Genomic DNA, 72,089 nt, shown 5'->3' with positions numbered 1-72,089 from the left:
TTTTGCTTTTGCTTTTGGGTGTTTTGATTTGTTCTTTTAGATGAGGTCTTGCTGAATTGCCCAGGTTGGCCTCACACTCAGAATCCTCCTGTCTCAGCCTTCCCAGTAGCTGGAATAAGAAGCACCCCACCACCACCCACTGCAACTGGCTGTATGTCTGTTTTTAGGGTGTGAAATGGGACGATGACCTCCTCCTACCATATCCAGTAGTCACTGTGAGGATAGAAATAGCAAACATTTGCTTTTCCCTAACTCGGGGGACCTTGAGAAATGTTAAACTGATCTCTACACAATACAAAGATTCTTGGTTTTCATTACACAATCAGCCTCTCCTACTGTGACCCTTGGGTTTTTCTCCAGGTGTACTTCGAGCCTCTATGAGAAAGAAGAAAAGTAAAAAAACATTTATTAAATGTCCACTATTCCCAATACAATATCAGCCCTTATAAATGTTGCCCCCTAGAATCCTTACACCAACACTGAAGTACATGAGTTATTGTGCCCATTCTACAGATTATAGAGTGTTGAGGTTCCCACAGGATGACTCCCATGTTTGGTTCTGGAACCTCAAATGTCTGTTTAGTCCATTGTTGTTGCCCCCAGTTCAGATGAATGGAATGGAAATAAATCACCTTAAATAATGATTTATCAAAGAACTTTGAATGCAAGATGGAAATAGGTCATTGTTTTCAGCAGACACCACCTTTCTGGTGATAATATAGGAAACCATCAAGTAAGGCTGGATATGGATGGAAACAACAAATTTATTTCTACTCTAAGAACAATGCTATGTTACTGACTCTGGAGATTATTTTTATTAAAAAATTGAAATGGAGGCTGAGCCAGGAGGATTGGGAGTTCAAGGCCAGCCTAGGCAATTTACTAAGTTAGCCAGACTATCTCAAAAAAAAAAAAAAAAAAAAAAAAAAAAACCATTCTAGAGCTATAGCTCAGTGTGAACACCCTGGGCTCAATCACTGTCCAGTATCATTTTTTCAAAAAGCCAGGAATGGTGGCATACAGCTAGAATGCCAGCACTGTGGGAAGCTGACACAGGAAGGTCACAGGTCTGAGCCCCACCTGGGAGGCAGAGGGAGAGAAAGAGAGAGAGAGATTTAAATTCATTTACAATTCGAACGATAACTTGTGCCATGCATGAGTCCATTCGCCAGCTTCGCGGAATGTGCAATATCGAGAACACAAAGGCGAATAAAGTGCAACCTTCACCCAGAGAAACATACCATTTAGGGATTCTATGTGCAGCTATGGCAGAAAACGTAATATGTTAATCATTCCATTTTAATTTGTGTTTGGGGCATAATTTGTGATTAAAAATAGGTTTTAATTAGTCCATAAATCTGAAGAATCAGATATCTTAAAAACATAAATAACATATTTGCTGAAAATCCATTTTGTCCCTAGCACTGGGTTAGGCATTATTGGGATTATAAAAATACTAAACAAATGCAGAATATGAGCTTCCTATCATTGCTCCTTCCAAATAGGCTCCACCAGCTACTAGGCGGGATAATCAGACTGGCCAAACTAAACACCTTCGCGCCAACACTGAAACTGATACCACAACCAGTTATTTTTACATCACAACTAACTCAACTTCCACAGCTAGTCCCCACTATGAACAAAGCCTCTCTCACACCGCTTCCTTCTCTAGTTCGCCTCCTGCTAAGCCTCAGAATTCTCCGACTGTCCCCTATCACCCTGACTTGACCCGACCACCTCTCCTCTGTGGAAGGTTGAGCGCCCTCCCATTCCACCACCCTCACTTCCTTTTTGCAGGTCCGTGCTTCCTGCCTCCCCTCTGCTCTGCTCTGCACTTGAGCACCTGCCCAGTCCTGGACTCGGGCTCTCCTCCATCACCCTCAGGATCAAATCGAACACCCAGGCCCAAGAGACTCACAGACTTTCTAGCAGCCACACCTCACCTGGATCTGCCTCCTTCTGTCTTCTGCACCACGCGACCATTCTCTGTTGCTCACCATTCCCATGCCCTCTGCTGCTCCCTGTAACAATGCCCATCTCTCTGTCCCAAGAGGCCTAGGCACACATGTTTATCTGCTTGAAGGGTGCATCGGGAGATAATTTGGCATGTCCACATAAATGCACACCCTACTCCCACCAGCTCTCCACCCCTCCATTCCCTCCTCCTGTCTCTGTCTCCCACGGCTCCAGCCTCTCTCCTCGGGCTTTCAGTCACTGCTGACCATATTAGTCACGTTCTCATCACTAGGACACAATACCTAAGACCTACAATTAAAAGGACAGGTTTATTTGGGCCCACGCTTTCAGTTCATGGAAGACCAGCTTCAAGGCAGGAGCAGCCTGGTGAAGGGGCGTGGGTGTGGGGAAGCCACTCATTCGCATGGCAGCCAGGAAGCAGAAGGTGCAGGGAGGAGCTGTGGAGGGGGATGTCACCTTCCCGCCCTCACCTCCCAGGGGCCCACCCCACCAGGCCCACCTCCTAACAACACTGTTAGCTATAAGCTCTTCATACAGCACCCCCAGATCCAGTCACTTCCAAAATCCCCACCTCTGACCTCACGGGGCTCTGGAGGACACTTCGGATCTAACCCGTAGCAATGACTTCACTTGAACTCCTTGTGCCTCTCACCCTCAATTTGTTTCCCAGTCCCTCCTATTTCCCCCAGCAATGTCTTTCCTCACATTCTCTCCGCTGCACTGTCGTGGGTGTCTCTGATCTGTTGTTATCTCCTTAACATCTTCCTTTGTCACAATGCCTAGACTATTATAGATGATTAATAAGCTTCAGTTAAGCACAACACTAGAGAAATGGATCCAAGTTTGGGGTTCTGGGGTTATACAACTTAGGGAAAGTTGTTCTTTTTTATCTTTTCCTTTCTATTCCTTTTGTTTCCTTTCATTTCTCTTTTTCTTTTCTTTTCCTTTCTTTTCAAGAATACCAAATTAGGTACCAACCTTTGAGGGAGCCCATGCAAGTAAAGCATCCCAAAGTTTAAGATTCCTTGGCTTCACAGTAGTACCCACTATACTTCAGCAATACAATGAGCTAAATAAATGACCTAATTGAGGTCATTTACTGTAACTTTGAAGTTTTCTATTGAAGTGACATATTGTATAATCAGTGGCATTTTAGAATCAAAACTTCCATTATCTCTTAAAATAACCTTATAAAGCTTCAATCTCAAATTAGTCCAAGCAACTTTCAGATTAACTTTCCTAATTCACAGTTTCTATTATGTCATGCTCCACACAAAAACTTTCTATGCCACCTACAGACCTGAGAACAAACCACATAATCTGGTATTCATCATTTAAAACCAGAAGATGAGAGTTTGGGGATGCTAGGTATTTTTCCCCATTCTATTAACAATCTTTCCATTCCTCTCCCTCCAACAAGTTTAATCAATTATTGCTTCAAAAGAAGATATGACCAATACAAAGCAAAAATAATCTATCAATATTTCCAGGCTCTATATTCTATAATTTTTTTTTACATTCTATAATTTTGTGTCCTCAGAGAAATGGAGAGGTTTGGAGATGGAGTCAAAACATGAGAAAGATTCCACCTGCCTTGCAAGCGCAAGGTCCCGAGTTCGATCCTGGTACCAAAAAAAAAGATGAGAAATTGAATTTAAAGAGAGAATCTTTTCCCATTCTTTGAGAAGAAGAGGGGAAAGAAAGAAAACTTGGGTCCTGGAGAAAAGTATTCTGGTTCCTCTCTTCCATATAGAGACCTCAGAATCTCTGGACAGTTTTGAAGTGTCCAAGAGTACAGAGGACCTGCGCTCTACTTCTCAGTAGAATGCTAATGATAGTTACAAAATTATCCTGAGAGCCTGAGCCATGTTGTAGCCTTGCTGAGGTTCCAGTGCCTCACTGAAGGACAGAAGTGTCACATGGGCCACAGGCCCTAAAAGTGGCACTATGTGTGGATGGGCGGCAGATGGAGGACCAAGTTGGGTCCTGAGATGTCTTACCCATCACCAAGTCCTGGACCTGGTCAAACTTCAGAGCAAAGAATGAGGAAGAAGATACTTAGAATTGACAGAGAAAAGTTTTTTGTCATGCCAAAGCAATAAAAATGAAGTTGAACTTCAGAAAAACTAAGGAATATACCTTTCTTGTACAGGCAAGTATGCTTGAGATTTATATCCAATCAAGTGTTTACAGAGCCCTACAATGTACATATTAAAGCTATGTTAATTTAAGGAATTCATTCTAGAAAAGATATTTTTGAACTAGTGATGGGGAACTTCTGTGTGTCCTTGCATTTTTACCCATACAGCTTGTTTTCTTTTAAAATGTCTATGTTTGAAAACGTGGTCTGGACGCACCTCTCTGTACTGAGAAGATGTACATCATGGGAGGTTAGCACCTTACCAAGAGCACTCTTCTTTTCAAAATTCAGAGATTTATGGATCTTCTGCCCATAAGCTGCAAATCTAAAGACCAGAAAGAAATCTGATCAGCAAATAATTCTGCTAAAAAAAATAACAGCCCATTCTAGGTCAGATGTCGGTGACAGATATGCTTACTTTGGCTGGATAACCACCAATAAATAACCCTTTTGGTAATGCATGAAAATGATTACCTTGTATAAATGTCATCCTCCTCGATTTGTACAGGACAAAGGGGAGATTCATTAATAAGGGAAAATTAGACACAGAAGACAACCCGCTATAGAGAGATAAATGAGACGCAAATGCCGGCCCATCCACTGCACAGGTCACAAAGGAGAATGGGCGCTTGGTTTTGGAAATACTGTAACACCCTTACTTTCTTTATATTTTGCAAAACGCACCAGAGCACACTTCAGCTGTCGTCCCAAGTCACTAATAGAAGAAAGAGTAGCATAGGCGAGTGATAATAATACACCTGGACTTTGCTTTTATCTTCATGCCTTTCATCCAAGGATCTTTCTATCCTTAAATAATAATTGAGTAAATCTCACAATATCCCTACTGAAAGTATCTTCTGAGGGCCAAGATAGAAGCAGAGAGAAGTGGAGTGGATCAGAATCACCCAGGTTCTGACCACGGGGCTCTCACAAAGCCAGAAATAAACCCAAGCGAATTGTCTCCAGCCACCTACCTTTAATCACCTGGAAATAGCCTGGCCCCTTGGGCTTGTTAGCCAAGTTACCTCCATTTTGAGACTTAGCTACATTTTTCATTTAATTACCTTCAGGACATCCACCTTTGACAGCTGTTCTTCTGCAAACATGGCTAGAGAATTGTCAAAGGCTTACCTGTGGCCTCCTAAGAGCCGCCTCCCAGGATGGCTGCAGAGAACCTGCAGGTAGCACAGATCAAGTGCAGTTCAGTAATTGGGGGCTGCTGCCGAAGCACCTTCATGCTGACTAATTAATCTCTAGTAATTAGCACTCAGATGTAACAAGTGTAGCATTTAAGGGCCATAGCAAGGGAAATAAAATCTGCTCTTCAGAAATTTTCTCAAGAGTTTGATTGCCTTTTTTCAGATAAATAACGGCATCCATCCACTCAGGCACAGAAACTGGAGGAAGAAATTTTTTTTATACGCCTCTGCTAAATAATGCCAAAATTTCCCCCATATAAGAATAACTGATCTAATTCCTTTAAAATCTTAGCTAAACTCATAGAATCCTAAACCCATTAGAGCTGGAAAGAACATCACACATCATCTAGTCCAAATTTTTCTTCCCACAAATAAAGAAATAGAGGCCCAGAGAGGTGAAGTTGCCCAGGGCCCCACAGCTGTTTGGGACACAAGAGGGGCTGGAAGGAGACTCAGAGTCTACTGCTTCCCAGTGTACCATTTCCTTACACGAGGGGATTTGGGCCCTGCCAGAAACACCTATGAGAGGCAACACGGGGCTGGCCCTGGAGCCACTGCCACAAGACCAAGGTGCTGCCTCCTTTTGACACCTGCCCTCGTCTCCCGTGATCCCTCACTGTCTGGCCCCCTCCAGCCTCACCGTCAAGCTGGTGCCCTGTGTCTCACTCCCTCAGGGCCACACTCCTGACAAAAGTGTGGTGTGGTCCCTGCAATTAGCCTTAAAGGCACACCCAGCCCAGAGCCTTGGTGCTGTGGAGCCTGCGTCTCCCTGTGCTCATGTCAGAAGGACAGAGCTGTGCTGCACACACTTTCTCTGGACGCTACTGAGAGCTCTCCGGGTGGAGATGATGAGTCTCTTGCTAACCTCAGGGCAGATGATGCCAACCAGGGCAGAATCCCCCGAATGTATGCCTGCAACCCCTCTCCCTCCCTTCCTTCGTCCCTGCCTCGGGCCTCCCACCTCCTCCCCTAGCCCAGCTCTGATTCTCTTCCACCTTCTTAGCTGGCCAAAACGGAAGCGCCAAGGAAAGACTCCAGCCAATGGAGTCGCTCTGAAAGTGCAACATTAGGAGCCTGGGCATCTGCTTCTGTGGGGCTTTGCCCTGACCGGGAAGGCAAGAGTGAAGCAAGAGGGCTGAGGGGAAAGCGGATGGTCCCCTCCAGCCTCAACCCTCTGAGCCGCTACCTTCACTGGGCATCGAATGGAAAGTCACCTCCTTCAGAGCTGGCGTTGGGCAGAGAGTCTTAAGTTGCCCTTTGCTTTTGGCTTTGCCTTTGTTTTGCTGTGAGTAAAAGGTGTGAAAGCGAATAAACTTTCCAAAGCTTTCCCCTCCTCCTCTTCCCTCTGTGGCTGGCTGGGCAGAAGTCAGCCCCAACCTGGGAGACAACGGATGGATTAAAGAAAGCCCTGGAGAGTACAAAAGGGAAACATCGTTTAAATAACTTCTAATTATCTTGATACCTCAGGCTGTATCTATAAAATAAAAGAGCTTAGAGTAGATGTTCTCAAAGGTTTCTTTCTGCCCTAAAATTATAGGACTGAATGTTTCTCAGCAAGCATTTATTGAGCATCTAGTTATAAATTACTATCCAAAGCACAAGGAATACAGAGGTCAATTAAGCCACAATCCCCACTGTCAAGGAGCTCATATAAATAAATGACCATGCTATTTAAGAAATACTAGCATAGAGCATATCCAAGTGCTGTGGGCAACTTGGGGATGGGGAGAAGTCAGGAAAGATTTCACAGAAGAAGGGATGATGGTGCTGAGCTATGAAAGACAAGTTTGAGTTTCCTAGTCCGTTTTCTGCTGATATAATAGAATGCCCCGGAGTGGGTAGCCTATAAATAATAGACGTGTATTTGCTCCACAGTTCTTCAGACTGGGAAACCCAAGAGCAGGGCACCTACATCAAGAGAGGGCCTTCTTGATATGTCAGGGAAGAAGGTGCCACACGGCAAGAGAGCGAGCACGTATGATCGGGTCTCTGCTTTTCATAAAGCCACTAATTCCATCATGGGTGTCCCACCCCATCACCTCCTATACCCCCAGCAACCCCAAAGGCCCCAACTCCAAATACCATGAACACAGGAACTGGAGAGTAAGTTTTGAACACATGAATTTGGGGGATGGGAGGGGACACATTTAACCCACAGCAAAAATGAATCAGACAGAAGAACCAACATAAACAAAGGCCTGGCATAAATGTATACTAGATTAAAGGACTGTCAGATTGCATAGTGTGACTACAGGACAGGAACAGCAAAAATGAAGGCTGAAAGGTGACTTTCTACATCATACCGAGGAGTGTAGGCTTTGTATGCAATATGGTTTTATAAAATGCTAATGAGTCAGCAACGTCTATGAAAACAAATCTAATTTTTTCATTGCCAAAGTGATGCATGGGAGTGATTCAGAAACCCCCATAAAATCTTAACATCTTCTGACATTACTCTGAAATGATTTTTCCCCTTTCTTGTGGAAAACAGAACACTAACAAGCTAAGCCTTTCGTTTTTAATAACATTCCAACAAAATCCCTGAGATCCTTTCCCAAAAGATGGCTGCATATATAAATAATGGAGGGGGACATGTAATGACTGCCCATTCTCTGATTAAAATTCCCTCTTCATCCAAAGATCATGTGTCTTTGCTTTCACTTTCTGTAAGAGAAGAAATAAATGGGTCCTCCATAGTCCTGAAAGTGACAAGAGTTATACCCACAATTTCTGCCCCAGCAAGCACCTGCCCCTTTGTCTGAGTCAATATGTGCTGCTGTGACAGAATGCCACTCACTGGATCATTTATAAACAATAGACGTTTACTTGGCTCATAGTTCTATAGGTTAGACAGTCCAGATCCAGAGGCCACATCCAGTGAGGACCTTCTCGCTGTGTCATCCCATCATGAGAGAGCAGAGAGAACAGGAGAGCAAACTCAGTTCCTCACAGCCTTCTGCAACTGACCTGCATGTGGGTAGAAACCTCCCTCTAGGCCCACACTGCTGCACAGAGGATCCAACGTATGCGTCTGGGGCACACAGGGAAAGCATGACACCCTATTTGGTAATCTTTCCACAAAACTCCCAAAGCTTGGCTGTGGCTTATAAGCACATCCCCCTTGGTCTGGCTCTGGATTTTAAATCATGCCAGGGTAGGAGTCCAGGATTGTTTAGATACAAAGAAACCTCACCTTTGGCTAAAGGCTGAAAGTAACAGAGATAGTATCTGAACATTACCTGGACATCAAGTTTATTTTTTTTAAAGGTCAATAAAATCCCTGTATTTGGGTACTATCTTTTGATGTCTTAAAAATTTCACCTGGCAAGCAGAAAGATTTAAATGGGATGTAGCCCCAAAAGGAATAGCATTCCTTAAATCCACGCTGATTCTTTAAAAGTGTTTATCATACTGAGTCCTAAAAACCCGAAGTACCAAAAAACAAAAAGTACTTTTTCAACCCTCATCCGTAGTCTCAATCCCCACTTGGAAGTTTTTCTCAACAGTTTGAAGTACATCCTTTCAAGACCATTTCCTCTATCCCCAAGAGCCCTTTGCACACACAGGCCGAGTAAATCCTAGATTGGGTTAATTAACTTCATTAATTTAAAATTGCAGGTATGGCTCCAAGGCAGGGGTCGATAAACGTTCCCAGAAAGCGCCTGATGGTAAATGCTTGGGGCTCTGTGAACCGTTCACTCTGTCACTCCATTAACTCCGCTGTGGTGGCCTGAGAGCAGGCTCAGACAATATGGGACCCAATGAGCACAGCCGGGCCAATAAAGCGCAACTCACTGACAGGCTGCATCGAGGCCAGCTCTCCGGGCAGCAGGTGTGTTGGTCTCTGATGGGTCGAAGGAGAAAGAACCCTGTCGGTGGCTACATTTGGTTGAAAGTAGAAGAGAGCTGCCCATGCTTGTGAAGATTCAGACCTGAGCAGAATTTAAATATGTGAAACAATTACAGAGCCACACAAGACAGCAAATGGAACGTGTGATGTTGGGGACAAGGGAATCCGCACCCCCACGAGTTCGAACACCAGAACCACGCTGGCTGGGGCTACTGAAAGAGGTTTCCTGCATCCTTCCAGGACACATATTTCTAGTCCTCTTAATTAAGGCAGTTCACAAATGGCTTGGAAAACATTTGCAGAGTGAAGCAATTTGGGAAATCTATGACATGGAACAGACAGGCGTAGCCCTACCACCGACACTCGGCCGTGCAGCGGCACAGCCCCCACCCCCCACCCCCCAAAGTGAACACACTGGAAAATAGAAGCGTACACTAACGGATTTCCAATGATGAATCTCACTGTTTCACTTTGAAACCTAAAAGGAAAAAAAAGAGTGGGGGAAGCATTCCTATTTCCCATTGAAAGTAATCACAGCTTTATATCCCTCGGTGTTTACATAAGGAGAGATGTTTATTTAGAATCCTTGCTGATAAGGACACCACAGGCTCATAACTTATTATATATTCTCTTTCCATTTTGTCTTTTTTTGCTTTTAGGGGGGAGGGAGAATTATGTATATTTTATGATAACCCAAAATGACTTATACATAAAAAATACAGACTTTAAAGATAAAAAGGATTAGTCGCAGGTAATGCATTTTCCATGAGTGGCTATAGGGCTCTCGGTTCCAAGAGGTACCAGCTGCATACAAATGAATTGATAAAAGTCTGACGCTCGGGCTGGGTAGCAAGGCTCATGCTTTGCTGGAGATGATTCTTAAAGTTACAATAAATCAGACAGACAGTGTCGGCCTTTGAGGATAAACCTGTGATGGCTTGTTGTGCCTCTCTGAATCGCCTCAGAGGCCCAGGGACTAAAAAGTGCCTAGATGTCACATTAAATCTACCGGGAGGATGGAGCACTTCAAAGAGGAACGCAATCAGATCTGATGGAAAATACATTTTCTGAAAGCTACTGACAAAAAAGTAATCTTTGATGTGGATGTTGAATAACAATTGATATTGTCTTTCCTGACATTTTTCATTATTGCCGTCTTATACAGCCTACTTCATGTATTAAAGCAATATTAACTGTTTGACAGGGACAAATCCTCCAATGATCACATAAGCAATTGTTTCTGAATTGCCCTAGCCCACTGCCTGTAAAACCTGTCCCAGTAACTGCTTTTAAATATGACGGTAGACTCTTTTCCCTGACTAGCTAGACAGTGTCTGAGCTCCAGCGCAGTTGAGTGGAGTCTGGGGAATATTAAAAATGGTTAGGTGGTTACAAGGCGTCACTTGATTATAAGGAAGGAGCAGGAGTGGTTTTTGAAGGTGAGTTTTAATGAGAGACGTCTATAAAATTTAGTCCTTATTATTCCCCCTTCTTTGGTACACATTTATATCAAGTATATGTGCACAAATCTCAGATCTGCTACAATTCTTGTAGCTCAGAGGGGGAAATAAAGGAATGTACAGAAGGTCTTTGTTATTTATGCAATGAAATAAAGCAATCTCTGGCTATGCAAGTGCCTATAAAATATACTAGAATTAAGTCCCCCAAAATGCTCCTGCAAAGAAATTCAAACAGACCTGAGAGGCACACGTCACTTTCAAAACCTAGGGTACCTCCTGAGGTTTGAGGTCCTAGCCTGTTGTTTCATTGTAGGTATTTGTAAAGCTTAAAATCCCTAATTTTCTGATGACCTTGAGCTTCTTCAGAAACCTGAGGAACTACTACAAAAGAAGAACAGGGACGTTTTTTCCAGGAAATGGGGCTAATTGCACTCCAGAGTAAAAGAAAGAAAGCTAATACCCCACAATTTAAAATCACAAAACCATGACAATCCTGTCATAGACTCAAAAGTTATCATTTGCACCTAAGATATCCAGGGGATGTGATGTATATTCTTCACTTACATTATTATTATTTCCCCAGATTCCCTGGAGCTCCTGGCTCTCACACGCCTTGACAATATTATAGCTCACCTTTATTTTTATGGTGTAGAAGTTTTACTCAATGTCTCCTTCTCCACTGGGATCCACAATGCCTTAGATCTTTTTTATAATACTTGAAATAAGGCATATGATGCTAAGCAAAAAGAAAACACACACTAAAAATAGAGAATTATAAAAAAGCATTGCCACTTGCATCATTTTGTGAACTTAGTTAGAAAAGTCACAAAAAAGACCCCTTTCTGTAGTAGATCAGAGTTCAGCAAACTTTTTCTTAAAGAATCAGGTAGGAAACAGTGGAGGCTTTGTGAGTCACAATCTCTGTTCCAAATATTTGATTCTGCTGCTGCAGCACAGAAGCAGCCATAGATAATACGTGAGTAAATGGCTTGGTGGTGTCAGAATAAAACTTTAATTGAATAAATAGGCAGTGAGCTAAATCTGACTCAAAGACCATCGTTACCATCTTAGTCCATTTGTGATGCTTTAATAGAACACCTAACTTTCAGTAAAGAGCAGATTTGATTCTCATAGTTCTGGAGGTCGGGAAGTCCAAGGTCTGGGAGCCTGCATCTGACAAGAGTTCTCTTGCTCTGTAATCCAAGGTGGAAGGCAGAAGAGTAACAGTGTGGGGTGGGATGGAGTTCATTCATCCTTCTCAGGAACCCACTCCTCAGATAACCAATCCACTCCCTGGGTAAGGCATTAATCCATCCATGCGTCCTCATGTTTCTTAAAGGTACCACTGTCAACTCTCTTGTTCTGAGGAGTGCAGATCCAGTACATCAGGAGGCATATTCAAATCTGCCTCAAATCTCTTGTCTGTGAAATGGGTGTACTAACATAAGAAAAGATCTAGGTCTCGTTGGTGAGAGATTAAACTAAGGCACAGGCTGGATAATGTTTCTACTTCCAAAAGGAAAAGATACTTTTAAAAATCCATAATTACCTCTCAGGAATTAAATTGATGAATATTACCATCTCTTAATAAAATTAAAAATCTTTTTTATCACTGCAACAGCAACAATACACTAACCCACTCAGCAGATTTCTTATGATTATATATTTTAAGATTTAGCTCAACTATCTTCTCTTGAAGGGTTTTATAAACTCAGGAAATACATTATATAGCTTCTTACAAATTAGGAGACTGGGAGGTTGGTAAGGTGTATATGTTAGTCAGCTTACTGTGACAAACTATCTGAGAAAATCCACTTAAAAAGAAGCAAGATTTATTTGGGCTCACAGTTTCAGAGGTTACAGTCCATGGTCACTTGGCTCCATTGTTTTTGGGTCTGTGGCTATGCAGAACTGCATAGCACAGCTGCTTACCCCATGGTGGAGGGTCCCCATATCCCTGTTAAGAACACATCCCCCAGTAACTAACTTCCTTCTACTAGGCTATACTTCAAAAATGTTCCTTCACCTCCCAATAGCACCACAGACTCATGACCACTTAAGAGCCAAACCATAACAGTTTTTTAAAACTGTTTAGGAAGTCTCTAGCCAGACACAGTGCCACACACCTGTAACCCTGGGTACTCAGGAGGCTGAGGCAGGATTGCAAATTTGAGGCCAGCCTCGGCAACATAGTAAAAACATGCCTCAAAAACAATATTTTTAAAAGGGCTGGAGATGTAGCTCAGTGGTAGAGCACTTCCCTAGCACGGGTGAGGCCCTGAATTCAATCTCCTATATGGAAAAAAAAAAAGCCTCTAAGTAGGCACAAGTTGTCCTCAGGTTGACCTGTTTTTGCATGCTGGAGTAGTCCTTCCCAATAATATAAATGTAAGATCAATAAGTATATATAGTTTATTAAAGCACAATAAAAACTTCAGGGCTGAAGCTTCTGGTGAACAGGGAAGTATGATTTCATAGGAAATCAGTCAGGATCTACAAAACTATGCTACAATTACAAGTAACCCAAGTTTCTTCACGGCCTAAAAAGCAACAAAGGTTGATTCTCTTCCTCAACACATTCCCAGGTTGGATGGGCCCCATGGCTCTGCTCACTGCAACACTCCGAGACCCAGCTGACAGAAATACCATTCCAACACAGGCTTCCACCCCCAGAAATAATCGTAGAGAACAGTGCACGAACTCCCAACAGTGGCACACAGTGCACTTCCATGCACATTTCTCCAGCAGAAAGCAGTACAGAGGCCAGGCCTGACTTCAGTACAGAAAGCAGGTGGGTGTGAAGTTCTCATTTGTGAGCAGCAGAGGTGCCCATAGTCGGGACCAAGGGGTTGCATAGTAGAGAGAAGTAAGGCTATAACTTCTTGAGCTCTGGTGTATGACTTTCTTGAAAATTTTTTCTGGAAATTGAATTATGAAGGTCTCTAACAGGAAATGGACAGAAACCCCAAAAGAGAGACTGGCCATAAAGAAAGGAAGGTCCTGGATGGGGATTAAGCTCAGTGGTGCTGCTGCCTGCCTCGAAATCGAAAGGACCCAAATTCAATCCCCAGTACCAAAAAAAAAAAAAAGGAAGGTCCTCCTGGACTGCTCCACTGCAAGGTGCAGAGCTGCATGGGGAAGGACTGGCTGGTACGAGGCAGTGCAGCCTGGAAGCCCCTCTGAGCTCAGCTCTGTAAGCATCAGCCAAACAAAGCAGCAACTCTGATGTCACCAGGCCTGGACAGGAATCCAGACTTGGACTGCAGACAAGTGCAGTCCAACTATCAAGATGACATTCCGTAGAAGGAACAGAACACCAGAGACCAGGCCTGGCTGTGCTGGAGCTGTCAGTCGCAGCTGCACTGCCCCTCTTCCCAGCATGGGAATGGGGCTAGCCCAAAATTCTGAGTCAGAGGCCAGAATCCTTGGACAGGAGGGGGGACCTGAAACAGGAGGCTGGGGCAGCCAGCACAAGGCTGCAAAGGTGCCTTCAGGCGACAGGGGGAGGTCTGCTCTTTCTCTGTAACATTCCTCTGTGGGAGCTGGCCTTCAGAAGTTCCTTACTTCTGCTGAATTCATGATACCAGGCTTTTACTGGCCCCTAAGTGAGAATTTAAAGAATATTCTATGCCACGTGCTGGGAGGAGAGGTGAGATTCACCACTGAACCACTAACCAGTAGGATAAAGGGAATGAGGAGAGCTTTTTGAGACAGTCTCACTACGTTGTTACATTGCTGGCTGGGCTTGAACTTGCAGTCCCCCACCTCAGTCCCGGGACTGCTGGGATCACAGGCGTGCACCACCCCTCCGGTTCAGAAATGCGCTCCTGATGCCCCAAACAGCCCTAAGAGAGTTGGCACCTGGCACACCAGAGGCCCTTTCTAGGCCCTGAAGTCACCCTGGCTCCACTCTCTACCTGCCAGTCCCCGCAGCTGAGCCCAGCCCACTGAATCCAGTCAGACCACGGAGACAGCCCCACCCGAAGGCGGGGCGGGGGGGGGGCATCTTTCCTCCCAGCACCTCTGTTCTCCTCACTTTCTGACGGCAGGCCTACCTTCCCCATCAACCTGGGGCCTGCTCCCCCAGAGCAGGTGGCTCAGAGCCAAGAGGCCGGCTGAAAACAGCCTCTGCAATACAAGCTGTGTGGGCCTGGGCAAAGAGCTGGACCTTTCTGTACCTTCTGTTCTCACGTCTGTGAAAGAGAGACAAGACCTACCCCATAGCTCCACTATGGGGATTAAATTAACCCTAAACCATCCAGGAGCATGTCTAACACCTTGTAACTGCTGCAGACTCAGCCCCTGGGCTATTTGTACCTAAACACAGGTTCATGCGAACAATGCCTGTGCCACCCACCCCTTTCTTGCCCTCCTGAGACACTGCAATTTCTCTCTACTGAGCAACTAGTACATGCCATCAATACATTGACTCTCATATACTTATGAATTTTATCTCACAGAATCTCCCCAAGGGCCCTGCAAAGTAGACACGTGTGTGCCCATCTTACAGATAGGAAAGTGAGGCTTGGGCTAAGAAATTTGCCCAGCCTCACATTTAGAAAGCAGACTGAGGACTGGGCTTTCTTTTCTCTCCCTGGAGTGCACTTCTGCCTTCCCTGCCTGAGCCAAACAGAGCTGGCAGGGGCATAGGGGGGAACAACAGATCTCGATTGATGAGCCTTTGACGAAAATAAAAAGGCATTGGTGAGCAAGGCCAAGGAGCAGGAGGAGAAGGCAGAGATTACAAAAAAGAATGTGGAATAACAGTGCCATCTCTGCGTTTTGAAAGGCGACTCTTTCTTATCTCTTAATTCCCTGAGGATCTAGAGCTTTGTTATTTCTCAAGCAGGAGAGGACAAACATATCCCTTGTGAACATCAGTCTGAAGTTCATCTCAGCCCTCGCTGCACTCCAGCCCCCGCTGTGGCTTCCCAGTGACCCTCACCGCCCCCCTTCCACCCTTCCTCCCCCCTGGAGACAATCACCCCCTCTGGATGTAATGGTACATCCCAGAGTTTCAAAACAAAGCAACTAACTGACCAACTGAAACCTCTCTGAAATGTCCCCAAGGACACTTGTCTGTCAGGCTCTGTGGAGTCTCCAGCTGTCAGGCTCTGTGGAGTCTCCAGCTGCCCAGAGCCAGCAACTGTGAGTATGGGGTCTGGATTCCAGTCCTGACTGTCACCAGGTCACTGAGCCACCACAGCCCTGAGGACTCCTCCAAACACTTTGCACATCACACACCCTGTAAAAGAAGGAGCATGGGGTTACAGCATGCATGATTCCTCCACCTCCAAGAGTTCCACATCTAACTTCTCCCTTGATGTCCCAAACCTACCTCTAAGCTCTGGAAAATTACAAGGAGAGCAGAATACAACACTGGCACCGGCAAATGCTGCTCTTGCCCTCCTTTCATTTCAGTTACATTGACCAACTTTAAGAGAAAGAAATGGCTTGTTGATTGATCTCAAATATTCAAATAATTAAAATTGAGTAAATGCCACTAGACACAAGAAAGACAGCAAGCAAGTTTCAAAGACATCACTCTACATATATATATATAAAACAACATGAAGCAAAGCCCTAAATACAAAAAGCACAAAACTAATATAAAGGGACAAGAATTTTTGTACTAACACTGAAAATGAGAAGATGTATGAGAAAATGCTTTAAAACCTCTAATGACTAGTGACGACTGGAGCAGCTCTAGGGCTAGCAACCGCTGTCCTGAGGCTCTGATTCTCATCCCCCTCTGGTCATACAGGAGAGAAGGTGCAAAGGTTCTCAGAAGGGGAGACCTCTGTGGAAAGCCTGCTCCGCCTCACGCCCGTGACAGGCACCCACGTATTTATCTCAGAAATATTTTTTGGCCCTATCTTGTGGGGAAAGGACTTTTTTGCCTTTGGTTTTCAGACCAAAAATTCAACTTTGCAGAAGTCACACTGACTCCAAAGCCACTCAGCCAAGCAGAGGCAGATTTGAAATTCAAGCCTCCAGTCCCAGACTCAAGTATATCTGGCCCTGTCTCCAGCCAGCTGCCTTGAAGAGCTGATGTTTACAAAAAACAAATCAATTAGCAAACAATAGGAGGTGTTTTTGACATCAGCTCTTTGTGCGCCCCAATATCCACTCACTACTCTTTTGATTAAGTAGAAGCTACACCTGTAGGCACATTCTGGGGCTAACATTTTTATTTGCCCGGTTCAAGGGGAGAAAAACTATGCTCCCAACCTGGCCATTGGCACCCTGCTCCACTGACCCCAGACCCAGCTTTGGGAATGGTTACATCCACCTGTTCAAATGAGACAGTCGGGATTCCGTGATGTTGGCTCCCATTTGTGGCTGTTGCTCGGACACCTTAGCAGAGACAGCCACCAACAGTTCCTACCGGTACTTCCTACCAGTTGTGCAACCCCAATAGATTTTTTATGTTTGTTTAAATTCTTCTTTCCCTAAAGTTCCAGTAAGGCCTCTTGGCTGATTCTGATTTGACTAATTTTGGTCAAACGCCTTCCTTTGAAACAATAAAGTATAAAAGGATACAATATAGAATGCTTTTTTAAATTTGAATGACAGACAACAAATAATTTTTAGTGTAATTATGCTCCATGTAACATTTGAGACACAGCAAAAACGACAGCTTATCCGAAATTCAAATTTAGGGGCAGGGATTTAGCTCAGTAGTTCTGCCACCTGCCTTGCAAGCACAAGGACCAGACTTCGATGCCTGGTACCAAAAAACAAACAAACAAATGAAATTCAAATTTAACTGGTCATCCTGTTTCAGTTTTGTGGTGGTTGTTTGCTAATTGTGGCAAAACCCTAAGAGCCAATCACGTGGCCAAGAGGTGGCCAGACCTTAGCATGCCAACCCCACCCAGAAGAGGGGGGTCCACTCGTCCAAACCACACAGGCTGATATGGGGAGAAGTTAACTCCCTAAAAGCAAACCAGGTGCTCCTCCCAGGAGAAGGGAAGGGATATTTAGCAGCCAAGAACAACAGATGTGCACTAGAATTGAAGTGGGTGCCTCGAAGGAAGAGGAGCATATGTTTTTGCCAGGGGGTAAGAAGCCCGTGGACCAGCTGCGTGGGAAGAGAGCCTGCATGGTCTTCTCAACCTTCCAAGTCTGTGTTTTTACCCACACACACTTGCCAGATTGCTTGAAAAAAGCAACAGCTGTGAAGACTGACAGTTTACAGTTGTGATAAATCGCATTAGTAAAGTATTTCAATTAAAGTGATATCTAAGTTAAAAACAAGAAGTCAACCCAGAACAAATAAATTAGTGCTTCAGTCCATGGGGGCTTCCAGTGGAAGGTTGCGGCAGGAACCTATCTGCTGTTCTTTTGCTTTTCCTCCAGGAGCTCGGACCCAGAGTGTGGCACCCTTGTTTCACTGGAGAAGGGGCAGTGAGTAAAGACACATACCAAAAAAAATCTGTAACTAGGCATTTATTTCATGTCCCTCCGGCCTGTCTTAACGACCAGAATCTAAACCTAGTCCCAGATTTGCCTGTGATGTCCGTCTTGTGAGTCAGAGAGGGGCATTCAGAGCCTTCCTGTGGGGTCTGCCCGCCCAGCCCCCATCAGCAGGGTGGTCAGGCCCCACGGGGCTGTGTCCCCTTTCCCAAGCCAATCCATCTGCATCTGTAACGTCTGAAAAGGAACTCGGGCACGTCTCCCTTTTGCTCGGTTTAGAAAGTCATGTGCCTGCACAAAATGAATGCTGGAGAATCACCGGGCCCCTTGTTCTCCCAGGGTCAGGGCCGGCACAGCCCAGACGGCAGGAGCCCAGCGCCCCACAATGGGCTTCAGGTCCTCACCCCCCTTCCCTTCCCACCCTGCCCCCTCCGCCCGCCGCAAGACGTCCCAGCCCTTTCCCCCCACCCCACTCCAGCCTGATTGCCAGCAGATCCGTTACCCTGCCAGCCAGTGATTCAGGACTAATTAGATGATTGCTTTCATTTACCGTAGCAGTTGGGAGGGGGACTGAAAAGGCATTGCCCCTATTCTTGTTGGAAAAATAAATTACGCCCATTGTTACTCGAGATCTTTTTTTTTTCCCTCTCCCCCAATCAAGCAAATTAGCAGCTTGATTCATTTTCCCAGCGTTCGCTCCTGAGTGGATGGCAGCGCCCTGGAATGTGGCTCAGAGCTGTGTGGTCAATACGATTGTTTGGAGCTGTTTGTGCCAACAATGAGAGGAGACGTTTGTCTCCCAGAGGACGAGTGGCACTTGTCTTCCTCAGCCCAGGGAAAGGGGCCACCAGCCAGGGCTTCTCAGGAAAACGTGCACTGCCATCTAGTGGGTATGGCGGCTAACTGCAATGCGTTCTTCTGGCCTGTGCTTCGTGCCAGTAAGGACAAGCTACAAGGCTTCTAATAGGTTACTAAAAATAGAGCTGATTCTTTGTATCCCTGGGAGTGAGGCAATGTTTGAATGTTTGCCTCAAAGGCTGTAATGAAAGTGCGACTCAATGCTTGCATAATGGCTCTTGTGGGTAGCTCTCCGTGGTCCTGATTTTTCAGATCTAAGAACTATCGGTTGGTGGTGTCTTCACCCAGTGAAGCTGGGTAGAGGTCTCCCTTCCCTTTGGAAGTATCCGGAAGTGACAGCGGCAGCGCTCCAGCCAGATCCTATTCCTCAGCAACCTCTCCATCGCCCCCGTCTTACCCACAGCAAGCCCAATTCCGAAAAAAATACAAAGGCATTCAGAAGTTGGCTTGTTCACCCAGAGGCATGGACGCTTCATAATGAAGTCAGAAACGCAACCAAGCCCTAACTTTTCAATGTGGGTGCCAGGGAGAAGGGGATACCTGTTCTCCAACCCCTAACGTGCTTCTGCATGTTTTTTTTCACTCATCTCCCGTATACAAAGAGCTCAGTTATCTCTCCCTGTTTTACATCAAAATCATGATTTTATTGGGTTTTGTGTGTTGGGGAAAGATCAGGAGAGAGCAAATAAATTTTAATAGAGAACGGTTTCAGTTGGTGGCTATCCACCAAAGGCGATGTGTCTCCTGTCTCCCAGGAGACATCTAGTAATGTCTTGGGACACTTTTAGACTGTCATAACTTGGCAGGCTGCTAAATGTCCTACAAGTTACAGGACAGCCACCACCACCACCACCACTACCACACACACACACACCAAAGAATTATCTAGCCCAAAACGTCAGTAGTGCTGAGGCTAAGGAAGCTGGTTTAGAGTAAGAAAGACTGCCCTTTGGTAATGGGGTTATGATAACACTGATTATCCTCGAATGAGCCCCACTGCAGAGAGTGTGGATAACTCATCCTCCCCCAAGTGAGTATTTACCACTGCTTTTCTTCTTTTAGACTCTCCCATTTTAAACATAACTTAGCTGTCTTTTTTCTCTTTCCTCTGTGTGCCTGGGAGGAGGAAAGGACTGGAGAGCAGGAGGGGAAGGCAACAGAAAAGGAGGATTAGAAGCATGGCCTGCTTCTCCGGAAGAGCTTGGTGCATTCCTCTCTCAGATGAGCTTTGTGACCGGGTAGGGTACAATTAAAAGCACAATAATTTGCTTGTTATTCAAGTCAGGCATTAGTCCGGGTAATGGCGTGCTTGGTGGAGAGATGGATTTCCTTGTTAGGAGCTAAGCACAGGATTAGCTGAATTCTCCATGGAGAAATCTTGATTTGTTCAAGGTCTTTCATGTTTTCTACAGAGAGGGGATTATGTCTTCTTAAAGAGGGGCCTTGCTTAAAAAGCTACAAAGTATAAGAAAAGGATTTAGGGCAGAGGGGCCTGTGGTTAAGTAGCTGAGGGGTACAGGGAATTTTAGAGCGAAGGATTATTTAAAGCCATAAAGTTCAAAAAATAATTGGTTTAGCACTACTGGGTCAGTGCTGGGAGTTCCCTGTGAAAGCAGTTAAGCATGAGCTAATATTCATTTTACTTTGGCTAATTATTGCATGGATCCAGGAGAGAGAAGGAAAGAAAGTATACCCCCTCCTCGGCAATCAGGAAGTTACGTTGCTTTTGGCTTCTCTGCCTTACGGTCACGCTGATTTGTTGGGATGCCCAGAATCCAGGCATTGCAAGGACTTTACCAGTTAAAACACAGGAAAACTGATCTTTCTTTCTCTCTCTTTTTTTTTTTTGGTACCAGGGATCAAACTCAGGACCTTGCGCTTGCAAGGCAGGCACAGTGCCACTGAGCTAAATCCCCAGCTGGAAAACTGATCTTTCAAGGAGAACAGCCCTACTGTCCCAATAACAAAGGAGAAATCACTATTACTTTTCTGTTTTGTTTTGTGTGGTGCTGAGGATGAGCCCAGCACCTCGAACATGCTAAGAAAGTGCTCTACTGCCTAGCATAACAACAATCGAAAATCACTCTAAATTTTAACTTCACTGACCTCATTAGCTAGAGAATAAAGTGAAGTTCCTGACTTCACCAATGCCCCTGTGTAAGATAAGGTCAGCAGACTGCAACCTGGGGCAACCTCTACCCCGGGGGACATCTGGCAATTGTCTGGAGACATTTTTAATGCCACAATCAGGGAAATGGCCTTTGCATCTAGTGTTCAGAAGCCAGGGATACTGCAAAATACTCCACAACACAGAATAGCATGCACACACACATACTAAGGAATTATCTGCTCCAAAATATCATGAGTGCTGAGGTTGAGAAACCATGGGCTAGAGGAAGGCAATTTTCTCTCCTGGTGTACACAAAGGTTTGTACAATCCTCCCTTCCCCACATCCATAATTCATGAGAAACCAGATGACCATATCCAGTGTTGACTACCACGCTCTTCTGCCCCTTTTCATTACTGGGCATTTTTACAAATAAAGTGCTGTCCAGAGGAACTTGCCCTCAGAGTGCCTGGGCTATACAATCCGTGGTTGCATCCACAAGTTGACACACACTGGAGAAGAGAGAGCTGGCTCCTTCACAAGCTCGCCAGATGCAGAATTGGGAGGCCTGGAGTTCCTTTCCCGGAGATTACTCAGCCCTGCCTGCATGAAGCATGCTCAGTCAGGCCATTTGTCCTGAAGCTTGGGGAGAGTGAAGAGTCCCCGGACACAAGACAGCCATTTTCTCCCTCCTGAGTGAGGATTCTCATCCTGAGGGAAGTCAGCACTCTGGACAGGAGCTTCCAGGCTGTGAATGAGGACTATCCCAAGGCATGGCCAGTAACTCTGGCAAAAACTCAGGGACGCACTTAACCTCCACCTACAGTAGGGGGGGCAGTCGGGAGGTACCTAGGGAAGGGAGGTGGACACACCCGACTAAACCCTACCCATCACTCAGAGCAGGCAAGCTCAGAGCAGCTCCGGAGGAGGAGGATGCGCCTCAGTCTCCACCAGCTGCTTTGCTGCACAGCTCTCCAAGCTCCTCGCTGCCCTGCCCTCCCTCCTGCTCAGCCCATTTCCAGTCTGGTGGGCATAGCAATCCCGATAAATCTCAAGTCAGACCAGGTCATTCCTGGGCTCAGAAGACTCAGAGGGCTCCCACTCAGCTCCAGGTAAAAGCAAAGATCCTTCCTACATTTCTTCTCCTGCCCCTTCCTCCTTCACCTCCTTCGGTCCCTGTCCTTTACCCTAAAACACTCCCCTAAGTGCACATGGGCACACACACACACGCGTGTGCACACACACCCCTGCTCCTCCTGACCCCACCCCTCACTGTTGTTCTCACTCCCTCACACCTAGCCACACCCTGCTGCTCCTCGCTGAGCCCTTCTCTCGCTACTCTTGCTTCGTTCTGCTGCATCCACAATGTTGCCCCTCTCCATATCTACTGGGGCTGGTCCTTCAAACCGGTCCACAGTGCAAGTGACAAAAATACCCAATGTGCCATCAAGGAGCATTTGTGTTGTTGTTTGTTAATTGTGATAAAATAGACAAAACATAATATTTACTCTCTTAGCCATTTTAAGTGTACAGATCAGTAGTGTTAAGTACGTTCACGGTGCTGTGTAACCTCCAGAAATTTTTCATACTACAAAACTGCAAATCGAGATCCATTACATAAGAGCTCCACCCCTTCCCCCAGCCCTACCACCCATGATTCTATTTTCCCAAGGAAACTTCAGCAACACAGCTGGAATTACAAGGGGGACTTTAGGAATGCTGTCACCTTTGTTTATCCCCTCTTCGTATGTCCTTCCCCCAGGTGACATGTTTAGGGGTAATATGAGGAAGCCTCTTTTCCATCACTCCCTACACAACACTCACGGTGCTTCCACCATCAGAAAGCCCCAGGGCCCATGGAAAGATGGTTTCCCTCATCTGGAGAGAGGAGCAATATCAAATTCCTAATGGAGAAGAATTCCACTTGACCCCTGGGATTCACGTTCGAATTTGCAGGATCACAAAGCCCACATGCATGGGTCCACTTGCCTTTTTTTTTAAGATACAGGAATTCTAGAAAAGGAACATCATGTTACTGAGGAAATCCTGTGTTTATTTTTATTTGAACATGGAGACACACAGCACATTTCCCACATTAGTCTTGAAGATATTTTCAGTGCTACCTGCAAGAAAATGACATGTGGAGCATAAAAACAGCACAGCTGTGATTGAAATGAGGGCAAGGGACCCCAGACCTGCCTGTCTGACATCTCTTTACACCTCGACTTCTGAGGTTCCACCTAGCTTTGAACTGGACAGCTGTGGGCTCCCTTCCAGCTCAGCAAATATGTGTTTCCCTGACTAGCTTTTCAAGACTGTAATTTCTTAAGAGTTTGTGAGAACAGCCAACCACAGATCTGCATTTCACTGCAGGCTGCCATGCCAAGAAGTCACTAATGTCTGATTTATGCCTATCCTAAGAATTGAGTAGCATTATTGCTCTGGAGGCAAGAACTCCGGACTTCTGCCTTTAAACATCTGAATAGCCTTGAACAAGGAGTTGTAACCTCCCCAGAACCTCCCTTTCTCATCCTCAAATGAGAGCTGAACAACATCAACATTTCCTAAAGAATAGTGTGTTCACTACTAGAAAATTAAGCAATAGATGGAACAAAGATGAATGCATCAGTATGACACACTTTTCTATCAAACATAAAAATAAATATACACAGCCTCCAGTTAGAACGGTTTCACTTGCATTTTATCAACTTCATAATGGTGCAAAAGTGATGTACATAAAGTAGAAACTGTTCAGGCTGGGTCTTCTCCCAGGCTACCGAGAGGTTCTATGATACCCTCACCATGCCACCATGCTGGACAGGGGCAGTGGGCCGCAGCTCCTAGCCAGACAGATGCTGGGTCACCAGGGAAACTGCTCACGCCACAGTGCATGGTGCTGCTCAGCTCTGATGTTCAGTAAGTTCGGTGTATGAACGCTTTTTTTATATTTTCAATTCAGGATGTGTTTATCAGAGATCATAGGTAACCCATCAACCCCGTGATTTCTTGTATATTATGGGTACAACAAGGCTAATGCATGAAGACCCATGATGGTCTGCCTCACACACAAACAAGACTCAGGGCAAAGATGCTGTTTCAAACGTTCAGTAATTGTCCTTTCCCCCTGAGCTCCCCAGAAGTCTCCATGACACCGATGAACTGGATTGCTAGTATGGATTGCCATATGCTAAATTCCACATGCATTGCTAAAAAAGAACTTCACGGTGCATCAAAGCATTGCCTCTAAGGAAATGTGAGTAAAGTTTTTTTTAAAAAAGAGTTACTGTGGTGATTGACCTTGATTTTCTCCTACCTCTACAGTCTATGACACGTGACATTCTTCTAGAAAAGACACTGCGTTATTCCCCCTCTGTATTGGTGTTATACAACCTGTGTTGTTCTCATGAAAGACAAACTTTCTAGGTCCAGAGGGGAAGTTTGGAGTAGGCTCATTTTGCTCTAAATGAATGGGCCTTTACGCAAAAAACATAGACTTACGTCTATGAGTTTACGCACACACATACAGTAAAGTCCTATCTATGTTCTCAGGTTAGGCTGCAAAGTCATTGTTTACAGTTTTATGCTAGGCACATGGAGAAGATTCTCACCTCTTAGACACTCCAGGTACCAGTGGCCTCAGTCACTATGTGGCAGTTGAGTTGCTACAAAGTGGTGACTCTATTTTGCAGTGGCAATAGCAACAGAAGAAAACTAGGTCATAAAGGTGGATGGGGATGAGAAGCATAAGCCATTCTCACCATCATTATGCAGCTCGTCAGATGGGAGGATTCCAGGCTGACAGCAGCACAAGCCAAAGACTTAAGAAACTCAGGTTGAGCTGATGGAACAACTGAACAACAACATTCTCGGGGCTTTCAGCTGCCTACTCTGCACTGTGCGACCCTAAGCCCAACTCAGCCTAGGTAAGTCCACTACCCCTGCCTATCTACTGTGTGTGTCTAGTCCTGGAATTATCACTACAAATATCACAGTGTAGCTATCTTAACTGAAAAGACATATAAAATACTTAAAATCCAAACATTGATTAATTATAAATTCAGGTGATAAAGACAAAATCTATTAGAGCAACTCAGGGGTGGATAGAAAGATGAGTGGAAGCTTCCAGGATAAACCCAAACAACAGGTGGAATCATGGAAACTGGGTATAGTGATGCCCACCTGCAATCCCAGAACTCGGGAGTGCTCGGGATTTGGGGCTCAAGGTCAGCCTAGGCAACATAGCAAGTTCAAGGCCAGCCTAGAACACATCAAGACCCTGTCTCAAACACAAAGAGCCAGGTATTGTGACGTGTGCCTATAATACCAGTACCCTAGGAGGCTGAGGCAAGAGGATTACAACTTTAAGCCCAGCCCAGGCAACTTAGTGAGGCCATGTCCCAAAATAAAAATTTTTTTAAAAGCTTGGGATGTAGTTCAACGTGAAGGCCCAGGGTTCCCCCACTACCACTAAAACATAAAAAATAAAGAAAGAAGTGGGGAAGAAAGAAATGGGGGAAGGTGGAGAGAAGGGGAGAGAGAGAGGAAGAGAGGGAGTGAAGGCTGGAGGGAGGGGAATCAAACCAGAGAGAATTGGAGACAAGGATACAAGTCAAGGACTATTGGAGGGGAGAGGCAGGACCCAGTGTAGAATGGCAGAGTGTGCACGAGTCACTGTAACAGAACACTACGGACTGGGTGGTTTCACAACAGAAACTGCTTTCAGGATCAAGGCAGCATCTGGGCTGGCCCTTCCTGAGGCTCCCCTGCCCGCCCTGCAGGTAACCACGCTTCTCGTTGTGTCCTCACGTGACCCTTTCTCTGTGATGGACAGAGAGGAGAGCTCACTGGTGTCTCTTCCTCTTCTGATAGAAACTCTCATCCTATAAGAGTAGAGACCCCCCCTTGTGACCTCCTTTAACCTTAATTTCCATATTTCCCTGAAAATAAGACCTAACTGAAAAAGAAGGCCTAGCATGATTTTTCAGGATGCTCATAATATAAGTCCTACCCCAAAAACAAGTCTCAGTTAAGATCATCAGACAGACAGATGCATTTAGTACATCTTTTGTAACACGTGACAGACATACTGAATTGTAAAATAATATTAATATATAATTAAACATAAATATTATTGAAATCAATACTTAAATAATATAAATTATAATTATTTATAAATACCCAACCAGGTGCCTTCAGACATGAGAGGTAAGCACCTGTATAAACAGATGAACTGCAGACTTACTGCAGAATGACTGACCAGAGTGCAGATACAACGCTTGAATAATGTGCGCACTTGATAAAAGTGGACGTGGTTGCATCTGATGTGAATCTTCATAATTCAGTACGTTGTGAGTTGTAAGGGACATCCTTAATGCACTCATGTGAAACAAAAAACATTTTCTGAATTTTGGTGTCTGCAATTTTTTGTCACTTTTGTGTAGACCATCATTCTTAACTGTCATCATTTTTGTTTCTGTTCCTGTCTCATAAGTCTTCAAATAACACTTGAATTAATAAAAACTTTGTGAAGCCCAGCCTGCAAGAGGTTGTGATTTAGATGAAGAATTCGTGGGATAAAATCGTGGACAGCTGTGTTGCCAATGCATTACGAGCAGGCTATGTGGACAAGAGATGTTCATTTAGGGACAGTTCTGTTGTTGGACATGAGAGAATGACGCCAATGGATCCACAGGAAATGGAGTCTCAAGAAATTCAGGCCAGGATGAGGGATCTGTAGAGTTATTATGATGTTCCAGAAGATGACATGACTGTATTTAAATACATGTAGGTTTTTGTACATGAATAAATGAATAAATGTAAATTGTTGTGCGTGAATAAATACAGACTATTGAACATGAAAGGTAAGATCCCCTGAAAATAAGCCCTATTGTGTCTTCTGGACCAAAAATTAATATAAGACCTGGGCTTATTTTCAGGGAAATATCATACTTTCTTTAAGACCTTATCTTCAAATTGTTACAATGTAGCTTAGGACTTCAACATATGGATTCAAGGGTGGGAGGGACAAAATTCAGTCCAAACAAATGGCATACACATGGACTCAAGCACTCACAATGGAAATGTGAGAGAAAGAATAGACAAGAGAGACTTTGAAAGAACAAGCAGAAAACATTTATGAAATGTAGACGAATCAAAGACAATGCTAACACCACTATATTAGTCAGCTTTCCTGTCAGTGGGACGCAATACCTAATACCAACTTAAAGGAGGAAAGGTTCATTCTGACTCACAGTTCCATTAGGTTCAGTCTATGGTGGGTTCCAGCTCCAAGGCAGAAACAGCATGGTGGGGGCCTGGTGGGAAAAAGCTGCTCACTTCCCAAAAGCCAAGAAACAGAGAGAAAAGGGAGAAGCTGGGTACAAGAATACACCCTTCCAAGTTGCAGCCCCAGTTACCCACCTCTTCCCACCAAGCCCCAGCTCTTAATAGCACAGTCAGTTCTGAACTCATCAGTGGATCCAATCACCCATGACCCAGTCACCTTCCAAAAGCCCCACCTCTGAACGTGAGACTGTTAGGGGACATTCTACATTTAATCTACTGCAACTACTACTCCAAAGGGTAGAGAGATAAAGGAGCTGCCTAGGACAGAACAGCCCTCTCACGGGACTGAATGTGCCGTGGTCCCCTCCTTCTTGCAGGGGGACTTGTGCATATGCAAATGCAAGAGCAGCCTGATCTATTATTGAGAATTTTTAGTCCCAAGCATAAAGAGTTTTTAGGGGTTTGTAAGGAATGATAACTAGGGAAAATAAGATGAAATTAAGTGGGGAAGAGTTAGACTTCTGGTGGGGGAGGACCATCACACTGAGCTCTGCTGGACAGGATCATACTCTGGTTCCCAAAGAAGTAAGAACTACTAGGCTTATTCCATCACCCAAAGCCAGTTTCAAAATTGTAGACCTGTGCTCAGCAAATACTGTCAGAAGCCCTAAAGCTCCTCCTTTCTCTTCTCATTACTGAAGGGCCCAAAACCCACTGTCATTGGCCATACCACTGAAATGACCCCCCTGCTGAGCAGCTGTAGTAGCTATGCACCATTAAAGCTAAGAGTTCATTCAATTGCATACCTGAATATCCTTCACAAACTGGCTTAGATTGAGTTCAGCAGAAGCAACCTCTGAGATGAGAATTTGTGCAGTATCTTAATCAGTTTGGGTTGCTATAACTAAGTACTGTACCACAGGTCAGGCAGCTTATAAAGAACAGAGACTCATTTCTTATAGCTCTGGAAGTCCCAGGTCAGGATGCCCACATTGTCAGGTTCTAGTGAGGGCCCTCTCCCAGGCTGCAGATGTCTTCTTCTCATTGTATCCTCACATGCCAAAGACAGGGCAAGAGACTTATCTGGCCTCTTCTTAGAAGGGCACTAATCCAACCACAATGGCACCACCCTCCACGACCTGGTCATGACCTGCTCACCTCCTAAGGTTCCCATCTTCAAACACCAGCATTCTGAGATAAGGGTTGCAACCTAGGAACTTGGGCAACACATTCAGTTCCTACTCTGCTCATATGGTTTATTAAACGCATGCTCCCAGGGGAAGCTGGATGTGAATGGGGGGAGCAGCACAGAAATATGGTGAAAGCCAACAAGGGGTGCCAAGTCACACAGAGGGAAGCTTCATCTTGGTCCCTCAAGGGGACTCAGAAGTCAGAGCAAAGGAGTGGCTTGCATCTCCTTCCTCCACCTGCCATGGGCTAAAGGCGGCACCACAGTGATTTCCAGCACTTCAGCCTCCCCAGCAGCTCAAATACAGTTTTCCTAAAAGGACCCCCAGGGACCTGCTGCTGTCAATAAAAGCACATCAAAGCCAGTGGGAACACAAAAGGTATGAAAGTGAACTAAAGGGGCTCTGAGAAGCAGTGTTACCTGCTCCACAAGTCCTAATTCCAGAATTCTATTAACATGTATGACAAGGACAAAGCCATGGCTGGATGTGCAAAAAAGATTTAGCTACAAGTATGTGTGTTTCTGTGCCATTCTGAATGGATGTGCCCCCTAGGATGCACTTGTTTTCAAATGATAGGAAAACACCATTCAGGCTAGGTTGGGTAATACAGGGAAGCTGCTGGTCGCATACTAAAAGGCTTGGGAATGGAGTTTCCACCATGGCTGTATCTGGGCTCAGCTTCATTCACCAATTCTCCTGCCTCTGCCCCACTCCATTATCTGATTTTGTCCTTTACTCTGTTCCATAGGACTTTTACCTGCAGCTGTTATAGAAAAAGAGGGACTTTTGTCTCTCCCCAACCATAGAGCAGAAGTACTGAGCTTCATTCCAACTGAGTTACCATGGGTTCCTTGCCCACTCTGGGCTGGCACAGGGCTACATGCATTGGCTTGCCAAATGAACTCATTTGTTTTGTCTTGTGCCATGGTGGGGATAGAACCCAGGGTCTCACATTTGTGAAGTAAGAGCTCTACCACTGGGCTACACACACCCCAGGCCCCCAAAAAAGATTAATCTGGAGGATACAATAGAGGAAGAAGAAAATCCCCCCAATCAAACCGTGTAGCTGACAAACAATGGACAGGAGGGAATACACAATAGCCACCAACACAGGGTAAACATGAAGACAGCCTTCATATCCATAAATAAAAAAGGGGCAATGGTTTTTATAAGTTGAAATATAATCATTCATCAAAACAATGAGCAAGCCTTTAAAGCCTGTAATGATATGAAAAGGTGTTCACAATGCAGTTTATATGGAAAGAGGTCATACCCTAGCACTTCAGAGGCTGAGGCAGGATGATCCCAAGTTTGAGGATAGCCTGAGCTACACACTGAGACCCTGTCTCATAAAAACAAAACAAACAAACAATAGATTATAAAAGTCTTGAAAGCCTACACATTAATTCATTAATTGTCATTATTTCTATGTGGTGGTATTTTATTTTATTTTCATGTTAAACTTTTACTTGAGCTTATTCACATTTCAAAATGTATACAATAAAATATATTGCAGAGTAAGGATCCCTTATCCAAAATGCTTGGGACCAGAGTGTTTCAGCTTTGGGGTTTTTTTGGATTTTTGAAGATTTGCAAGATATTTTAGGGATGGGACTCAAGTTTTAACATAAAATTCATTTATGTTTCATATGTACCTTATAAACAGTGGCAGTGTTATAAAGCAGGTCATTTTATAGAGTATTTTTCATTCACCTTCATTTTGATTGTGATCCATCACTAGAGGTCAGGTGTGGAATTTCCCACATGTGGGACATATCTGTGCTCAAAGAGTTTTGAATTCTCAAACATTGGAAATTTGGGGTTTTCAGATTAGAGCTGTTCAACCTGTACTATTTAAAGAGAAAAATGTCCATTTCAATTACCTTCATGCTTTTTAATAAAGGTTTTGTATATTTGTAAAACTCTTTGATTTTCCTATTAATCTTCCAAAATTGGTGGGGTAGCATTTATTCTTTTTTTCTTTTTAGTTTTGTTTTTTTGAGGCAGGGGCTTACTCTGACTCCAGGCTGGCCTTGAACTGGCTACGTAGCCCAGACTTAGCTTGAATTTGTGATCCTTCTGCCTCTGCCTCCCCAGTGCTGGAATTACAAGCCTGCACCACTATGCCCAGCTATTCTTTTTTCTTTTAATGGAAGAAACAGGCTCAATAAAATAAAGTGACATGACCAAATTCTCAAAATAAGTTACCACTGCAGGAGTTGATATGAAAATCAAGGTATCTTGGTTGGCTTCGCAACTCAGATGCTATTTTCCATGTTCTATCTCACTTTCTCATAACAGGTAAAGAATATTCACATCCATTATACTCTTTGTTCTGGCAAAACCAGCAGTGACAAAAGCCTCTCCATCAGGCACCAAAGAGGCTCTCCATTTCCAGGATCTTCCAGTCCCTTCTTCTCCTACCAATGGTCATCTAGTCAAGCCCTGATGCAGAGGATAGTTAGTGATACCTACAAAGGAAGTTCACCAGGCTGCCCCAGAAATGAGGCATGGCTAACAGCTGGTCGCAATCTGTTGGAACCTGAGGTCTGAGTCCACTCTAAGTGCTATTTTGTCATTCTTCCTTTATAAGTTCCAGCGTAACAGAATTGATTCAATTGTCACAAAGCAGAAACTTCTCTCAGCTCACAAACTCAAAGATGTGCAGGTTTGTCATTGCTACCCCCCCACACCCAAGGATGGCCATCCTGCCCTTGAAAATACAGCATAAAGGAAAGATCAAAATACCAGATCTTTCCTTGGTGAACCACAATGGATAATTAGAAAAGAATTTCCTACCCCTCTCATTACCAGCACCAAACTCTCAAAACCACTAGAAGCAGACTCACGTTTTCCCTCATGCATTTTCTATGGGATGGCAGATTTACTTGAAATTTAGGGCATTATTTCAGAATGCCCACTCAGTGTGGAAACAGAATTCTGAGGATTAGCTGAAATATAAGACCCTTAGGGTCTGAAGACTCACCAAACCTCTGTGGCTCCAACCTCTATAGACTTCTTAAGAGGAAGGCATTTTCCTGCTACGTTGAGAGCTGTGCCATTTCCTTCGTATAGAGCTCCATCAAGTGCTGGGCTTGCCCACGTCTAAGCACCTGTGAAATTCACTTTGTGTGTTTGCTTGTTTATTGGTTTTGCACTACTGGAGATTAAACCCAGGGGCCTTCATACTAGGCTACATCCCCAGACCTTTATCTCTTTTTTTATTTTGAGACAGCATCTCACTAAGTTGTCCACAGTGGGCTCTAACTTGTGGCCCCCTTCCTCAGCCTCCCAGACTGCTGGGATTACAGCTGTGCATCCCCACTCCCCTCTAGAGGTTTTAGTTTAGTTTTGCTTATGACCACTTCTGGACATTTGATTGCAAGGTATAGTGCTCTGTATCACTTCTGACACATAATTTCCAAGCTTAATTACCAGTGAGACGCCCCACCTGCCCAAGCCCACATTGACCACAAAAGTATGTACTAAGAAGGAGGCACCAGGAGGTTGACTTGGCCTTGATCACTAAACTACTCCTTGGAGGGATCTCCCAGATCCACAGCCAGCATTAGGTGAATGAATAATGAAAGTCTGCGTTTTAAAGACACTTCAACCATGAGCTAACTGTTACCATAGCACCATTGGCCTATCTTGACTCAAACAACAGCTTACTACATAGGCCAGGCAGTGAGCTGGGCATTCTGTGTGCATTATCTTATTCTAAAAACGCCCTGATGAGATGGATCCCAAGGTGAGTCCATTTCCCTGATGAAAAAACAGAGGAAAGTTTAGTGACTTGTCCAAGATCATGCAGCAACTAAATGACAGAATCAGCATCAGAGTCCAGGTTTGACTAACACATGCACTCATAACCCCTGCATTGCTGCTGTGGGACCAAAATAACAGGACAGTAACATGGAGAAGCCAAAGTGAACCTACACAGAAAGACCTGAGTTGGAAGGAAGAGAGAAGAGGAGCAAGCCAGCCTTCAGGGTTAGGGCTGAGAGAGTGATGTAAAGGTTAGAAGGGAAAGGAGGCATCTTTGGACAAGAGACCCAAGGCATCAACTCCCACAGTAATGCCTAGCAGTTTAACCCTGAAAGGAAAAATGTCTCAGGGACACACACACACACACACACACACACACACACGCACGCACTCACACGCGCAAATGAGCAGTTAGGTTTGTATAAAGAGACCACATCATAATCAAGAGCATAAGAAACTTTTGCCTATTTAAAATACTAAGGGGCCAGGGATTTAGCTCAGTGGTTCCACTGCCTGCCTTACAACCACAAGGTCCCGAGTTCCATCCCCGGTATCAAAAATAAAAAATGAAATTATAAAATACTAAGAATAATTGCCTATACTCTTATCAAATACAAACTACTGAGTCATTTTTTTCCTCAACAAAATATTTTAATTCCAATAACTATTCAGATGCCAGTCTTCATAGAAACCCAACAAAAAGTTCAGAAAAACTTTATTGATGATTAAGTTATTTGACGATAATCTGATGTCACGTTCTAATGGATGGTGAATTAAAGAACCTACAGCAATAACAATGAACTAGAGTGATCACGGAGGGCTGCAGGATGCCAAACAAAGCATTCAGGAGATGGAGGCAGGAGCATTATGGATTTAATCCTAGCATTCAAGAGGCTGAGACAGGAGCATTATGAGTTTGAGGCCAGCCTACACAGCGAGAGATACCCTGCCTAAAAAAAAAAATGATGCCCACACATATTGCTGCATTTGTATGAATTTTTTACTATAAATACATCCCAGAAATTAATATAGGATATGCATCTAAATCTAAAATTTCAATTAGTAAATATATAATATTATTCTTCAGTAAATTAATATTCTATTCCCTAAGAAAATTGGAAATTATACACACACACACACACACACACTCACACATGTTTTGACATTTTATTATGCTTTAAGGAAATCTGATTGGAAGAATCAAAATAAAGATATCATGACTTAATATTTACACAATTTAACTCCTCGGAATACTGACCATGAAAATAGTCATTTTAATTGGATCGAAAACTATGGATTTGCTTTAGAATTTATGGGATTGTATTTGATTTCTTAACTTCACAGATTCAGAATCTACCTGCCTTCCCACCCCTGCATTATCATTCCTGGCTTTAGTTTCCTTTCCTGCCTTCCGTTCTCATGCTGTTTTTTCTCATTAATTTTATTGGTAAATTTTAGATATACAATATGCTGACTTCATTTGGAATTTGTACCTTTACATGATATATCTTGATTCTTATTTTTTTCCCCATTCTCCTGCCCTCCGTTCAACCCTTCCACCCCTCTCTATTTACAAAGACTTTGTTTTCATTTTTTCCTTTTCTCATATTTATTCCTTTCCCTGCTTTCCTTTCCCCTAGCCCTCCCTTTGCCCCTTTTCTTCCTATTTCACATTATCTATTATACCTTTTAGTCCTTATTTACACTTTCAGTTTCTCACACCAGAGAAACTATTTGATATTTACACATGTATGTCCTATTTATTTCACATAGAGTATGGCCTCAATGTGCATCCATTTAGCTATAAATGTCTCGTTTCTCATTCTTTATGGCTGAATGGTACTCCATTTCATTTTTTTAAAAATCACACATTTTCTTTACCCCGTCTCCAGTTGTTGGGCATTTGGGCTGATTCCAAGATTTAGCTATTACAAACTGTGCTGCTATAAACATGAGTGCACATATATTGCTGTGGTATGATTCTTTTAATTCTTTGGGGAAGATACACAGCAGGGGAATAGCTGGGTCAAATGGGATCGCTAATCCTAGTTTTTTGAGGTATCTCCATACTGATTTCCACAGTGGTTGCACCAGTCTACACTCCCACCAACAATGGAGGATTCTTTTTTCCCCACAGCCCTGCCAGCATTTGCTATTGCTTGATTTCTTGATAGCAGCCATTCTTTCTGGGGTGAGGTGGAATCTTAGCACTGTTTTCATTTGCATCTATTGAATGACCAGTGATGGTGAACATTTTTTCATGTTTGTTTTTTCTACACTTGATCTTAGTCAAAAGGCTGAGAATCAATGCTTTTGTTATTTCTACTCCTTTGTCTAAGAAATATCTATCTATTTCAGATGTCAATTTTTAGATTGGGTCTTTAAATTTGGGAGGTCTGAATTTTTTTAAGTTCTTTATAGATTCTAGATAGTAGACCTTTGTCTGAGGAACAGCAGGTGAAAATATTTTCCCACATTGTGGGTTGTCTCTTCACGCTGTTGGTGGTTTCTCTTGCTGTGCAGAAACGTTTTTAAAAATTTTATTTAGAAACTTTTTAATAAGAAGAGATCCCACTTGTTGATTCTTTGTGCTAGTTCATGTGTGACTGAGGTTTTGTTCACAAAATCTTTTCCTAAGCCAATGTCTTGCAATAAATTGGAGATCGATAGCAAAAGAAACCACAAGAATTTCATAAACACATGGATATTGTACAACACATTTCTGAATAACCAATGGGTCACAGAGGAAATTAAGGAAGAAATCAGACAGTTTCTACACTTAAATGACAATGCCAATACAACATATCAGAATCTATGGGACACAATGAAAGCAGTCTTACGAGGGTAATTCATAGCAGTAAATATACATATTAGGAAAACAGAGCAAACTCAAATAAACAAACTAATCCTGAACCTCAAGATTCTAGAAAAAGAAGAGCAGGACAAACACAAAGCTCATACAAAGGAGGGAATTATAAAGATCAGAGCAGAAATCAATGCAATGGAGACTAAGAGAACGATACAAAAAAATCAATGAAGCCAAGAGTTGGTTCTTCAAAAGGATAAACAAAATTGACAAACCCTTAGCCAACCTTATCAGAAAAAGGAAAGAAAAGGCCCAAATCCATGCAATTAGGAATGAAAAGGGTGAAATTACAACTGACCCAGCAGAAATCCAGAGGATCATCAATACCTACTTTGAGAAACTATATGCCAATAAGGTGGAAAACACAGAAGAAATGGACAGATTCCTAGACACATATGAATTACCAAAGTTAAACGAAGATGATCTAAAAATTCTAAACAACTCAGTATCATGTAGGGATCAAACTTGTGAGGCAGGTGGGTCACTGAGCTAAATCCCTGGCCCCCAATATCATGCTCTTCAACCCAACCTGTGGCTGAACTTCCTCAGAGGATGGAACCCCTTACTAGAAGAGGAGGCTGAGCTGAGCCTGTAAACCCATCCTTAGATGCTACAAGGAATCAACGAGCAATAACAGAAAGTGAGTTTCCCTGAGATGGCAGGGGCAAAAAGCAGTGTCAACTAGGCCCAAGCACTCTAAAATCACTCCGGACTTCTTGATGTCCCATAAATTGTTGCCTTTTTTAAAGCAATTAAAGATGAAGGTTAAATTAAAGGTTGGAGGAGATCCAGGGAACAAATCCCCACCCCCCTCCTGTCCCACGCTCTTCCTGTAAGATACTCACTCTGATTTCTTTCTATGACGCCCCAGCAAGCCCGGTCCACTAGGATCTTTCTTGCTCTCAATTTCTATTGCTCCAGTCTTCTTTCATGACAGCTTTAGGATGGGGTTGCTTGGGAAGCATTTCTATGTGGTTTGTCCGTTATACATCATTTTTCCCCCAGAGCATCTAGCATTATACTGATCACGTAGCAGGGGATCAGCTGAAACAAATCATTTGGATAAGAAGGTATATTAATGAAAGCTTCAAAAAAGCAGAAACATAAGGATTAAAATCCAGTGTCCTCAATATAAGCAAGAATCAATCTTAATTGTGGTAAACCTGGCCCCATGACCTGATTAGTCATGTAAGAACCATAAATGAATAATTTTAAGATGTCCATTGCTTCTAGAAGGAAACAAAAGGTCCCAGACTTGGGCTTTGATGTGACCTACTAACACATTCTCTAGAGCAATGTGGATTGGAAAAAGCAGCTCAAAAATCATGCCTAGCCTGGGTTTCTTTATAGGGAGACCTGTATGGAAGCAAGGACTCCACTGTTTCAGGAATATTGATTTTTTTTTTTGAACACTTGGTCTCAATAGTACTAGCTTTTGTCCATTAAGCAGCAACCACTGCTGAGCATGTCAGACAAAAATTCTGAGAACCTAACATTAATGAGTTTTCATGAGAGAATTTGAAATCCAATTTAGTTGTGTCATTGAACAGGAATCAAACGCTAAAAACAAGCCGAATGTTTGACAATATGGGAATAAGTGACTTAATCTCAGTAGATATTGCTGACACCTTTCTCTCCCGCCCTCCCCACCATGCAGTAGGCATGCTGAATGGCAGAATCCCCACCCCCAGTACAAGCCCATCTGCTTAATAGCATCCCCACTCCCTTACCCCTGTCTATTCTGTTAGTTGTGGGCAAAACCAAGCTTATGGTGTTCCCTGGCTACAATGACTGCTTTAAGTTAATCCCATCAAAGTGAAAGCAGAACTTTTATTTGGTAGTTTGGGGAAAAGACCTCTGTCTCGAAAGTTAGCTTTATGAACTGAGCTATGTCCCCAAAAATTCATATGATGTCCCAGCTCTTACTGTGATTGTGGTATTTCCAAATGGCGACTTCGGGAGGTAGTTAGGTTTGGATGAGGTCAAGAGGGTAAAGCCTTAATGATGCCAAAAGTGTCCTTATGTAAACCAACACCAGGGAACCTGCATCCCCTCCCTCCTGATATCCCCGCTCCTCCCTCCCACAACTCAAATCCATCAAGGAAAAGCCACGTTGGAGAGGTTGCTCCTTAGACATCAATGTGGCTGGCACCTGATCCAGGACTTCCAGTCTCCTTAACAGGGAGAAGGAGTTTAAGCCTCCTAACCTGATGGTTTGTTATGGCAGCCCAAGCTGATTGGACACTTCACAGGTAGGCATAAAACCAGAAACAGGAGCAGCCGTGTTATCCCCTGAAGAAGTTAACCTGAGGGCAGAGCCTTCTGGAGAAGGGCAGGGTGCCCAAGGAAGTGGCAGCATGCTCTGAATATATCACACCTAATCCCACGTGGAGGTTTGGGTTTCTTTCACACGCAAAATCTCTTAGCTTGTAGAAATTCTTAGCATGAAACACTGGATTGAGGGAATAGGGAGATTAGTGTGTTTTCTCATTTCAAAATCAGATTCCCTTCTTTAAGGACTTATAAGGGGTTGGGTACCATATGCATACATTCGTTGTCTCATTTAATTCACATTTTACAAGGAGGAAACTGTAAATGGACTTTTAATGCTGTTCATTTCATAAATAAAAATTTGCACAACAATAATTGAAACTTTTCTTAAAAGACTGTTTCTGAAAGCATCTTTCTACAGAATGTAATAGTATGAAGGTTGGCTGGTACAAAAGAATCACTCTGTACAACAGACGAAGGGCAAATGGACAATCGCTAATCCAAACAATCTTACAAAAGAAAGACAGTCATTAGGGGCTGGGGATTTAGCTCAGTGGTTCCGCTGCCTGCCTTGCAAGCTCAAGGACCTGAGTTCGATTCCTGGTACCAAAAAAAAAAAATGTACCAATAAAATAATTTTAAAAAAAGAAAGACAGTCATGCCTGACCCCAATATAAACACAATTTAATCTTGCCCTCCCTTATCAATATAGCTCATAGATAGGTGACCAGGTACTAGGAATATTCCAAGTAGTCAATAAATATTTGTTGAATTTTCTGAATAACCATGCAATAAATTATTTGCAATATATTTCATTTTCAGTAGTGTTTATTCAAATGCTTCTATTGAAAGTTCAGTTTGAGCATTCTAGAAAGGAAATGCTAACAACTATACTTGATTGAACAATCCCTATCCAACTGGCAACTTATAGCACACCTGGAAGTCCTTGATCTTTTCAAACATTGTGCTCTATAGTCTGTTTGCCACTGCACACTCACTCTCCACCCTTCTCCATCCTGCTGACCAGCATGGACACAGGCTATCAGTTGGACTCGCCAATGGTGGGCCAGGTAGCTGACCAAAGAGAGGAGAACGAAGGTAGGGTACTTAGTCCCTGGCTTCCCCAGAGAGCATCCCCTCAGCCAGCTGTCTCCTGTCTCCATAGTCTTGCACACAGCCTGGCTTATCTCCAGATCCCAGGAGCCACTATGTACGCCAGTCCCTCCAGGCCAGGGGTGATAACAAACCCCCATTGTTTCTAGCTCTAGTATACTACACAATCACACATAATTCTGCTCTATGCCTATATAAATAATCCATTCATATTCATTACAAATTACCCAACTATGGCATAACATTTCATTTTGCCAGCCCCCTGAAAGATAGAAACATGGCACCCAATTGATTTTGTAATGCATCTGAGATATGGAAGGGTAGAGATTCTTTTCAAGCAAAATAAGACCTAAAAGTAGTGCAGTGGTGGGAGATGCATATCATATTGACATAGCAGCAAGGTTTTAAGTCTCATACTAGACATTTTTGTATTTTAGACTTCCATGCAAATCATAAATAAAAATATCTTAAAGTCATTTCCAGTGGAAAGGCTACCTGATATCTTTTCTGTCCCCACCACCCTCAGGATTCTAAGTCACAGTTTCTCCCACCTAGAAGTGAAAATGGGAAAGAGAATATGACTGAGGGGATGTTGGGAGCAATGCTACATAATTCTAGGGAAAAATCATTTGGTTAGCCTAGTTCTCCTGCCTACAGCCCAGCTATAGAATTCCGAGACATAATTGCATTTTGGCCTCCGGTCACAACTGAGACCTCAAGGATCCGGTGATGCTGTGATTCTCCAGGACAAGAAACATCCTGGGAGCTGAAAACATCCTGGGAGGAACAAAACATCCACTCAGTTCCTCATTATTCTTGGACCTTTACCATCTTGTTTACTCGGATGTACTGAACTCTCTGCAAGCCATTTGTTACCTTTGTTTCTCCCGATGTACTGACTAAAAGGTGCAGTAAGCTGGGGGCTTTTGTCTTTGCTGCCCAGAGCAGCACTGATCAGACCCAAAGCTCAGCTTCTTCTCAGTCTCATTTGTCCACCTTTCCTGTAATTCGCCATGTGCTGCCCTGGCTCACAGGAAACTAGGACTCACTGCAGAGGTTCTGGTAACGTCCCCTTCCCCTGTTCCCTACAAGGGGGAGAGAACAGCTGTGATTCACACTCAGCTTCGCTGACCAGTGATAGAGGAGCCTGGGAAAAGCCTTAGGAACAGAAGGGAAGTGGTAACTTCAAGGGAAGGGAATGCATCAGGGACCTAGCCTCGGGGCCAGAGACATAGAATACAAGAGAGACGAGTCCACAACAGAAGACCTGCCACCTACTGGAGAAGCCTCAACATAGAGACAGACGCCTTGATACGAGAGGAACACGGATGGTTCTGCATCTTTTCCACCAAACAACCCTACGGAGTCCCACAGAGTGCTGCTCAAGGAAAACCCACAGGTCCAGCCCTGCTGAAGGGCTGTGCACTCGGATCCTGCATTCCCACATGGCACACTGGAATATCAGCAAGAACAGCTCGATTTTCAACCTGAAACTCACTTCCAGTCATCAAAAGGCTCACAAGATTTCTTCACCATTATAGTAATAAATAGGGAAAGACAAAACCAAAAGTCCTAATCTTCAGCTTCTTTTGAAAAGTTTTATAAGACTGGGTAATGTTGGGTCTTAATTCCCAAACAGACACCATCACAGAGGTTAGCAGCAGCCTTGCCTTTTAGATGGGGCTTGAGGCTTCCCTTTGCCCATCTCTACCGCCTGCCTCACTGCTGACTTCTGAAAATAAGTGAGCCCGGACCCAAAACTGAGTTCCCTGATCTCCGCTTCTCCTGCCATGGGGAAGAACTACAAAATACTGGTTGTTGGTGGACACAGAGACCTTGATGTTTCACTCTGCTAAAAAATAAAAATATTTGGACCTTCATTTAGGATAAAATCCCCTTTACCATACAATGTAGCCTCAGCTCTACTGTCACTGACTGTGAATAATAACTTTCCTGGACCCTCAGAAGACTCCTAAAGAAAAGTGACTTTCAAAGCTCATGCACTCTCTAGGTCAGAACAAGAGCCACAGAGCTTCAAATTCACATAAAGTCATTTTAGGAAAACTCCTTAAACTTTGAAGTGGCATGTTGCTTTACACTTGACTTTGCACTAAAGTCAAAAGAGGTCTTCGATCACATGGTCTCCTCCACTCCATCCTGAAGCCATCCCTATGAGAGGCTGAAAAAATGCACCCCACCCTCCTTCAGCCTCCTGCGGATGTGGAGCTCCACACTCTCCCCGTAACCGCCTGCCTCTGGGACTTTACGATCATTAAGGACAAGAGCTTCTCCGTGCAATGCATTAGGCACCACCCTTCTAATCCTGTCAGCAGTGCACAGCTGCTTTTCATATCACTATGTGGAACAGGAACATGCACAGCCCCTGCCGCTGTCGTTCACAGGATGAGTCTAAGGCAAGGTAGAAAGTGCCATGGGAGAATGCCAGCTTGGCCTAAGAACCAAAGGGAAATCGAAAGGCATTTAGGAGGCCAGTGGCTCCATCCCTTACATATCATCGACTGCTTGAGCTGAGTGGGACCTGAAATTTCATCCAGCCTCTGTTTAAAGGTGAGGAAATGATGGCCAGAGCCATTAAATGGCTCAGCCCACTTGCCTGTCTCGTCAGTCTCTGTCGTCCTGAGCACAGCCCCACGCCTGCCACATAGCAGGGTTAGATGAGCAGATACACAGCAAAGCCTGAACTAAAACTCAGTGCTTTCCAACTCTGTGGAACACCAGAAAGCCTGCAGGTCATCCTCAGACTCCACTCCTGACTTCTTGAATCAGCATCCTGCCTCATGATAGCCTGGTGATGCCTGCTAAGAGCTCCCTCTCCAGCCCTACTCCCGGTCACTCTGATGGTTACCCAAGTTTGGGAAGTACAACTGAAACGATGCCACCTCTCGACACCCAGCACACGTAGAACCTTGGCATTTATTCCCCATTCCAGGAGGCAATCATCTCGTCTTTCGGGTTACAATTCAGTAGTGCTTCATTTCTCAAATTGGTGCATGTTTGTCCTCAATCACCAGTTTAGATTTGGAAAATGAATGGTCTCATAAATGAGCACTGGAATTTTTTCTAAACATAGAACACACCCTAAGGCAGTCCCAACTTCTTTTGGGGGATGAAGGGTGCAGTGCTGGGGATCAAATTCAGGGGCCATCTACAACTGAGCTACGTCTCCAGCCCCTTTTATTTTGTATTTTGTGACAGGTCTCACTAAGGCACCTAGGTTGGCCTTCAGTTTGCAAGCCTCCTGCCTCAGCCTCTGGAGTAGCTGAGATTATAGGCAAGTGCTACCACACCTGGCACAGTCCCAATTTTTAAATCTGACTTGGATTCGAGGGTGAGTGTTGACTTTGAAACAATGGAATTCTACAGGACTGAAAAGGATAAGACTGACTGTCAAGGAAATGTAGATAGATAGATAGACAGACAGACAGACAGAGATAGAGATGCAGAAGTACTCCATAACAGAATCTTGGTCACCCAGACTGACAGTGAGAGCCACATGGTCTGTCCCAGTGATGGAGAACTTACAGCACTCGTGCCACAGTGGGCTCTTTGCTATCATTAAAAACTTCACCATTGGGCTGGGGATTTAGCTCAGTGGTTCCAGTGCCTGCCTCACAATCGCAAGGTCCCAAGTTCAATCCCCCCCCCAAAAAAAAAAAAGTTCACCATCACTGGTCTACACAGAAAGAGTCCTGATAGGTGCTATGGACGAGGATTCAGAAAATAACTAAATTAGGTCTCCACCACTATGACAAGCAGGGAGTTTTGATTTTGTGTACCGGGTCTCACTATGTAGTGACAGCTGGCCTGGAATTTACTGTGTGGCCCAGCTGACCTCACACTCACAAACTTCCTGCCCCAGCCTCCCAAGTGCTAGAATTACAGGCCTGTATCACCTTGCCTGCAACATATTAATTTTATTGAAAAGATAATAACCAACTTTTATGTCACTAGGAAGAGTGCACAGTCTTTTGTTTATTTCTTCCTTTCCTATCAGAAAGCTCTGTCCTGCATGAGTCTGGCATTCTTCGTGGGCCTGTTCAGGTCTCTCTGGGATCTCTTGTGAACAGAGGAAGAAGTTTGGACCATAACGAATGGGAGGGAGACGCGCTCAGCAGACACCGCTCTTGAAGGGTCATCCCAAAGACAAATGCACCTACACTCACTCACAAGGTTCCTTGGGCTCCCAGAAGAAAGACGTACTGTGCATCTGTCCCATTAATAACTTCCTTGGTCTTCATTGGTGCTGTGCCCACAATAATAAAAAGCTGTGCGGTCTCATTCACTCATTTTGTTTATGTAGGCAAAGGAAATTCTGGCCCATTCATTTTTTTCAAAGTCTATATTCCTATATTTCAGTAAAAGGGTGTAGGGGAGAAAAACCAATGACACCTCTTTTCAGTCTCACTTAAACCTGAATCTCTAACCTCTTGTAATTGGTGTATCCCAAAAGGCAAAGCTGCAAGCAGAAAGACGGCTCTGCCCCGGAGGCTCCATTAATGGACACTTGCATCACTCCAGTGGCCTCTGCCAAGTGAAATGAGTCTACTGTGCCCAAACACAAGTTTTAAATTACCCGGCTCCTCAACTCCTGAGAGACAGAAAAGAAAAAGTGAAGGAAGAGGAGAGACAATGGTGGTGAGAATAGTGCTAAAGTGGAAACACAAACCAATGAATGCAAGTAAGTTCCACGTCAGGGCCACCACAGAGTCTTAAACCAGCCCTGTTGTGCTTTGATCCTACAGAAGCACATATGTCCTCCATTAGCAGGTCTCCGAGCAGTGGGCCCCGGTACCATACCACATGTGCTGGTCACAACTACGGGACTGATTTATGGGAGCGAGCGCACGGTTTTTTCTGTGTATTTCATCTCCTTGTTATTTCGGAGAAATGTAAGGATAGATTTATTCTGCCATTACAAAGAGGCTTCCTACAGCTTGTTTGTTTAAGTTGATAGTTTCCAGTAGGGTGAAGCAAATCTGTTTCTTACAAAAATTTGGAGAAAGCTGAAAGTTCTCCCTCCCTCTTCCCTGAAATGAAAACAAATTTATGTTCATTGCCTCCCCGCTCCTCCCACAACCATGGCCAAAGAGCCAAGGCATCAGAAGAGACACTGTGTACGTCAGTGCTCACCCTGGCCTCCCATCTGCTGTCCGCACTTCCCTCACCCGAGGAGTGATGCTGGCCACATTTGAGAACTTCACACAGGGAATCAGGAAAATCCCAAGGATCTCAATAACTCTACAACTGTCATCTCCCTAGCAGGATCTAAGACCTTCCTCCTTTGACCAGCAATTATTTTCAAGCCATACCACTGAAGGGAGTCAAAAGAAATAAAAGTCATGGATGAGGCAGAGATTGGCCCAACTAGCACAAACAGATAAAGGAGATCATTGCTTGCAAGACAGAAACCATATTTCAGAGTTGCCAGGCATGGGGCTACGACCCTGTAATCTCAGGACTCTGGGAGGCTGGGGCAAAAGCGTCACAAAATCAAGTCCAGCCTAGGAAATTTAGCAACTTAGCAAGACCCTGTCTTAACATTTTAAAAGAGGGCTAGGAATGTGCAATACCCTGGGTTTAATCCCCAGTATTTTTTTTAAAAGTACATTATTTTTTCTCAATTCCTAACCAGGCCCCTTCTAAAGAAACTTGGTTACCTCTTAAATTGTTCTTAAATTCTGAATCTTCTTGTATTAAGCCACTGATCACAATTTTTTTAGTCTCCTACTTCCTGTCAATAACAGAACCAGAGAAGTGGAAAGAAGAGTTGAGCATGAAGTGGGAACGACTGAGAGCCATTCTAGAGCTAGTTTCTACTTCAATGTAGACTGATGGCAATGGGCAAGAGGGTCCTGAGCTCAAGGCCAGTCTGGTTTACATAAGGAAAATCTGTCCGGGGGGTGGGGAGGAAAGGAGGAGAGAAGGGGGGAAAAAGCAATTTCTAATTAGTAGAAAAGGAAGGGTAGAACAAATGAGAAAGAATATATTTAGGCAACGTGGGGGAGGAGAAATGTACTTTCATTTAAAGAGTACCAAGAAGTACTACATTTCTTGTATTTGTATTTTTTGTGGTTTTAGTTAAAAGTTGCTTTAGAAAACTTATTCAAAGGATATTAAAAAACATAAGGGAGCTTCTGTTTTTTTAAACTCTGACCCTTTGATCATTCTATCCATTCTGAATCTGTGTTTTCTCGAGTCTCTTTAACATGTAATAATTGTACTCATTAAAGGGCACAGTCCAGAACAGTATTTCAACATGTGTGCGCAGTGTGCACTGATCAAATCAGGATAATCAGTCTTTCCATCTCTTATCATTTCTCTAGATTTTGAGTCTTTGAGCCTGTCTCTTCTAGTTCTCCATAAAATACATTATAGGTGATAGTGAACTATAGGCACCATTGTGCTATGGGGCCCTAGAACCTATCCTAAGAACCCACGTATTCTGTACAGAAAGCACCCTGAAAAGCAAAAGAAGGCATTGGGAAGTGAAGGGGCCAGGAAGAGACCATGAGGAGTTTTAAACTTAGGCTTAAGTTCAGTGTTGGACAATGTGATTTCGTGCAGTTATTAAACCTCCAGATTTCACTTTCCTCGCTGAAAAATGGGGTTAATACCTCTGCCATGCAGTGGGAGAGGATTTGATGAGACAGAGACTGCAGAAATTCAGCAAAGTTGGGCCAGGGATTTAGCTCAGTGGTTTCGCCACCTGCTGTGCAAGTGCAAAGACCCGAGTTCAATCCCTGGTTCCAAAAAAAAAGAAAGAAAGAAAGAAATTCGGCAAAGCGCCCAGGCTGTGGTGAATACTCAGTATAAATTGGGGTGGGGTCGTTGCTGCTAACACAGCCCATTCCCACCACACAGAACCCTAGTTAAGAGAAGCGTCATGTCCTGCTTATCTCCCTCTCCTACCACAGTGCCATCCACAGAGTGAATGTAAACAAATAGCTGCTGACTTGGGTACGCAGCACCAAGGGTGCAATAAATTAAGTCACTCAGCAAGTATCTTTCAGGTGCCTACAGAACTACATTTCTAGGGATGTCTCAAACTCAGGAGACAAAGATGTGATGCAAAGACAAATTCCATGCCTTCGTGGAGTTTACATTTCAGCTGCCAGGGACAGACGATCAACAATGAAACTAATAAATGATATATGTCAGTTGAAACTGCAGTAGGAACTGTTATACATTCAAGAAAACTAGAAAGTAGAGAATGATTTAGGGTAGAGAGTAACTTTATATAGAGTCCTTACTAAAACCCTCTCTGAAGCACAATGTCAGCCCTGGGAAGATCTAGGACAGTGTTCTTGGCAGCAAGTATAAAAACCCAGAGCCAGGCACATGCTTCTAGCTTTTAACTAGCAAAAAAGTAGGCCACAGTGGGTGAGGGGGAGAATGGAATGAATGGTCAGGACAGAGGGAGGGAAAGAACAGAAGCAGCAAGAGAGGCTTGGGTAAGCGTGTGTAAATAGCTTAACTTTTATTCTAATTATGACAAGAAGGCATCAGAAGGTTTTAAATAGCTTCTCCCAAAAGATGCCTGCTTGGTGTGTGATTATGTGATGGAACAAATGAGGCTCTGCTGTCTCCTGCATAATTGTTTCATACTAATATAATATGCAAGATTGTCAAAGCAACCAGGTATTTCTTTGGCTGACAATCAGAATTGTTGTATCCAAGGAATGTATTTGTTCTTCTAAAAAAAATAGAATTTGCTTTTAATAATTTTAGAGAACTAAAAATTAGGTCAAACTTAACAATTCATTCAAGGAAAGAAAGCTATAAAGTTCTAGGAGATGAAGTGGGGAATCTTGCTTTGAATCTCAAATGTCTTCTGAACCAGAAGCGTAATAAAATCTTACCTCTGTAAGTGACAACTTTCCTCTTGTTTGTATTAAAATTCAAACACCTTATTTACAAAAGTTTGCACTCTAATCCCCATGAAAGTAAAATTTTATAAGAAACCATCTAAACCTCAGAATAACCCATAAATACACAAAATTGCTGGGAAAGGGAATGTACCATACCAGTACTACTTTATTCTGGGTCTCATTAGGAAACAGAAACCACTCTACATATTTTGAACAAAGGGACTTTAACACATTCATGACAAGGCCATAATTCATACATCTGGCGGCAGGGCAACTTTGAACCACCAGTGGTACACGCATGGCTGTCCCATTGAGTGACATGGGACAGTCCCAGGAGGTGGTACAAGCCACTTGATGGGACAGTTGTGCATATATTACAGGTGGTTCAAGCTGGCAGGAACATGTTAATATAAGAAAGAAGAAAATCTGGGAAGAAGTGGCAAGGAGAAAGAGAAAAAGTAAACATAGCCAGAGGCTAGTAATTTCAAAAAGTTGCTCCTATCCGCAAGACAAGAGGAGCAAAATGGAAAACATCATTTAGAATCCATGATCTCTATGCCACTGAGGCTGCCAGAGCACCCATTTCTGGTACTATTGGACCACAGCCACGGTTTCGTCCAAAAGAAACAGTTGCCACCAGAACCCAAGTCCACAGGTGCTTTGTTGATGGGGCTGCTGGGACATGGCTGCCAAGCAGAAAGCCAAGAGTCTGGACTTCCAGAAGCATAGAAAATACTTTCTTCCTTCTTTCTCCCTCTTAATCACCTGCCAGTACTTCCAATTTGCAGAACATAACTAAAGCCATTTGGCAAGAGAATTTTAAAAATGTAGTTAGCAAGCATCTAGCTCCCCTCCCAGGAAAACACAAAAAAGTATAGAAGGGCAGAAATGGAGCCAAGAGCCAGCGGATGAATAAATGGCACCTCTTTAGTCAGATTTTTACTGTCAGAAATCTTAGGGAACCCAAGGCTAATAAAGGCTGCCTGGCAATGTTTTAAAAAGTGTTTGGGACAAAAGAGAAGAAAAAGGAAAATGCAACTTCAAAGCAATGCAAGAGGACAGCTCATGGGAAAGGTAACAACTTCAAGGCTTCCTCTGCATTTTAATTCTTCTCAAGTTACTTTTCTATAGCAGTCAATTTATTCTCAAGAAACCAAGCCTCATGCACTCTAAAGTGTAAATGATTGATAACAGCTTCATGAACCCTGTATGATAGACAGGAGAAATTTAGGAGTAACATCAGCTAAAGTCATTTTTTAAAATAAATACTTAAGATGTTCTATATGCCTGGAAATAAAATCTTGTCCTCTAGCTCACATACTCTAAGTAGAGAAATTTATAGTTCAAATAAATAAAATGCCATGTGGAAGATATTAATGAAATGAGTATAAAGATATAGTAGCATAAAAATGGTTCAAAAGCAGTTTTTCAGCCTCAGCACTATTGATGTTTTGGACCAGATGTGACGGGGAGGGGAGCTGCTTTGTGCAACGCAGGATGATCAGCAGCATTTCTGGTCAGCAGCACCCCCCAAACTGTGACAATGAAAAATTCTCTAGACGTTGTCCAGTTTCTCCCAGGGAGGAAGATCTAAAATATCTTTAACTTAAGCTGAGAATTCAGGTATAGGCAGAAATTGCCAAATGAAAGAGAAAGGGAAAGATTTCCGGCAGATGACTCCATGAAATAGCAATGAAGGATATGAGTAGGAGAGCAGAGGGATATGAAGTTTGAAGGCAAGTAATATTTAAATGTTGGGCTAAAAGCCTGAACTTTAATCTCTAGACAACAGGAAACCACTGAAGTATTTTGAGGAAGGCAGTGACTTATTCAAATTTGCATTTTGGAGAAATTTCCTTTGTGACAAAGTAGATAATAGCAGATGAGAAAGTGCTGTCCGTGAACCAGGAAATAGGTCCTGACCAGGCTGCCGACACTTTGACCTCGGACACCCTGGCCTCCAGAACTGTGAGAAATGAATTTCTGTTGTTTACAAGCCACCTAGTCTGTGGTATTTTTAAATCTGCCTAAATAGACTAAGTCATAAGAGATGATAGGGTTACAGCTAAAGAAAGACGTTTGGGGGCCAGGAATTTAGCTCAGTGGTTCTGCCACCTGCCTGGAAAGCTCAAGGTCCTGAGTTCGATCCCCAGTACCAGAAAAAAAAAAGAAAGACATTTGACAGGGAAATAGAGGGAGGTCAAAGAAACAGAGCAAGATAAGGACTGAAAATTGGCCCCTGAATATGGAGATGAGGAGCCCCAGGAAACCTTTGCCTAGACAACCTCACGGCATCCAGTCACCTGACTGTAAGGAACAGGCAAGGGGATGGAAAGGAAGATTGTGGTTGCTACAAATACAAGCAACTCTTTCAAAAACCATAGCCCTATTATAATCTCAACACTCAGACTGAGCATGTTTATAGGCATAGAGAATGGACCCAGGAAAGGAATGATTAAGGTGGTCAGTCCTTGGGTAAAAGAGTGGGAATGAAGGATGTAGTTAGTGGGAGAGATATCTCTACTTGGAAAGGGGTTTAAGTAAATGTGCACAAGTGACAGGAAGTGAGGAAATACAGGTTTATAGGAAGGGAAACAATTAGATACATAAAATCCTTGTTGGGGAAGAGCTAGATTTGACATTCCAAGAAGGAGTAGTGTTTCCAATAACTATCACAGGAAAAGAGAGAAATCAGAAACACTGAAGGCTGACCAGGCACCTTGGAGTGTGAAATTGAGAAGTGAATCCCTTTGTTTTTAGTAGGGCCACTCAAGGGGAAGTGCAATTTTGGGGGATGCACTGAGGAGTTCAAATAAACGTGAAAAGAGAGCTAGAGGTTGCTTCAGTTTGGAGATTTGCAGAATTCTGATGGAAGTTCTAGAAACACGGAAAACTCAGAAAACAACCAACTAGGTGGGGCAAGGTGGGAGAAATTCAAAGGACTGCAACAGGGAGCTGATGATGGAGTATCTGATGGGACTGGGGTGAGTTAAAGGTGGCCATAGGCTATACACCTTCCATTAGGAGGGGTCCATGTGTCATCTTGAGTCTGGGTTGGCTCTGTGACTATTTTCTAACAAATGAAGTAAAATGATATCACGTATGCTTCTAGGGAAGGTCTTTAGACAGCGCAGCTTCTGTTCCTGGCCACTGGAATACTCATTCTTAAAACCCTGAGCCCCTATGTAAAAATTCACCCACTCTGCCAGAGTGACCGTGCAGGGAGCAAAAGAGACAAGCTGTCGAGCCATCCTATCAAGATGCCAAATATTGGAGCAATACCGACTTAGACCTTCCAGACCAGCCAAGCACTACTGAACACTTAAGTCCACAGAATGTAGAGCAATTGTGTCCAGCCCAGATTCCAGACCTACAGAACTGTAATGGAGAATGAGAGGCTGAAGTCTCACTCAAAGTGGAAATTTCAGAAATGAGGTAGTTCCAGGTTTGACATGGGCCCATGTCCTCTCCTGGGAGTAAACTTCAAAAGCCAAGTGATGATGGAAATCCTGACTATACTATGAATGTGTAGGAGAAAAAATGATTATCAAAAGGCTGGGGTGGGGGAGACTTACTCAGGTTCAAATTATTGCTAATCATTCCTGGCTGTTCTTAGTCTAAAAAAACCCAGGGAATCCAAGGGGGGAAATTACTAACCAGAAGTCACCTCAGCTGCCACTGTGATGCCTGGTGACACATAATTAGAAAACAAATGACAGATTAGTTTAATAATATTCATTAGCAACTAATGAAACTGACAGTGTTTCCTATTGAAAGCAGGTTGGGCTGTTAGTTGATTTTAAGCAAATTATGCTCCACCTCCTTCACACTTCTCCCACCCCCCATCTGCCTTTCAGCTAAACGAGAGGCTGGAGGTAAAGTGGGGAGAGGATTCTAAGTGGCTCGTAAAATAAGGCAGAAAAGGTAAGACGGTTGAGAGGATGAAGAGAACAAGAGGAGACAAAATCAGAAAGGGGAAGAAGAGGTTGCTGGAGTCCAGAGAGGCGAGGAGAGAGGGGAAAGAGTCGAACCTTTGGGCTCCAGCTGTCTTTAGACATATAACTGCTGTCAGAAACAAATTTCCATTTGCCTCAGGGAGGAAATGGTTAACAGACAAAAAGCAGTGCTTCCTTTCAGGCATTGTTGTTCTTTTCTTTTCCCTTAAAAAAAAAAAAAAAAAAAAAAAAACCTCTCCCAAGTAAGAATTTTAACGATATGCAGAAATCAGAGCTGTCTTGCTGAATCGCTGTAGGACTGACCCCCCTTGACAGTTCTTAAATTATTCAGCTATCAAGGGCCTGCTAAACATTAAATTAAGCATCCTCTCTCCCCTGTCCTAAACCATTAAGTTATGCAAATGCACAGATAATGGGGCGTATGACAGCTGGAGGCATTAATCACACAGCTCTGTCTCTGGGCTGTTGTTATGTAGAAACTGCATCTGCCAACAGACGGAACAGCCACAATTAGATCTCTTAATGGAATGAGAAGCCACTACCTGGCCCTCCGTGCTCCTGTTAGGTTGTAGACCTGGGAGTGAATACGACACTTGGGAGATCAGGCTGCTTTCATTCTTTCTCTGCATACCTCCTCTTTTTTAATACCTGCTGCTCCAATTGAAATGAAAAATTACCCGTAATTGTTATCATTTGCAAACAAAACCTGTCAGAAGGCAAACCTGCTGTTTACAATGGATGTTTCTGTTGTTCTGGGGGAAGATTCTTAAGGGAATTTCCTTCATTTTTTTTAACTAATTCTCTGTCTTTGAGGGAAGACTGGGGACTTGGGAGTGGGAAGCAGCAAACCATTTTCCCATTACAACCTCCAAATTGCTGCCTTGAAGACAGAGACGGACTCGCCCTGAAAAACTGTTTGCCGGAACACCTGGCAGCTCACCTTGTGCTTATTCACGGCTGCTTTGCTCCCGCCAAAACAAAATTGTCTAAGAAAGCCAAGTGGCAGAGCCAGAGCTGTGCTCTCCAGGGCTATCCCACAGGAAGTCCCAAATTAGATGGACAATGGAGACATCTTATTATCTTCCAAAGAACTTTCACTTCCTTTCCTCTTGATTTAACACACTCCGTTTACAGCTGATGTGGTTTAAGTGAAGTTTTTAAGTGTTTATAAACTGGCTGATTATTTCATCTTTTGCTGTTTTTTTGTTCTACTCTATGACAATGAGTACAACAGGGAAGGAAGGTTCTGCAGAAGTTCAAGACCAGCTAACAGTTGTCACCTACATAATGTTACTAGACAAGGTCCCAGGGGCTTTGCAGGCCATTGGTGTACTGAACAAAGATCTGGACAAGATATACAGAAAAGGTGGTGAGGATGTAGATTTATTAAAGGGGAAAGAAAGTACACTCCAAGGGGGCAGGAGCAGGCTGGTGAACAAGCTCCCTTTACCCCCCAAGAATGAAGGGAAAGGGGCCCCTACTTCAGTAAATATGGTATTGGGACAACTGTCCCATGGAAAAACTCATTTAGCCTCATGGCAGAAGTAAATGAAGGATCAGGAACAGTTCTTTTTGATTGACTCTACCCAGATATAAGTAAGGGATTAGGAATAGCATTTCCCAATTGGTCTCGTGAACAGGGCCAGAAGTCATGACCCTAGAGTCATTTAAGTCTCATGTTCTGTGCATGTCCTCTCTTTTTAGGAAACATCTTGTTCAACCCATTAGCCTTTGGTTTTATCACTTCTGGTATATTCTACCCAGTGGAGTTCCTGGTTTCCCCAGCCCTAATCTCCCTCATCAACAGAACATGAGTTACCACATCTTCTTAGACCAAAACCTCGACTTCCTCGGCTTCTGAAGAATAGTACTCTGTGTTCTGTCACTGGAAGGGGTGTGAGGAGGTCCTCCTTAAAGAGATGGAGACTTAATGCCCAGCCCGTTTCTTCATGTAGCATCTCAAAACCATTTCAGGAAGCATCGTGAGAGGCAAAGGATGATGTATTAGGCAGTTAGACATTAAGAGAAGGTAGGGAAGGGACTTCAGGTTAAGAAAATCAGACTGGCTCTTGATATGGAACCAGAATTGCAAAAGCAATTTGGGGCAACAAGAACAAAGCAGGAAGCCTCATATTACCAGACTTCAAGCTACACTACAAAGCAATAGTGATAAAAACAGCATGGTACTGGAACAAAACCAGATGTGTGGATCAACGGAACAGAATACAGGATATAGAAATATCACCAGACATGTTCGGCTATTTGGTCTTTAACAAAGGAGCCTAAAGTATATGTTGAAGAAAGAAACCTAATTCAACAAGGAGTGCTGAGGAGACTGGTTACCTGTTGCAGAAGATTGAAACTGGACCCATAACTCTCACCATCTACTAAATTAAAATAAAAATGGATCAAAGATCTAAACATGAAAACAGAAACAATGCACTTACTGGAACACAAAATAGGTAAAACACTTGAAGACATAGATGTGAAAAGGGATTTTTTTGGGCCAGGGATTTAGCTCCGTGGTTCCACTGCCTGCCTCACAAGCGCAAAGACCTGAGTTCAATCCCCGGTACCAAAAAAAAGGATTTTTTAAGCAGAACCTCAATTGCACAAGAAATTACAGCAAGAATCAACAAGTTCCGGACTTATAAACAAGTTTTGGTTCTGGGAGAGCTTTTGTTAGTCAGATTCATTTGTAAGTCTGACAAAGTGAGTCTTATACAGTACACCTGTGAAAGTTTGAAACTCAGATGTTTATAAGTCGGGGACTTACTATATATCAGAATAAAAAGCTGCTGTACAGCAAAAGAATCAATTAGTAGAGTGAAGGAGTAACCTACAGAATGGGGAAAAAATGTGCCAGCTCCTAAGACATAGGATTAATGTCTAGAATATAAAAAGAACTGGAAAAGAAATTCAACCATCTAAAATTAAAGACCCAGGCCAGGCATGGTGGCACACCTGTAATCCCAGTGCTGGAAAACTGAGGTAGGAGGATTGCCAGGAGTTCAAGGCCTGACTAGGTTACACAGTGAGTTCAAGGCCAGCCTGAAATACAGAGCAAGACCTTGTCTTACAAAAAAATTAAATTAAAGATCAGTCAAGAAATGGGCAAGAGAAATGAACAGACACTTCACAGAGGAAGAACTACAAACAGCCAACAAATAATATGAAAAAATATTCAGCATCTATGTCTATTAGAGAGATTCAAATTCAACACTAAGATTCCAGCTTACTCCAGAAAGAATGACAATTACCAAGAAATTTTTTAAAAATAACAAATGTTGATGTGACTGTGATAAAAAAAAAGGAACCCTCCTACATTGTTGGTGGGAATGTAAACTAGTACAACTATTATGGAGATCGGTATGGAGATTTCTCAAAGTACTGAAATTAGAAATTCCATATGACCCAGGTATCTTACCTAAAGAGCTTAAGACAATATACTACATCAATACATGTATACCAATGTTTATAGTACCACAATTCATAATAGCTAAATCCTGGAAGCGGCCTTATATATCCATCAACAGGCACTTGGATAAAGAAATTGTGTCATCTATACATAGTGGAATACTACTCAGCTATAAAGAAGGACAAATTTGAGACATTTTTAGGAAAATGGATACACCTGGAAAATATGTTGAATGAAATAAATCAGACACACAAACTTAAATACCATATAATACCTCTCATCTAAGTAAGGCAAAGTACAAACTAAGAGAAAAATAAAGGAAGGGTAGAACAAGACAAGGGGATGGATCTCTTGCAGATGGGAAGGGGTTTAGGGGAACAAGGGTGAGGGGTGAGGAAGAGGGGCTGGGGAGACAGGTAGGTGAAGATATGGCGGTACAGGGCCCTAATGATCTCAATGAATGTGGATATTAGATGCTATAAATATGAACTAAGAGTAATAATATCAACAAGAATGAAAAGGGGGAAAGAGAACTAGAGGAGGAGGGAGGGAGAGGAAGGGAGTGAGATTATAAAAAGAAACAAGCTGTATGACCTACATGTATCAGCTCCCCAAGATGGTTGTAAAATGCATGTACTGCAAACAGTAACAAACAATAATAAAATAAAATTTAAAAAGAAAACTAGACTGACCTGTTCACAAAGGAGGAAGGCCCGATTTTATGGCATGGCTGCTGTGGAATAGGGCCTAGTTGGTCATTGTCTCCATCCCTCTTTGGCCAGAGAAGCCTCTCAATTGAGGGAGTTATCTGGTCTCCATGAGATGACTGTTTCTGCTTGGGGCAGCCTCGGGTTTGCTCAGGCTCTGCTGGAATCCAAGGAGATCGAAGGTTTAGGGCAATGACTAGAGATTTCTGAATGCTCATTTGTAGTTGAATGTCCCTGTAAACTGCTTATCTTGAGAAGAAGAAAATATTTTAGGTAAATTTAAGGCTGCTCAACCTCGTATTGCCAGTTTTCAGAGAGACACTCCCTAAATGATTGACATGCTTATATGCAAAACTGAGGAGGGATCTGACCCAACATTTTATAATGATAAAGGAAACAGATACAAAATACAGGCCAAGCTGTTTTAGTTAGCCACGGAGCATCTGTAGACCCAAGAGAAGAGACCCTGTCTTTTTATACAAAGCAGATTTTAAATCCCTGATTGCCTCAAAATAAAATACAAATCAATGTTTTTACAAGTAGCAGGTGAGGGGCCCAGCAGTTTGTCCTCTTCTCTGTGGTGGTCTCTGACTCAGGTCCACACTGTGCTTATGGTAAGTAGGGGACAGCTCATAATTATCGCCCTAAACAGCAGAGCTACCAGTTTTAATAGTTTCACTTCCTGAAGTTTTGTGCTAAGATAAAGAAGCTCTGTTTGCAAACATAGTTTTAGAAACCACTGTTCTAAAACGAAGTCAAGGAGTAAGTTTTTCCAACTCAGATCTGCCCTCACTGTTGCCTAGAAATAGAATCATACAAATGGTAAAGATCAATGACGCTGTATTTCCTCCTTCCCTCTTAAGTTCTCCAACCCTTTTAGAAAATATAATTAGAAAGTATATTTTATTTATATATATATATATGAAACTAGGAGTGGAGAAGGGGGCTGATGACTTTCCAGCCTGTTCTCCCCCTCTCCCATAAATTCCACTAACCGCCATTTCAGGCAGATTAGCTCTGAGCTGATACAGTGTTCCCCAAGTGCAGTCCTTACCCCGACCTCAAAAATGCTTGGGGGAAAACCCATGCAAAGATTGACCTGATAAGGTTTAGTAAAGTTAACCTAGCATACCCAGGACACATCTTGCTCTTTTAAACCTGGCCTGCTTTTTTTCTCTAAATCTTCAAGTGGCTCTTCCTCCTAACTACCTTCCAGAATCTGGAAAAACCCAATAGCAATGTGATCTAAGTGAGTTACAGGTCGTTCTTGTTCCACCTGGAATGAGATCGCAGTGGCTACAGGACTTATATCTGGGATTCTGCCACACTCTCCTCAAGCCCCCCAAACCTGAGTATTCCAAACATAGCTCTACAAGACCCTAGGGGAAGAGGAACAATGCCTATAGTCTCCATTGGGATGGATCCCTATATCAAAAGGCAGATTAACAGAGAAAAAGAGAAGTTCATTAGCACATACTGTATATTTCACATATACATGGGAGATAGCAGAGAATGAGTAATTCTGGAAGAGGCTTCAAATTCCAGCTTATATAGTAACTTCAACAAAGAACAGTTGACTTTAAAGAAGAGCCAAGACAAAGGAAAATGACTTTGAGCCTTTGTAGGCAGCAGTTTTGAGAAAGGCAAATAAGTGACAGATAAAGGCTAATTAGTAAAGGTTGCTAATAAAAATTCCTCAAGCACCATCTCCAGGCTCACCTTTATTCTCTGTGTCAGACACAGGGACAGTATACTTTTGTCTTTGTAAATCTATCTCCTGCCTTTAGGCAAACAGAGGGAGGGCAGACAACACCCCTGAATCTGCTCCCTAACTACCTGCAGCTCAACAATCCTCTCTGTTTGGGTGGCATATTCTGCCCTCCCACATCTTCACCAACAAACTTATGACCTGGCCAAGGGCAAGTTCCAACTTGGCTCATTGTCACCTATGCTGCCTACCCCAGGGCTTCTCAAACTTTAAGGTGCTGTGAAGCAAGTATCACCAAGATCTTGCTTTTAAAAGATGCTTTGTTAAGATCTGATGTGTATATGTACAAATTCCCCAGGATGAATGCAGTTATTATATATCACAAACATATACTAATAATGTTTTTAATTTTAAAAAGATCTTTCAGTACATGTGGACCTGAGAGTCTGCATTTCTGAGAGATGCCCAGGTATGCCAAAGCTGCTATTCAGTCAGCCACACGTCAGTGGCCAGGCATGAAGCAACTTCTGAACAAGGCTTTGTCCCCAGTTCTTTGTACACAATGCAAGGTTGGAATGATGGCTTCTCCCACCCCAAACTCACCACTGGCTGCTAAGTCTATGCAACACTCCTTGCTAACACACCTGCAGAAGAACACCACACACTTAGTCTGCTTGTTAGGAGAAAATCCAGGAGGTAAGAGACTCCTCTGTGATGCATGGAAAGTGATAGGTCTCCCACCACCTCATCAGCTATTATGTATAGTAGCTGCCCTCTTCCTATGGTGTCTTGCCCCCTCCCCTGTGTGACATCATGGCAAGATGGTGGCTCCCACCAAAGAATAAACCCTTCTTCCCAGCATGCCCCTGTTCCCGCCTAGAAAGTAACCTAATACTCTCTCACCTCCTACCACCTAGTGACATCACCGGCTCCTCCTTTCCCTTGTCACTACCTCACTCAACCCCACCTCAGCCCCTACAAACCCCACCCCAGTCTCTATAAAAGACTCTCCCTGCCCCGGCCATGTTGCTTTTGTCTCTCCTTTGTTCAGAGACAGCTCGGCAGATCTATTCCCCTAATAAAGGCTTGTTGTGGCCTGGTCTGGTCTTGGTCTTTGGCCCTTTTACCTGACAGAAAGGCCCCACCTGGCCTGTTATTTCTACCGGTCCTAGATGTTGTCTTCTTCTGCACATTGTGCTTCGCAGCACTGACTGCTTATTCTAAGTTGTTCTACTCACAGACCCATTTCCCACTTCCTGTTTGCTCACCTTTTCTCTGGAGGATAAGGAACATGAATGCCCATCTGTCTGGGCCCATTGCCTCATCCCTGTGGAATTCACTGCCCTGCATTTGGGCATGAGGGCTCTTTGAACTCCAGGGGACTCTGCCCACTCCCTGATGCAAAAGCTTTAGCCACTCTTGCTCACGTTGGAGGGTTGTGATTCCTTCAGTGTTGTCCTTGGCAAGATCATTCCCTTGCCCTTTGGCTCTTCCCCAGTTCTTTCCAAGGCTCACAGCCTGTCCCTTTTCATCCTCCCTTTTGCCTCATTCTAAATTCTAAAGTGAAGCCCCATCTAAATGACTAAGATCTTAGTGGCTAGCCAGGTGTGGTGGCACATGCCTATAATCCCAGCACTCTGGGAAGCTGAGGCAGGAGAATCTCCAATTTCCAGCCCAGTATGGACAACCTGATGAGGTCCTGTCTCAAAAAATAAAAAATGGTCTAGAATGTAGCTCAATGCAATGACCCTGGGTCCAAACCCTAGTACAGGGGTGTTAACTTCTAAATCATCTTCCTTTTTTGTTTGTTTGTTTGAGACAGGGTCTCGCTATGTACGCAGTTCAGGCTGGCCTTGGCCTTGAACTCGCTGTGTAGTCCAAGCTGGCCTCAAACTCGTAGCAATCCCCCTCCCTCCACCTCCCAAGTGCTGGGATGACAAGCATGCACAATCACACCCAGCTTATCATCTTCCTTTAGATTTATGGAACTCTGATAACCTTTGTAATGGCCCCACTTAAACTTTAGTTCTGTTTTTCAGTTGACACAAAGAATGAACTACCTAGGAAGTAGAGATCCATTGCTGTATCAGTCAGTGCCCACTGGGGAAACAAATTTAATGCAAGATATACAAATATATAAGAATTTACAAGAATGGTTTACAATGGCTGCCCACACAGTCCGGTGTGGAAGAGAGCAAAGGGCTGTCAGTGCACTGGAGATCCAAAGGAGCCAGTGAAAGGTTGAAGGCCCGGAACTCACTGTGGTGCCCCTGCCAGTCTGTATCGGGGCCGGGCCGAAGGGTCTGCACTAGACGGCTGAAGGGTCAGTGATGGAAGCTGAAGGGTCTGCACTGAAAGCCAGGAGACAATGGCCAAAGGTGAAGGTGAAGACTAGAGCTCCTCCAAAGAAACGGAAGTGAGCCTTCTTTGTTTCCCTTTTACTTCATTCAGGCTACAACCCTATTGGTTGGTGCCACCTATACTTAGGGTGGGTCTTCCCTCTTTAGTCAATCCGTTCAGCCACCTCCAGAACTATGCTAATCCAATTAGAGGACTCATCTAGATACCACACACTCTTAATCCATATTCACACACCCTAAATCCAGCCACTTCTGAAAAGCTCCCCCTGTGAGTGCATGAGACTTTGGAGGACATCTAGACATGAGCCATGGTAACAATTGCTATGTTAGGAGACAAAAAAAAAAAAGGAGATGCATGCCCCGGATGATGAGGAACCCACTCAGGACACAGCCCCTCTTTTCCCTCCTTATAAAAATCCTTTGCACCCCTCAGTTCCCCAAGATGGAGCTGTGAGGTTGAGCTCCTCTACTTTCTCAGGATTGCTGGCCCTTGAGTAAACCTGATTTCTTCTTACCAAATCTCATCTCCTGAATTTTGATCTTTGGGCTTCAGGCATCCCTGACCTTAATTCTGGTAACATTTGTCTTAGTTGCTTTTTCTTATTGCTGAGATAAAATACCCAGCACCCAAAGTTAAAGGAGAAAAGGTTTATTTCAGCTCACAATTTGTGAGGCAGGGTGGCATAACAGACAGGCATTGCAGAGGAGAAATAGTTCACAGTGGGCAAAAGACAGCAAAAGCAAATGAGCTACAAGCAATATGTCATGACCACAGCTCTTTCTGTCCCTTGCATCTTACCAGCACTCACCCTTAATTCTAGCATCACACTGAGAATCAATCCCAGCATCACGTCCTTGATCCCAGCAACACAAACCCTAGATCCAGCCACCTCCAAAAAGCCCCACCAATGACCACTTGAGACTTTGAGGGACATCTAGACACAAGCCATAACAACATTCCTCCCACCAAAACACTGTCAATAACTCAAAGAACCAAAAAGGCAGAAAGCCAATGGAAAACACCATATTTTCATCCTGGAGCAGCAGCAAGGATTTATTAGGCAAGTACTGCAGCTGCTTTTAACCTCAGTTGGTTTTAAAAAAGGCTAGAGTCCCTCTGGAAGAGCTGATTTGCATGAAAACAAACAAACATCATTCTTTTGTGATGATCTTTATTTTTGAGGATCCTAGTACCTGCTGTGCTGTTAACATGTGTTTCAATGCTGAGCCAAGCTTTCCATTTTCTCCTCAATGCTTAAACCTTCTAGGATAAGCTGTTTAAGAAAGTGGCCCCCCATGATGTTTGGCTTGGAGGAAAGAAAGCTTAAAGATGATTTTGCTAAGGCAGCTGAGAAATTTAAAACAATACCTAATGGTGCAGCAGATGTAATTTGCATTTTCTGCCAGGAAAGACTAGGCCTAGATTAGGATACTAAAGGAAGTTTTACTATTTTCCTTAAGACACATTAAGTTACACAAATATGAGATAATTGATTTAAGAAAATTACACAGTTTACAAGCACAGGCCTGTTGCCCCTCCGCTCTGCATTTCTAATGACACCGTTAGAGCCCACCATATGGACAGAGGACGAACAAACTCTTAGACTCAACCTGCTACTCATTAAAAGCATGATTTGTGTTTTCTTCTGAGGTAGTCATGGATTTAAAAGCTATTTTTGCTAAAAATAATAATCTTGCCAGGCATGGGAGGCTGACGCAGAAGGATCACAAATTTGAGACCAGCCTGGGCAATTTAGCAAGACCCTCTTTCAAAACAAATAACTAAAACAAAAGGGTGTAGCTCAGTGGGAAATCCCTGGGTTCAATCTCTAGTACTTCAAAACACACACACATACACACACAACAGTGACTCTTCACTTGGTCCTACATGTGTCCAGTGGGTAACTTAAAGCAGAACAAAGCTTGACCTCCACTTTGTATCTGTCTACTTTATTACCTTAAAACTTTGATTCAGCTCGGTGGTTCTGGCGCCTGCCTTGCAAGCCCAAGGTCCCGAGTTCAATCCCTGGTACCAAAAACAAAAACAAAAAAACTTTGATCAGATTCCTGCTCAGCTCTGCATACAGCGGTACCTTGGTACTCACTGTCAATTGGTTCCAGGGAGCATAATGAGTACCAAAAATGACAAGTATCAAATAAATAGTTTTGGCTGGAAAAGGTAGTGAGTCAGGAGGCAATTGACACACCAGTAAGTTCTACCTGTGCATTGAGTAACAAACAACAGCAATTACCAGGACAAAATTTTTCCATCAAAATGTGTGGAGTACCAAATCTGTTGTGTTTCAAAGCAGTCAAGTACCAAGGTATGACTGTATTAGCACTCTTGTCATTTAAAGAGTGTCTATCTAAAAGCTGGCAACACAAGGTTGACATAACCTATCTCAGTCCCCTTCAATACTAAGGACACCAAGATTTACAAGGACCTTCAACTACCAGTTAGTGCCCAGAAATCTCTAATCATTGCCCTAAATCTACAGTCACTTTGGATTCCAGTAGAGCCTCGGCAAAACTGAGACCACCCCATGCAGGAACAGTTATCTCATGGAGATCCAGATTAGGTGTTGCGGACTTCTCCCAAAGCCATCCCACAAAACCAGAACTGAGGTAATGAGCTACTGGAGATTAACCAGTCCCTTAACCCTTTAAAAGCTGGCCCTGTTCTTTTGTTAGGGAGCCAGTCTGATCTCCATTAGAGCTGTGCCCACTTCAGCTCCTCAAGCTCTAGTCCCTTATCATTTTCTCTTACTTTCTAACTCTGCCTAATAAACCAGCTGTACCTCTCACGGACACATCCTGAAATGCTGTTCTATGAACAGTCAAGAACCTGTCTGCAGTGAGTTGAGGTCCCCATCTCTTATTTTGGGGACCTCCTTAGGCCCCATCCAATGATACGAGCACTCTATTCTGATCTGTACTGTCTTAGGATAACCGACCAGGACTTCATTTATACCGACTTAGTGGAAACAAAAGAGACTGATATGCTTGTATGACTGGCACTGCAAAATGGAACATTAAAATTCAGATTTTTTTTTTTCTTTTAGAGACAAACAACTTCTCCAAACTTCCTCCTGCTGAGCACATAACAAATACCCCCTCCTCTCGTCAGCCCAAAAGAAGTCACAGAATATGCAGATGTCAGCCCCATGAGGCTAAGCCCAGTTGCCTTTCCACAAGGAAGAGGAGCTGAAGATGGCTGGGATAAAGCAATGTGGAGATCTGTGCTCTCTGTGCTCCCCTCCCCTCTTTGTTCCTTACTATAAAAGATCCTTTCCCTTCTGTAAAAGGAGGTGTTGATTTGAGGCAAATGGGCCCCTTTATCTCCTCAGCGAGAGTTTTAAATACTTTTTTTCTTCCTTTTTACCAAAACATGTGGCCTCCTATGATTTGGTCAGCAGCAAGCGGATGAACGACGAACTTGAGTGGATAACCCTAAATGGCCAATACCACTTTCATACCTGAAAAGTTAACAGAAATGCCAGTATCAGGTACAGCTGATGTAGGGGAAAGGGGTCTGTAAGCAGGGGAAGACCAAAATAAGGGCCTCATTGGGTTTTCTGGATAATCCTGACCAGAAAGAGTCAAAACGTCACTGGAGGGAGCAATTAACAAGACAAGAGGGGAGGCAGACTGGCAGAGTACAAGAGAAGCCAGATGCATGAAACCAAGACAGTAGCCTCTCACTGCCCCAGTAAATAAAATGCAAGGAAACAAAAGGAGGAGGGGCTATATAAAAATACATCACACCTATGCACTTACACATATATATGTATCCCCACGCTATATTGCTACACTAGATACACACACACCGCCCTACTTTTTTTTTGTATTAAATTCTTTTATTGGTACATTGTAGGTATACAACACAATTACATTTCTCATTGGGAATTATACCTTTACATAAGGCATCTTGGTTCTTATTTTTTCCCCATTCCTAGCCCTCCCTTCACGCCCTCCACCCTTCCCTATTTACAAAGACTTTATTTCCATTTTTTCCATTTCTCATCATTTTTCCTTTCCCTTCTTTCCTTTCCCCTGCCCCTCCCACTACCCCTACCCCTTTGGACCTTTTCTTCCTATTTTGCATTATTGATTCTTCATTCTAATCATTGGTACATTTTAGGTATACAATATAATGACATTCATCATTGGAAATTTGCACCTTTACATAATCTCTCTTGGTTCTTATTTTTCACCCTTGCCCAGCCCTCCCTTCAACCCCACCAGTCCTCCCTGTTTACAAAGATTTTGTTCCTATTTTTCCATTTTCTCATATTAATCTCATTCCCTTCTGTCCTTTCCCCTAGCCCTCCCACTTCCTTCCCCTTTGCCCCTTTTCTTCCGATTTCACATTACCTATTATACATTTAGTCCTTATTTACACTTTCAGTTTCTCACAGCAGAGAAACTATTCGGTATTTACACATGTGTGTCCTATTTATTTCACTTAAGAGTATCACCTCAATGTGCATCCACTTAGCTATAAATGTCTCTAATTTCTCATTTTTTATGGCTGAGTAGTACTCCATTTTATAAAAAAACCACATTTTCTTTATCCAGTCTCCAGTTGATGGGCATTTGGGCTGCTTCCAAGTTTTAGCTATTACAAACTGTGCTGCTATGAACATGGGTGCACATATATCACTGTGGTATGATTCTTTTAATTCGTTGGGGAAGATCCCAGCAGTGGAATAGCGGGGTCAAATGGGACTTCCAGTCCTAGTTCTTTGAGGTATCTCCATACTGATTTCCACAGTGCTTGCACCAGTCTACACTCCCACCAGCAATGGAGCAGGGTTCCTCTTTCCCCACAGCCCTGAAAGCATTTCTTATTGATTTCATGATAGCAGCCATTCTTTCTGGAGTGAAGTGGAATCTCAGCATTGTTTTCATTTGCATCTTTCAAATGACCAGTGGTGTTGAACATTTTTTCATGTATTTATTTGCTATTTCTACTTCTTTGTCTGAGAAATGTCTGTTCATTTCAGATGCCCATTTTTGGATTGGGGCTTTAAATTTGGGAGGTCTGATCTTTTTAAGTTCTTTACAGATTCGAGATAGTAGACCTTTGTCTGAGGAAGAGCAGGTGAAGATTTTTTCCCACATTATGGGTTGTCTCTTCACACTGCTGGTGGTTTCTCTTGCTGTGCAGAAGCTTTTTAATAAGAAGAGATCCCATTGCTTGATTTTTTGTGCTAGTTCACGGGCAACTGAGGGTTTGTTCATAAAATCTTTTCCTACACTGATGTCTTCAAGGGTTCTACCTAACCTCTGTTCCAACTGGTTCAGAGTTTCTATTTTAATATTTAGATCTTTAATCCATTTTGATTTTAGTTTAGTGCATGGGGAGAGATACAGGTCTAGTTTTAATGTTTGGCAAGTTGAAGCCCAATTTTTCCAGCACCATTTATTAAAGAGGCTATCTTTCCTCCAGTGAGGGTGTTTGGCTCCTTTGTTGAAGATGAGATGGCTGAGTGTGTCTGGCGTTGTTTCTGCATCTTCTAATGTGTTTCACTGGTCCTCAGGTCTGTTTCTTTGCCAGTACCATGCTGTTTTTATCACAGTAGCTTTGTAGTAGAGTTGCAGGTTGGGGATTGTGATACCCCTTGCCATGTCTCTGTTACCTAGAATTGCTTTTGCTATTCTCGGTCTCTTCTTGTTCCAAATGAATTTTTGGATTGTTTTCTCGAGGTCTATGAAGTATGCTGCTGGGATCTTAATTGGAATTGCATTAAATCTATATAGCAGTTTTGGAAGTATGGCCATTTTCACTCTATTAATCCTTCCTACCCAGGAGCATGGGACGTCTGTCCATTTTCTGATATCATCTTCAATCTCTCTTTTCAGAGTGCCATAGTTTTCAGAGAAGAGGTCTTTGATTTCTTTCGTTAGGATGATTCCTAGGTATTTCAGTTTTTTGGATGCTATTGTGAAAGGAATTATTTGCTCTATTTCTCTCTCAGTGAGTTTGTCATTGGTGTAGAGGAAAGCTATTGATTTTTGTGTGTTGACCTTGTAACCAGCTACTTGACTGAATTTGGTTATTAAGTCTAGAAGACTTTTGGTGGAGTTCTTGGGGTCTTCTATATAGAGTATCATGTCATCTGCAAATAATGACAATTTGACTTCTTCATTACCTATCTTTATTCCTTTTACTTCTTTCTCCTGTCTAATTGCCGTGGCTAATGTTTCCAGAACTATATTGAACAAGAGTGGTGATAGTGGACATCCTTGTCTTGTTGCTGATTTTAGTGTGAAGGATTTCAGGTTTTGACCATTTAGTATGATATTGGCTGTTGGTTTTTCATAGATGGCTTCTATCAGTTTGAGGTAGAGACCATCTATTCCAATTTTTTGTAGGGTTTTTATCATAAATGCATGTTGGATTTTGTCAAATGCTTTTTCTGTGTCTATAGAGACAATCATATGGTTTTTGTCCTTGGCTCTATTGATATAGTGTATTACATTGATTGATTTGCATATATTGAACCATCCCTGCATCCCTGGGATGAATCCCACTTGATCGGGGTGTATGATCTTCTTGATGATCTTCTGCATTCTGTTTGCCATTATCTTATTAAGGATTATTACATCTATATTCATTAGTGAGATTGGACTATAGTTCTTCTTTTCGGTTGGGTCTTTCTCTGCTTTGGGGATCAAGGTGATGCTTGCTTCAGGAATGAATTTTGGAGTATTGCTTCGCTTTCAATTTCATTGAAGAGTTTAAATAGTAGTGGCTGCAGTTCCTCTCTAAATGTCTTGTAGAATTCAGCAGTGAAGCCATCAGGGCCCAGGCTTTTCTTAGTTGATGAGTTTTTAATTACCTTTTCAATTTCATTGGTTGATATTGGGTTGTTCAGAATTTTTAGGTCTTCTTCGTTAAACTTTGGTAATTCATATGTATCTAGGAATCTGTCCATTTCTTCTGTGTTGTCCATCTTATTGGCGTATAGGTTCTGGAAGTAGGTATTGATGATCCTCTGGATTTCTTCTGGGTCTGTTGTAATTTCGCCCTTTTCATTCCTAATTGCATGGATTTGGGCCTTTTCTTTCCTTTTTCTGACAAGGTTGGCTAAAGGTTTGTCAATTTTGTTGATTCTTTCAAAGAACCAACTCTTGGCTTCATTGATTTTTTGTATCGTTCTCTTAGTCTCCATTGCATTGATTTCTCCTCCGATCTTTATAATTTCCTCCCTTGTATGAGCTCTGGGGTTGTCCTGCTCTTCTTTTTGTAGAAGCTTGAGGTGCAGCATCAGGTTGTTTAATTGGGCTCATTCTGTTTTCCTAATATGCATATTCACTGCTATGAATTTCCCTCGTAAGACTGCTTTCATTGTGTCCCATAGATTCCGATATGTTCTATTGTCATTGTTATTTAATTGAAGGAATTGTCTGATTTCTTCTTTAATTTCCTCTGTGACCCATTGGTTATTCAGAAGTGTGTTGTTCAATTTCCATGTGTTTATGAAATTTTTTGAGTTTCTTTTGCTATGGATCTCCAATTTCATTGCACTATGGTCTGATAATATACAGGGGATAACTTCAATTCCTTTGCACTTACTTAAACATGTTCTATGTGTGAGTATGTGGTCTATTTTGGAGAATGACCCATGTGCAGCTGAGAAGAATGTGTATTCTGATTTTGTGGGGTGGAAGACTCTGGAAACATCTGTTAAGTTCATTTGTTCAAGAGTTCGATTGAGTTCTAGTATTTCCTTACTTATTTTTTGTCTAGTTGATCTATCTATTTGTGACAGTGGGGTATTGAGTTCCCCCACTATAATTGTATTAGTGCATATATGACTTTTCATGTCCGTATTTGTTTTATATAGTTGGGTGCACTAGTGTTTGGTGCATAGATATTTATGATTGTCATCTCTTCCTGTTGGATTGTTCCCTTTACAAGGATGTGGTGTCCTTCTTCATCTCTCTTAATCAGTGTTGGTTTGAAATCTACTTGATCTGCCAAGAGGATAGCTACTCCTGCTTTTTTTCAGGTTCCTGTCTCATGGAGTATTGTTTTCCACCCTTTAACTTTCAGTCTATGAGTTTCCTTTTGAATGAAGTGTGTTTCTTGTATGCAGCATATTGTTGGATTTTGCTTCTTGACCCATTCTGCCAGTCTATTTCTTTTGATTGGTGAATTGAGACCATTAATGTTGATGGTTATAACTGAAATATATTGACTTGTCATTGCCATGACTTTTTCTTTTTGTTGGGTTCTCCCCCTTTACATTTAATTTCTTGTCATGCCAGATGGGTTCATTCTGCTTTGCTTCCTGGGGTTGTGATCCTCAATGTCTGTTCCTAGGATATTGTGTAAAATTCTTTGGAGTGCTGGTTTGGTATTCAAGAAGTTCCTAAGGTGCTCTTTGTCATGAAAGTATCTTATTTCTCCATCCATTTTGAAAGATAGTTTTGCAGAGTACATCAATCTGGGTTGGAGGCTGTTTTCTTTTAGGGCTTGGAATATGTCACTCCAAGCTCTTCTTGCCTTGATGGTTTGTGTTGAGAAGTCTGCTGTGATTCTGATGGGCTTTCCTTTGTATGTGATTTGTTTCTTTTCTCTGACTGCTTGGAGAACTTTGTTCTTCTGTTGGGTTTCTGGAATCTTAACAATTATATGCCTATGTGTAGATTTTTTTTGATCAAGGCTATTTGGAGTCCTATATGCCTCACTTATCTGTATGTCAAGCTCTTTTCCCCTGCTTGGGAAGTTTTCTGCCATTATTTCTGTGAAGAGATTTTTTATGTCATCTGCACTCTCTCCTGTTTCTTCATTGAGCCCAATCAATCTTATGTTATTCTTCTTTGCATCATCTAGCAGCTGCTGGATTGATTTCTCATGTTCCCTTACAATTTTGAAGCCATTTTTCTTTTCCTGGTCACTAATTGCAATCTTATCTTCTATATCTGAAATTCTGTCCTCACATTGGCTCATTCTGCTGTGTAGACTTTCAGTGGACTTTTTCATCTCCTGGAAATCTATTTGCATCTGTTTTATGGATTCCATTTGTTTCTTATGTTGGAATTCCATCATGTTCCTGATCTCCTCTCTAGATTTATTAATCATGTCTTGCACTAGGGGCACAACTTCTCCTGTTATCTGAGAAATTATTTCTGATTTTATTTTTTTCCAGATCCCCTTTTGTTGCCAATTCAGTGGGTCCAGGTGGTTGAGTATCAGAATGGTCCATCTCATTTCCCTTTGGGGTTGCTGTAGGTGATCTGGAAGTCTGGTTTTGAGACTTATTTATGTGTTTTCTCATTTCGACTGGGGCAGGGGGCTGTTAGCACCTGCACGGATTACCTCCTCTGAGCTGGGTGAGGTGGGACAGGGGCCGGGAGCAGCGGTAGGGATGGTGACTCAAAAGCCCTTTCCTGTGGGCTGGGAGCAGCAGGAGGGATGGTGGCCGGGAAGCCCCTTCCTCTGGACCAGGAGCAGTGGGATGGTGGCTCAGAAGCCCCTACCTCTGGGCCGGGAACAGCGGGACTCAATTCCTTGGTCTGGTGGTCTGGTGTCCTCTGAGACTTTGTAGTGTGTAATCAGGTGGCTGCCTGTCTGCAGCGGGGTGATTCCGTGTCTTCTGCATGACTCAGGACCTTGGTAGGGAGTGCACAGACCTTCCTGTGTGCAGCGGGCTGAGTTTCAAAGTCTTTTCTTTTCTCTTCTCCATGCTTCTCATTGAGAACTCATAGACTTCCACAGGAAATTTGACCATTTTGTCTGTAATCTTACTATATGATTATAAAGTATTTCAAACTATTCAAATTCGAGCCATATAATGGTTGCTTTTTAAGTAACAATATATTCTCAGTATCCACAACTAAAACTACTTTTTAATGGGAGTTAGTGTCACATAACTGCAGTGACTTGAACTTGTATTCTGATGTCAGTGTTCTTTCACTTCTAACCACCTGGCCTGGAAATTTTGATTTCTTCCTCAATCAAGAAACATCTATCCAGGCAAGTGTCACAAAATATTTCAGTCAACAATGAACCTTATGTATGATAGTGATCTCACAACATAATTGAACCAAAAATTCCACCTAATGATGTTACAGCTAACTTAGCCGCATAGCTCTTGTGTTTGTGGTGGTGCTGATGTGAATAAGCTTACTGTTCTGACTGTGCTATAAAAGTATAGTACATATAATTATGTATAGTACATATAATTATGTATAGTGCATATTACAGTATTACCTTTGTCCATGAACTTATTTCTTCCCATGATTGTAGTTGTAAATCAAATCAGTTGAGAACCAGATCAAATTTCCCCATAATATTAACATTGAACCTAATCAGTGAGTTTGATCTATGCCACCCTGGGGTGTGGAGGTGTACTCTATGATGTTCCGATAGTGAGGAGGTCACCTAGGAATGCATCTCAGCTGGTAAGCAAAGTATGACTATAGTTAAAACTATCATTTATTTCTGTTCAGTAAACTAAATTCTAATTTGCAATCTTGGAAAATTAAAACAAGAAATAATTTAAGGCATAAGAAATTGTGTGTGTGTGTGTGTGTGTGTGTGTGTGTGTGTGTGTGTGGCTAAATTGAGGCATCTATTGATTTCTAGATAGATTTTGGTTGCCAACTTGTACTGATTTTTCTTACATTGGTAGTCCCTGTATAGACAAATTAATCATACACTCTTGAGTTCTGTTTCCTCTATTTCTTTTCAAATCTTTATTCCTTTTCATGGATGCTTTTGAAAATCAAGTAATTGAAGGGCTTCACAGCATTTTGAAGGGGCAAGTGTCTGGTCCTGTCTGTATGGCTGATTCTGAGGGAAGCTGTGAACAGTGCCGTAATTCTGAATCTATTCTAGCGTCTTCTTCAGAGCTCTGGAGACAGAAGTCCAGCTGAGGTTTGTACTTAGTGTTTAATATAGATTCCCAGTGATTGGACTGCAGATTTAAAAAATAATACATTCTTTTTCTTAGTAGAAAAAGCATTAGAAAATCTATTCAAATTAATGTTAGGTCATGAATGTTATATTGAAAGTTACTGGATTGTGTAAAGTTTTATGATGACAATCTAGCTTTCATGTTAAAGTAATGTCATAGATACACTAGGCAGTAATTATTTCATTTGTTTATATGTTAATTACAATAAATCTTTTTTTCTATATGTAACACATATCTTTTATATCATGTATACATTTTAATGTGTTCATTGTGTGGTTATCTCTATTGATTTCATACTTTATGATATAAAAATGTTTTATAAAGGATGAATTCTTTGTTACTACTAATCTTTAAAACAGAATTTTGGTTTTCAGATGTAGCCCCAGAAGTTAAAATTTTAATATCACATCAGTATGTTATTTAAACAATATTTCAGTAATAAATCTTGCTTTTAACTTGTGTATTGTCCTAATTTTTTATTTTATCTTAGTTTAGTAGTGACTCATGTGTGCATCAAATATTTTCCTACTCCCTCTTTAGATAGATAGCACCATAGTCCCTCCATGTTTTACAATTTGGCTTTCCAGTTTCAGTTACCTTTAGTCAATTGTGGTTCAAAAATACTAAAACACCCCAGAAATAATCCAGACATTTTAAATAACTTTTATTAAAGTACATTATTATGATTATATTTTAGTATTATTACTAATCTCTTATTCTGTTTAATTTATGGATAATTTATAAAATAAACTTTATTGTAGGTATCTATGCATAGGAAAAGACACAGTATCTAAAGACTTCAGTACTATCTGCTATCTCGGGCATCTACTGAGGGTCTTGGAATGATCCTTGTGGATAAGGGCATATGGCATATTACGTTTGGAAAAGTTTACGAGTTCCCTCCATGAAAGAGAAAATTGGAGGCTGAAGAGCTTGTTTCTGTACCACATAGTTTTATCATATTGATTCTCATCCTTAGGATAAGATAATGACATACTCAGCATTACCATTCTCAGAAGTAACATGCTTATGTAGTCAACTCCAAATCCTCATGAAGTAAGCATTCACCCAAAATGGATATAAAAGATGAGCAAAATATTAAGTAAAGGGACATGACCCAGTAATAGGAAAGCAGAGGATGTATCCAGCTGAATTTTGGGATACTAGCTGCAGGCTTCTTGGATAATACCTCTTATGTGTCAACCGAAATTTCTCTATATTTTTTATGCTTTGCTGTTTAATTTTGAAGAGAACGTGGTTAGAAAACTGTTTAAATATAGAAATTAGAGAGGCAATGGAAGGAAAAGGTGGCTTAAATAATTTCACTCAGATTATGACAAATTTTACAATTTATAAGCATTGAAGGAAGAGATTTTTTTTCTCATTGTTCTTAGCTTTCCCTATTATCTTCAAATTAAAAGCCAAGAGCAGCTTGGAAAGAGACTCACAATGGCATAATTCAGGAAGTGGGCAGCACATGTGCCACCAGATTAGGAAAAGTGTCTCTGGAGCAGTATTTTGTGGAGTGAGCATCTACATTTGTGGTGTGCTCAGGGAGCTGTGCAGAGTATTATAGAAGCATGCATGGCTATGATGGTAGAAATGGAGTTGTTGAAGATACAGTCTTCAAACATAAGTCTTTGAGAAATTTCAGAAAGCAAGACTGAGATTTTTTTGATGTGAAATATGACATTGCAGCTCAGATTGCTTAGAGAGGACAGGTGTATCTCACCTGCCAATGGCAGGTATGACTTTGGTGCTAAGAAGGAGGATACCCTGTAAACAACCCCTCATTATTACAAGATCTTGCCAAGACTTGTCTTTTTCTGATGGTGACATGTGTCACACTAGCTCTATGAAGAAGTGTGGAGCAGATGACGTTTGTTTTGAAGTTCCAGCTGTCTATTAAGAAACCTCTGTTCCTGTGTCTCAAGTCTTCTTTCCAAACCTGTTCTCAAAAATGGGATCCTACTCTCATGGTAGCTTATCACTGACTTGACACATTCTTGGTTCTTGGTAATTCTTAAGCTTGTTGCCCCTCCTTTACACCTCTTTTTTCTTCTTTTTTCCCTGTGCACAGGACCTCAGTAGGGCATCAGTAATATTTTAGGATGTTTTTATTAGTAGTATATGTTTGTGATACATAATAATTATAATTTTCTTAGTGAATTAGTACATGCATGTTTTGCATCTTGATCATTTTTATTGCCCTTTTCTGCATCAAGTTTTAAAAATCTCCCTGTGTGCTTATAAAGTGCAGTCAAGGTTGAAAAACTTTGTACATTCAAATATCAAGAAAGAGCAATAAAAAGCCTTACTTGGCGTCACTAAATCATTGTACAATATAGTGTTTGTTTACTATTGACTATTCTTTGAGGCTAAAAGAGATATCCCCAAGAAACTGGAAATACCAAAGTAGACTGCTTTTCAAAAATAAAACCCTAAAGGACTACAGAGAGTTGTCTTGGATGCATCTTCCCAAAATGAGTACAGTCTATTTTGTGAGCATTTCCCAAATAGAGGGGGACACTGACAGGGAAGAAGCCATTTGTGCAAGGATATGGAGCCAGGGCCAGTAACAGAGAAGCATTATAGGATATGGGACATTGTTTATCT

The 72,089-nt window shown here is 42.7% G+C and overlaps 1 long non-coding RNA gene across 2 annotated transcripts; it reads right to left on the bottom strand.

The window, feature by feature from the left end:
• Positions 1-35,423: 35,423 nt before the first annotated feature.
• On the bottom strand, positions 35,424-60,568 carry LOC147825984 (uncharacterized). Of its 2 annotated transcripts, none has more exons than XR_015440129.1 (3): positions 60,500-60,568; positions 54,460-54,631; positions 35,424-36,164 (listed from the first exon to the last, which is right to left on the bottom strand). It is a non-coding gene; the product is annotated as an uncharacterized LOC147825984 (long non-coding RNA). The 2 variants fall into 2 exon arrangements; XR_015440128.1 differs by having other exon boundaries at positions 35,559-36,164; positions 54,460-54,634.
• Between the last annotated feature and the right edge of the window lie 11,521 nt (positions 60,569-72,089).

The sequence above is a fragment of the Heterocephalus glaber genome, unplaced genomic scaffold (genome assembly GCF_053883595.1).
Source record: "Heterocephalus glaber isolate CG9 unplaced genomic scaffold, H.glaber_assembly_v1.0 deba00001481, whole genome shotgun sequence".
Lineage (NCBI taxonomy): Eukaryota > Metazoa > Chordata > Mammalia > Rodentia > Bathyergidae > Heterocephalus > Heterocephalus glaber.
Note: the sequence above shows the minus strand (reverse complement) of the source record. Positions and strands in the feature narration are given on the sequence as shown.